General features: G+C 39.9%; 9 protein-coding genes across 13 annotated transcripts in view; 4 read left to right on the top strand and 5 right to left on the bottom strand.

The window, feature by feature from the left end:
• Positions 1 to 6,256: 6,256 nt before the first annotated feature.
• On the bottom strand, positions 6,257 to 26,002 carry LOC126570406 (S phase cyclin A-associated protein in the endoplasmic reticulum). 2 transcript variants are annotated; one of them, XM_050228144.1, is made up of 13 exons: positions 25,815 to 26,002; positions 25,544 to 25,722; positions 25,263 to 25,464; positions 23,197 to 25,203; positions 21,671 to 23,129; positions 21,449 to 21,572; positions 20,814 to 20,959; positions 11,096 to 11,241; positions 10,907 to 10,996; positions 10,304 to 10,395; positions 9,351 to 9,515; positions 7,382 to 7,534; positions 6,257 to 7,076 (listed from the first exon to the last, which is right to left on the bottom strand). In XM_050228144.1, exons 1-13 carry the CDS (start codon positions 25,909 to 25,911, stop codon positions 7,011 to 7,013), a joined length of 4,926 nt encoding a protein of 1,641 aa, XP_050084101.1. In that variant the 5' UTR covers positions 25,912 to 26,002; the 3' UTR covers positions 6,257 to 7,010. The 2 variants fall into 2 exon arrangements, with proteins under 2 accessions (XP_050084101.1, XP_050084102.1); XM_050228145.1 differs by lacking the exons at positions 6,257 to 7,076; positions 7,382 to 7,534; positions 9,351 to 9,515; ... (1 more) ...; positions 10,907 to 10,996; positions 11,096 to 11,241 and adding an exon at positions 13,425 to 13,503.
• Positions 26,003 to 26,687: 685 nt separating this feature from the next.
• LOC126570704 (protein bicaudal D) lies at positions 26,688 to 33,252 on the top strand. Of its 4 annotated transcripts, none has more exons than XM_050228665.1 (10): positions 26,688 to 27,328; positions 28,311 to 28,676; positions 28,739 to 28,876; positions 28,955 to 29,112; positions 29,181 to 29,491; positions 29,589 to 29,779; positions 29,849 to 30,060; positions 30,127 to 30,608; positions 30,686 to 30,860; positions 30,945 to 33,252. In XM_050228665.1, exons 1-10 carry the CDS (start codon positions 27,122 to 27,124, stop codon positions 31,099 to 31,101), a joined length of 2,397 nt encoding a protein of 798 aa, XP_050084622.1. In that variant the 5' UTR covers positions 26,688 to 27,121; the 3' UTR covers positions 31,102 to 33,252. The 4 variants fall into 4 exon arrangements, with proteins under 4 accessions (XP_050084622.1, XP_050084621.1, XP_050084620.1 ...); XM_050228664.1 differs by having other exon boundaries at positions 29,586 to 29,779; XM_050228663.1 differs by having other exon boundaries at positions 29,849 to 30,608.
• A 149-nt stretch (positions 33,253 to 33,401) lies between these two features.
• Positions 33,402 to 36,443, bottom strand: LOC126570711 (proton-gated ion channel subunit pbo-6-like). Its single transcript, XM_050228672.1, has 6 exons — positions 36,101 to 36,443; positions 35,853 to 36,025; positions 35,741 to 35,788; positions 35,557 to 35,669; positions 35,128 to 35,495; positions 33,402 to 35,028 (listed from the first exon to the last, which is right to left on the bottom strand). Exons 1-6 carry the CDS (start codon positions 36,156 to 36,158, stop codon positions 34,454 to 34,456), a joined length of 1,335 nt encoding a protein of 444 aa, XP_050084629.1. The 5' UTR covers positions 36,159 to 36,443; the 3' UTR covers positions 33,402 to 34,453.
• A 144-nt stretch (positions 36,444 to 36,587) lies between these two features.
• On the bottom strand, positions 36,588 to 39,569 carry LOC126570707 (transmembrane protein 62-like). The gene is made up of 4 exons (XM_050228669.1): positions 39,151 to 39,569; positions 37,871 to 39,095; positions 37,503 to 37,806; positions 36,588 to 37,436 (listed from the first exon to the last, which is right to left on the bottom strand). Exons 1-4 carry the CDS (start codon positions 39,349 to 39,351, stop codon positions 37,157 to 37,159), a joined length of 2,010 nt encoding a protein of 669 aa, XP_050084626.1. The 5' UTR covers positions 39,352 to 39,569; the 3' UTR covers positions 36,588 to 37,156.
• Positions 39,570 to 42,739: 3,170 nt separating this feature from the next.
• Positions 42,740 to 47,777, top strand: LOC126570705 (uncharacterized). The gene is made up of 2 exons (XM_050228666.1): positions 42,740 to 43,147; positions 44,191 to 47,777. The coding sequence occupies exons 1-2, from the start codon at positions 42,834 to 42,836 to the stop codon at positions 46,187 to 46,189; spliced, it is 2,313 nt and encodes a 770-aa protein (XP_050084623.1). The 5' UTR covers positions 42,740 to 42,833; the 3' UTR covers positions 46,190 to 47,777.
• Positions 47,778 to 50,068: 2,291 nt separating this feature from the next.
• On the bottom strand, positions 50,069 to 53,295 carry LOC126570703 (ribonucleoside-diphosphate reductase large subunit). Its single transcript, XM_050228660.1, has 4 exons — positions 53,147 to 53,295; positions 52,990 to 53,078; positions 52,746 to 52,923; positions 50,069 to 52,460 (listed from the first exon to the last, which is right to left on the bottom strand). Exons 1-4 carry the CDS (start codon positions 53,184 to 53,186, stop codon positions 50,200 to 50,202), a joined length of 2,568 nt encoding a protein of 855 aa, XP_050084617.1. The 5' UTR covers positions 53,187 to 53,295; the 3' UTR covers positions 50,069 to 50,199.
• A 486-nt stretch (positions 53,296 to 53,781) lies between these two features.
• LOC126570725 (probable RNA-binding protein EIF1AD) lies at positions 53,782 to 54,651 on the top strand. Its single transcript, XM_050228701.1, has one exon. The coding sequence runs from the start codon at positions 54,107 to 54,109 to the stop codon at positions 54,584 to 54,586; it is 480 nt and encodes a 159-aa protein (XP_050084658.1). The 5' UTR covers positions 53,782 to 54,106; the 3' UTR covers positions 54,587 to 54,651.
• A 949-nt stretch (positions 54,652 to 55,600) lies between these two features.
• On the bottom strand, positions 55,601 to 58,860 carry LOC126570702 (uncharacterized). Its single transcript, XM_050228659.1, has 7 exons — positions 58,760 to 58,860; positions 58,509 to 58,666; positions 58,186 to 58,446; positions 57,915 to 58,111; positions 57,132 to 57,832; positions 56,854 to 57,066; positions 55,601 to 56,761 (listed from the first exon to the last, which is right to left on the bottom strand). The coding sequence occupies exons 1-7, from the start codon at positions 58,764 to 58,766 to the stop codon at positions 55,602 to 55,604; spliced, it is 2,697 nt and encodes an 898-aa protein (XP_050084616.1). The 5' UTR covers positions 58,767 to 58,860; the 3' UTR covers position 55,601.
• An 899-nt stretch (positions 58,861 to 59,759) lies between these two features.
• Positions 59,760 to 64,830, top strand: part of LOC126570716 (protein gustavus) — a 46,769-nt gene continuing 41,698 nt past the window's right edge. Inside the window, exon 1 of the mRNA XM_050228690.1 lies at positions 59,760 to 60,223. The gene's annotated coding sequence lies outside the window, so the exon portion shown is untranslated. The remainder of the gene's footprint in view (positions 60,224 to 64,830) is intronic.

Here is a 64,830-nt window from a genome sequence, read left to right as displayed (position 1 = left end):
TTTACAGAAGCTACAGAGCACCTTCCATTGAGTCTGGTATGCCTGTTATTTTGTCCTAGCACCCAATGTTGGGGTTTTCGCTCTTTTGCATTCTCAAAACATGCCGGCTTCATCATCAGCAGGGTAGAGGGAGAAAAAAAATCCTTCTTAATTCACTTTTCGGTAGTTAAACATTCAGCGGCCAATCAGTTCTCCTCGATTCCCTGCTCGCTTTACCACATTGTTCCACGTGGTCTCGTAGCGTAAGTGGCTCGCACTGCCCGCATAGTGTCAGGGAGAAAAGGAAGAGAATGTCAGAAAATAAACACATCGCAAGACGGGTTTTTTCTGCGTTGCTTTGGGTTGATTTGTTCGCTTCTCTTACGCCTAGTATCCATTTAACAGCGTATTGATTTATGCAGTAAGTTAAAATATATTGCGGTTTGCATAGGTACACATTTTTTTGGTGGCGGCATCTTTCAACACGCGACAAAGGTCGAAAGGTTTAAATAACAATGTGGCACGGTGGCGCTAATGCATATTTTTCTTATGTGTGAGACATTTATCTTATTATATATTGTGAGACATTCCTCGTACATTCTATTACAAGAGAATAAATAGCAGTTCCGAGACATTGGGACTGATACAGTATCTGTTGAATCGTGGGACGGCTTACTTGAATAACTCCAATATTTTTCTAAAACATGTCAGCAATAAAACGTTTTACAAAAAATGAAATTACTAATGTTGCTTAGGCTATTTGTTTTTCTTTTTGCCGTACATAACAGGGTAAACATACTTTTATTGTACACTACTATATAATCCGATTATTTTTATGCAGATTTCTCTAGATGGCGTGATAACATGAAAAATATGTTAATTGTATAACTCTTCTAGACGACCATGCATCGTTGAGCAATTTAAACACGCCACAAATTGCAATTGCAAAACCCAAGTATCTGCCATATTCATTTACATTGGAAGAGCAACAATGTTTTTCGTACGTAAAAGTGTTAATTAACATGACTTATGACGAACTGTTGTCTGCTGCCACAGGCAAGCTAAGGCTACGATAAAATCCAAAAATGGGGTTACCACATATACCAGATGTATGAAATCAATCCGAAATGGGCTTGTTTTGCGGGTCATGTTTCCGTTTACTTTTCGAACAGTCTTTTGACCACCACCGAAGGAAAAATCGTTTCTGGCGCAGATATGCGCATCGTTGTCAATCCGGGTGGCATCCACGTGGAAAATGTCAAGCGCACAATGCTTCATGTCAATAAGGTGGTCTAGAATGAAAAAATAACACTTCAAACCACTATTGTTTGGTGAGGAGAAAGTATGCAATACAGTCTGGTTGGGAACGTTCTTGTTCTTGCCGCAAATCGACCTGTCTCGTCTTCGAAACCGATACTTATCGACACAGTTTGTTCAACACAACTGTTATTGAATCTTATATAATAGAACTGTAGAATATCTCTTTATATAGAGAACATTTTCCCGATTTATACGAACTTAGATAGTATAGTAGCATCGAACACTTTGAAACGTTTGAAATAACAATTTGACACGCAACTCCAAGGATCTGTATCCACGGATAACCACATTCGCCCGGATGTTCGCCCGGAAATAAGAAAATATGATATTTTTAGCAAATATCAAAACAAACATAAACTTCCGTCACCATTGTGTCCCGGACCCTTTCGCGGTTTCAGCAACAGCCACCATAAAAGGGACTGATATATGATATTTTTGTCTGATATTTGTACTGTAGATCTCGGGGCTCGACCCATTTCAAACCAAACGTCAATATGCAGCATATTCGGGAAGCAACCATGGCAATGGAACCACAAACGTCGGTAAGGATAAGTTTGGTGGAACACGAGTCCATTGGAGACTACTCGGAACTATCCATTTCTTGTTATGTCTAGTCCAGCCCATTGCCAATGTTTGCGTCTCATATTATGCTTCCTAGATAGATGTAGCTACCACAGTTACAAACATTGGTCGACACCCTTCCAGCTTCTCTAAATTCTGGTGATCACCGGTTGTTGCTATTGCTATCATCAGAGCTAATTAAACACTATATACTCCATAGAGTAAAACATGATGATGTTTGAAAACATGTTTAATTTAATCAAAACTGTTTACATAGTATACGATAGTTTATACCAACATAGCCTAGTGTTCATGTAAAATTTTAAAATATGAAACGGTGCATTACTAGTTTTTCAATGAACCATCAATATGTAAAACATTGATTCGGAAACGATGTCGATGAAAATATCTATTGCAACTTTATAAAAATGCAATTGAAAAAGGGTTTTCTATTCAATTTCAATGGCATGAGATGCCATGATTATATACTGACGAATCGAACCGAAGAAGAAACCCAACCATAAATAATCCAAAATTGGTATTATTTTTTTTTAAATGGACCTTAAAAGCATTTGCAGTCGAAATCCATGTTTCTTCTTTGCCCTCGTGGAGTCCAATACTAGAAAATGCACGGTTCTTTGTGGTCTATACAAGACACCATGACGATGGAATTTCCTGTCTCTAGAGAATCGATGATTTCCTTAGAGAAGCAGAACGCCTACTTACTTACCAAACATCAAAGCTATCATTTTCTTTTCAAAGTCTCTATATTTATTCTGCTTTAGGGGTCGAATTCCGAGATACATGAATGGGCGGTATTCATCCTCAGATCGGACATTAGCAAAAAAACACTCGCACGCAATGACATGAAAAGTATTGCACACCTTCATTTCCTACTGTTGGGCCAACCTCACAACGGAAAACAAAAACAAAAGTTCACTTAAGCCGACATACCCAACATCTAAATTGCGGTAATTATCGATCGGCATGTTTGATTGTTCTCGTAGACAGCAAAACGCAAAAGGTGAAAGGATACTTTATAATAACGAACTGAAAATACATTAGATACCGACATCAGCTTCTGCTTTCAGGCGGACGAACGGCTTCGCTCTTCTGGTTATCTACTATCAAATTAATTTTTTCTAAGAGGATCCCTTCACTCCAGCCACATTTAACCATCGAACTACAAATGCAATAGAGCTAATGAAATTATATTGATACCGATCAGATGATGCTGTGGTTCTTCTATGCTATACTACACTTCATCGGCATGCATCTTCTGGTTGAACCATTAGAAATGGCGTTATTAGAAATGTTACAACCAACGAACCACAAACCGCTGAAAGCACAAGGAATGAACAAGAAAACAAAAGGTTTCAGAAACAAGCAGAATGTTATATGGATGGCAGCAATATAGATCATGCCGATTATTACCGATCATCAAAGCTCTTTTATTCCTGAAAAAGAGTTGATTCAACTATAACCTAATGCGCGAGTAAAGCTGAATTACTCGAAGATCTGTCAAACTCTTGCGTATCATCAGATTTAAAACGTTGAATTTTAGCCATTACAAAAGAGGTACCCGCGTCAAAGGCAATTAATCGACAGATGTCGGACTACATCCTAATTCAATCAACTAGTCAAGGAAACGATGTCAGCCTTTTTCCACACTCTTTTCATGACGGCGCGTGCACAGTGCTGTCTGTGATATGTATGAGGTTTAACTTTTTTAATGATTGATTTACTTTTTAACCATTTGTTACTGTTATAAGTATTTAAGTGTCTAGGATTTTTTTTTTGTTCATATAGACAGATCAGAATAACATGCGATAGATTGTGCGAAATGTTTCCTAATTCATTATCTGGTTGGACCTTTGTAAAACATAAGAAAAAGGAATGGTGTTAAGGAGTGCGTTTAAGGGGGGACTTCGGTATTTTCGGGCCAAAAAAAGGCCCTTTTTTGACGATTTTTTGTGATGTAACCATTCAACTTTATGTATGCAAATAAATGACATATTAATCTACAACTTTTGAAGAATATTTGATATAGTTTTGAGCAACATTCATGTACAAACTATTCCATGGCATCAAATTTTGGTAGGCGTGTCGACGAAAAGTTACTTTTTACGGTGTCCATCGTAGCGACATGACGGATCATCTGAAACATACAAATCGATATTCGTTAGAAAGGTTATAAGTTTATCTAGGTAGCCCGGAGAGGTTTTGTTGATATTCCAATTTTTCGATTTTTGCCAGATTTTTGAAGTTGAAAAAGTGATGCTTTTTGCGATTCTGCCAAAAAAAAACGAGCTTTACAGAATTGTTTTAAAAAAAGTATAAACAATTTTAATGATCTCTCGACGGAGTTACCTGGCAAAAAGTGTGCAGATTATGTGTTAAAAATTTCAAATCGATCGGCCCAGTAGTTTATATGGTACGATGGACACCGACTTTGAAAACGTTGGTTTTTGAGGAACGCTGTTCAAAGTAGCGGGCTGCATGGAGCAGCCCAATATCACAATAATTATCATTTAAAGTCACTAAGGAGAAATCAGAATTTTATATGTTTAAACATGATATAGAATTAAGGAGCGGAAACTATAATGTCAAAGCAATCATTGTATCGCTTGGGATAGGAGCATGAGTTCGGAACAATTTAAGCCAAATGTGTCTAATGGTAATGTGTAAACGTATATTTCAACCTCCTGTCGTCTCTGATGATAGTAATGGAAACAAATGTTTATTTTGATTCAATTAATGTCCTTCATTCATATCATTGTTCAATCTTTCGCTCGTGGATAAAATGTACATTAGAGCACGCTACGCTTCACGCCTATTAATCCATTTTCAAACTGCCCAAAACCATTTAGCCAAGAACAGTTGAGTCTCTTGTGTCTTTTTGCTTTGTGTTGTTATACTTTCTTGTGTTCTTCGGCCATCGACGTTTTTGACGTATCATTTCAACTGATTCCAGAAAACACCCTGCTGCTTAAACATCATTTTTCTATCGGTCATCAGTGAGGTCCACATACTACATTTCATGCTAAACCCTCGTCTCCTACAGCGAACAAAGAGGATTATAATCTAATCACTCTCATTATCGAATTAGATGTACAACTGCGAAAAGTGCAACGTTGAATTTGCCATCCAGGGGGAAAATGCACCCTCTTGTTTGCCACTATGTAAAATCTGGTACGAGTATTGCTGCGAAAGAACAGTCATACATCCAAACACATACTTAGATAAAAGAACCTCTCCAGTTTCACCCTACAGCCGCGAAAGAAAAGCAAAGAAGATTAGTGGAATTTCATCATCGAGATTTGCAAGTAGCCCCGTCGACACTCCTCAGAAAATTCCCTTTCAGTGCTGATCTTCTAAACGAAGTCCCTGGCAGGTTTATCATTACGCTGGACAACAATTGCTAGACAAGAGGGGGAAAACTTAACTTGGCAACTGCAAGAAATAGTAAATAGACAAGGAAATAGACCCAAGTGAGGAAACCAATGCTTTTCCTTTCTTTTCATAGCAAAACTGCCGCCATTTCCTTAATCAATTTTTCTTCTGCATCTTTCATTCTTCACTAACCTACAAAGAGGAAAAGTGTCCCGCTATTTTTTTTATTCGTAAAACAGCCCCTGCCTCAGATGCTATGAGCATGGTTCACTGATCTACGCTAGGGGAGCGTAACAATGAGTTTGAGGACTTCAGATAAAAAATATGGCAACAATAACAATAATAGTCACAAACGGCTGCACACCATTCGGAAACAATTAACCAAATTATCACACCCATTCGTCAGTGACACGTGTCGGTCTGCCAGTGCCACGCTTAGAAACTGTTGCAGACGCGACGGAACGAAAGATGACGATTATTGTTACGGTATTGGTCAACTTCGACTGACCGGTGGAGATTAGGTGTAACCCTTGCAATTGTTGCAATATGTTTAAATATTTGAACCGTGGGACCATTAAGCTCCGTGCATCAACATCAAAGTAGAGAAAATAAGTTGGACGAGATTTGACTCGCTTACGGCGGCACATCCTCAATATAGTGCTAATCTATCGTTGTGACAATGACACGATAAAACTAACTTAAGTGATGAATGAGTACAAAGCACGTGTTTCTTTAATTCAACAATCAAGTAAAGCATGCCAGTTTATTCAATCAATTCCACTGTCATCTCTCACTCCTTCTGAAACGGAATTGAATAAACCATTCAGTGCATTTTCAACCTAGAACTGCCACCAAAAATGTAAAGCGTCCGTTTGGATTTTTTTTCAATGTTCTCCAACTCTATGGGAGTCAGTTGCTGTTTTACGTACCTGACATTGGATGGATTTTAAAAACTTCTTTGTAAAATATTTCTCTGGGTGATTTTGTATAGACACGATTCCACTATCGGTAAAAAGGCGTTTTATTTATTTGGTGTTCATTTTCACTTCACAAAATTATAGTACCAATATTGAATTTGCAGTAGAACATGAGATATTAAGTAAAACAGCATTTACGAGTAATACGAAAGAAATAATTATATAAAAAACACAAAACTAACTGATTGAAATCTATCACCACAAACCCGATTCTGAAATTTGTAGAATGTCGTCCATTTTCGTTCAGTTGATATTAGCACTATACACTGTAATATCCTAGTTTCGATAAACAACTAGTTACTAAGAATGAATCACAGCAAAGCGCAACGACAAAATAATAATTAACGGATGAAGTCTATTTTTTGTATGGTATATTTGCAATATGTTAACAATAATTTGGAAGCGTGTCAGTTTCGTGTTGTTTGAATTTCCGATTAGTAAAGCTTATCCATGTATTTAGTCGAAAAACTTTTAAAATCATTTTTAAAGAATAATTCAATTCGCTCGCTCATCTGAACGGGACCTCCGTAGCCAGCCTAACTTGTTTTAATTGAATGTGCAAAAACTAAACATGCAAACAAAGAGATTTTTAATATTGAGCTCGTAAGAAATCTGCGAAACCATTTTTTGAGTTAAGATTGGATTGTGATTCGATGATATCATAACTTTTCAAACAAATGCCCTTTTCTCAGCATCTCATAAAGAACCTTAACGTGACTGCATATTTACTTGCGTCGTTACTCGCTAATAAAAACCAGCATTGTCTTATCGTCTGCTAGTCTACAAAATAAGACACAAGATTCGGTTCTTCTTAGCCATATCCGAGGATTTATACTCTTCCAGCAGCTGTGATGCACGACGTAGCGTCAAAAACCGCAAAATGCGCCATTGTAGTAATGATATAAAATCGGTGTACATGAAAAAAGACGTAAACAGAGCGAGACATAAGTAAAATGGTATTTGTATAAAGAACTAATCGGTTCTAATCTATCTTGATTCCTTATTTGTCATTGAAGAAGGAAACACTTTTTACGTTCACAAAATGAGGGATCAGATAAACTAAAAGCTCTTAAATACTCGCTACCTACCCAAATGATCATAATTGTGATTCACACTACACATGACATGTTTGTCATTCTTTAGAAACTCACCTGAACGTTAAAGTCTCGGCTAACTACAGTTCGGGCGTTCGGGTTCTCGTGTATCATCGCCACCAGAGTTGGGTAAGTTATCACATCGAACTGTCTTGGAAGTTTGGCTAAGCTTTTAATCACGTGCGAATACTGGTCCGAAGTTAATAAATCCTGCAAAAGTATAAATAATTGCGGAGAACGGACTAAACGCACTTTTCATGTAAATCTTGTTAGTTGTAAGCGTGGGTAATTTTCGATAGTATATGTTGCATGTGAATAAGTAAAACGAGTTTCAATTCACTAAGCCCCAATTATAAAAATAAAGAACGCGACACAACTCCACCAAAAAGAAATCGAAATATTTTTATTTCGAGACCACTCAATTTCCTACAGATTTATCAGCCAGATGGAATCAGATGAATGACGAAGCGCGTCACATCTGACATGGCGTATGTATAAACTACAGCTTAGCACAGACGGTTATACTGCCGCAAAATATCTAGAAACCCGGACCGCAACATCCAACAACAAATCTTATGCTTCATCATCCCCATAACTTTAGTTATAAATATTTCTAAAAATTTCACTCTAGAACGATTAGTTTATTACCAACAAAAACAACAACAAAAACTAGGCAACACTTGATGTTAATCATCGAGCCAAAGCAATAACTACCTGAATTCCAATATGGAGCGGTTTTTTAGTAGTATACTGTTCTGTGCCTAATGCAGTTGAGCACTTTATCCATTTACCGATACTTTATGACTACATAAAAAAGTTTTGTTTGGAGAAGAACTATTTAAGGTTCTCAATATTATATCCAACATTTTAATACCCAAAAATCGTTTTTAATGTATATCAGAACAGCAGAGAAAAATATTTAACTAATAAACTATGGTATTGTGAAAAAAAACTAGCGAAAGCTACTACTATATAACGCGCATTGATAAACTCATTTGCCATAGCGATGACCACTATTGCGATGCAGACACAGTAAAAGGAGATCCAGCAAAAGAAGAAACGTACCGCATCAGCCAACCCATTGGCGGCATTCGCTAGGAAACATTTGGTAAAACGAACGACAGATAATAATACGTTTTGTTATGGCGATATGCGCAGCTTGCCGTCTGGTTCCATGGACTGGAAATTTTGACGGAGATCGGAATATAAAGATATGCCTCGCAGAGAAGGTATCCGAAGACAATGGCAGTCTTCGCCCTGACGCCTTCGGTTGAAAGATGTAACACAGAATAGAGCGCGTTAACAGAGCGGGCATAACAAGAACACCCGATCGAAGCGTTAGCTTGGGGATCCGTTTACCAGAGTTGGACGGCCTCTGGTCAGGAACTAAGGAAACCAAACTTAAAGTTAACTGAAAAAAATGGCTGCTCAATGCCAAAAAGAAGAATCACTCTTTGCGTGATCACGATAATCATAGAGCGAAGGAAAATGAATAAAAGAAGTGAGTAAGCTTGAAAGCAAAACATCATGCATGGCGCATAACAAAAAAGATGCACGATATGTTAAAGTTAGGTTAAGCAATAGTGAGTGTAGCTCGGAGGAACAGAACCCACGAGTCATAAAACTAATTTAGATCAAGAAAATTATTGCGGCACCTAAAAGACTAATGGAAACCAATGGCAGAAGATAAAACGTGATAGGTTGTAGAATAACCTTAGTCCCGCGAGTTTGTCCATTAGACATTTTTGGCCCTTTGGTTTGGGCTGTCAACAAATGATTTTCTCGTAGCTTTTTGTCTTGTGAAGAAACTTTGGAAGTGATTTGGGTGATTAACAAAATGAACATCAATACATAAATAACTGCAACTTGCATATCATAGCCCCAAAACCCCCGCAACCTCTCTGGCCAAACATTGGCGTTTCAAAATGATCACAGTTGCTACCTTTCACAGTGGAATACAGGCTATTTGGAATTCTATGTGCAAAAGCAGCTGAATATGAATCGTGTACAATGGCAGTTACCTTACCTGGTTCATTTTACTATTGGCACAGAAAAAACCTAAAGCTGCTGTTAAGTCGATTATCACAGTCTGTGTTTCACTTTTGATGTCCGCCTTTGGGGCACAGTATTTCAACAGTATACTGATGACATCAAGGAACTTGAGAGTCACGGTTTGATCCATTAATACTGCCTGTAATGAAAAGCCATATTTGGACACACAGAACAGAAAATGAGAATACAGTAATTCGAAAAAAATCGCTACACTTATTCCTATTCTTAAAGCGATATAAATAATGTATAAACGATATATCGTTGTACTTTTATTACACTTACAATCGGATCTAATTAATTACTATTTTATTCGGCGTCGGCGTACGGTTCTAGCAAGGAATAAAATATATTTATACTCCATGAAATCACGAACTCAGAAGCATCTATCGAGTGTTGTAGTGAATGCTACTGAATAAGCAGGTCAAATCAATCAAACGATACCCTGATATAAACCGCAAATATTTTCATTCCGGAAATACGGAGCTAATGAAAAGAGTCACTCGAAGCAAATGAATTGAAGTGTTATCAAACGACACACTTGAAATCATCGATTTTCCATGTAGATTTAAGCCCTTGAGCCGATAGCAGCATAACTTTGGTATTTGAATTTTAAGTCATTATTGTTCCTTCAACTCAATAGTCCTAACGTTGTGTTATCATGATCATGGTAAAAATAGGAATATGATAGGATGCACGTGCCAATTTATCAGATTCGCACTATTTTTTGGAGGGAATAGATAATTCATTAAGTCATTCGGCAAAAGGAAAATAAGGGTTTTTATTGCCTTTTCGTGACTGATGGCAAGGTGCATCACACAAAACAGTTAAAATAAACGGAAACAATAAAATCACGCCATGAAATGAACGTGCACAGTAATGAAACCAGACAGATTTGGTTGGCCACGTCTTCAAATTCCTACTACTTACCTGGAACGCTTTTATGTCCAGGTTGGCAAAGTTCACCAGAAGATTAAACGCAGCCGCTGCTAGAGATGTGGTTCTTGGAGGAATGCTTTCACCTGCGAAAAGAGAAGAAGAGAGGCACGAGTTAGTGAATTTGAGGAGTACTCCGAACCACAAAATGTAACGGTTCCTCTCATCTACGTAGATATAGTATGGACAACGCGAAGTGAAAAAAGCGTTTCATGGTTAACCACATTTCGAGGCATTTCTTTCCGGAAAGCAAAGGAAGCCAAACGCGTATGGATGCTACCAACGATCACAACGTGGCGCAACTCTTTGGTTCGTGATGTTAGGTATTATCTATTAATTAAATGAAGCCATTTCCGGTCCTGCAGCGGCGAACTAACAAATACATGTGAGCGTAAATGGTTAGCAGTTTAATGATATATGGTTAACAACGGTTGAACATGATTATCTTGCGTATACGTAAAACCCAAAATATGAAATCTGATGTGTGGTTACCGGCAGTAAAAATAAGACGTTGGCAGTAGATTGATAAATTAGGGACAATAAGGGATTCTCACGTATTTGGCTTCTGGTGAAAATTGTTTCTGATAGAAAACTTACCGATAGGCACGATTGCCGAGTACAATAAAGACACTGTACCGAACAGTTCCGTGCACTGAGCTGTATGTAACAATTTAGTAGTGTCGGGCCCTGTGAACGAGAATTATAAACATATAAGCAACATTTAAGAACGATACACTCCGTACACTATCACAGAATGCAGTGCTTTCAAACATAACTTAGTCATACCTTGAGGACAGATTTCAATCAGCTTTGTCAAAAGACCTAACGACGCAAGTAACGTAAGAACAAGACTTGTCTGATTCTCGATCGATTCCTGTACGTTACTAATAGGCTTCACTAACGTTTCTACTAGTCCCGTCGCAACAATGTAGCTATACAGAGATATAACAAACAGAATAAGTCTAATTAATTATATTCCATTTATAGAACTAATACAAGTATAACAACACGATTCCAAACGGTAGTAACATGGGCAACAGGATTCATTTCCAGACTGATCGTTTTTTTTTCAATATATTCACATTCAAATGACCAAATGATAAAACCCATGTGCAATTATACTACCACGATGATTTGTATGAAGAATGGTGCGAATAATTGGTTCTCTTTTGCCATTTACAGACAATCTGACGGTGACAATCTTATCTTAGTCGAGCTTTTCAGTATGTAGCGAAGAAAAAAATGTCACGAAAATAATTCAACAGGGGTGATGCTAGTTGAACTTTAGAGTTTCAAACGATGACACAAAATCACTTCCAACGAGATGTTAATAGGGGAACATGTTTATGCTTTCCGCTGTATAGTACGAGGGTAAAGTGCGTAAATCGTAAGGGTTAGACGGGCGCATAGCCACAGAAATGACGGTTGACACTTGACAGTGCCCAGCTAATACGCAGAACTGTGCAAACATAGATTCTGGGGAAAACAGCAAACCATGTGCCCCTGTCTCAAACTGAGCAAGATATCCCAGGCGAGTTATATAGAGCTACCGTAAAGTAAAGTACGCGTGGGTAGCTGTCAGCTGCAATCAAGTGTAACAAGAGGATTGCAAACAGCATAATCAGTTGTGAAGAATTAACATATGACATAGGTAAACAAAAACAGCTTTATTTGCGCACTGCCCTTTGAGACGCGGTCGGGTATGCTGACACATCGGGTGAAGAACTATAGAAAAATATACTATAATTTCATCCAACTTAACTAAAGACCGTGTCATATGTTCTTGTAAATGTAGAAGTACAAGGTTCATAAAATTCTACTTTAATGGCTAATAGAACCTTGCGTTCTACTATTCCCGTATCCTTGTAAATTTTCGCTCTTAGAATTCATTACAGTTATGGATTCCACGATAGAATAAGGAGATAATATTAACAACGACTAACATTGACATTCTCTTCTTTCGTGCACAGACTCATTTTGATCTCTCGCATAATATAGAGGATGCTTGAGATATTTGAATAAAAAGGGTACTCCGCTTTCTAATACATCCTTCAGTATCACATCTCACGACGAACTGTTTTGTTTTAAATAAAAAGGTGCTTGCACGAATTGCTTCCGACATTGTATCTTTTTATGAAGGAGAAACACTCAACCCCTTCGCAATGACCAAATGTAAACATAAGATACCCAAACTGAGGAAGGACCGGGCCCAGTCCAACATCGTTGTTTGTTTTGGTAAAGGTTTAAAGCAAACCCATAATTTGTATGCAAAAATGTATCCGCAAGATTATCGTTTACTGCCATGTTAAAAACAAGTCTTTAATTTGATATTTGTCTTTGTATAAAGCGGTTTTGTTTCTATTTATAGGGGCTTTATTTGCAATGTTCGGGTAACACATACAAAAAGTAAGCGAAGAAAATTTCATTGTAATTTAGAATAGAAATCCAAATATCGATAAAATCGTTTCAATTTCAATAAATAAAGTGTGTACATCTGAAGAACACTGTAAAATATAGAAACCATTAAATATGATAGCGGTAGCTCACAGGTAACAGCAGTTAAATGTTGATATTTATACACTACACGATCAGCCAAGTTGCATTTCCATTTTAATGTTTTTTGTATATATCAAGACGGACGATCCTTATATTTCATTTTTTTTCTTTATTACTATTTATAGCTAATCAAGGGCGCGATATTATATCATTGGAAAGTTCTAAAGCAAGTAAACCAATTATTGGTTCGTGATTGCTGGAATAACATAGGCCAAATAAAATTCTGTTCGCGGGATGAAAATTGTGAAATTTCAATTAGTGGTCCCAGATAAAGGCAAATATTTGAACTGATGTTCAGTTTTTCGCTCCGGTAAACCTCAAGGCTCTATCACCAACCTGAACCAACCGTAAGCGAGCCAAACGATTTTCCATCAGGATTCCATAGGGCCATTTTCCTCAGGGGATACTCTACACAGGGGGGAAGAGCTTCCAATGTCGCAAACGATGCGTTGTCGAGAAGGATTCTAGTGTAAACACGGTTGTAGACGTAAGAAATCATCGCATATCGCGTAAATCTCGATCTTGCTGCTGAACTCCACCACTAGGCGAGCTGATAACACTTGCCGTTGAGTACGTTTTATGGTTGCCATGCTAGAATGCTAATGATGTTCACGTGCTCTAGCAAAACGTGTATATCGCTGAAATGATATCGAATGAATCATTTTCCCTAACGCGTGAGATTCTTTAACTAAATGCAAACATAGTCACACTTCTCCATTTGTTTCGATCACCATACCATTTGTTATTCTAGTTAAACTTAGATACATAGGCTCATAGATAATAATACTGTAGCATTCAAGACTATTTTATAATTTTAGGATTTCGCACTAAACAAAAGGCACATTTTGGGTGATTACAACTAACTTTTTAAGAATATTTGATTGTATTTGATTTGTGGCAGAGTTTTTAGAAACTACGTCCAGAAAAATGCTTTTTTTTAAATCGTTATTATACGACGGATGATATGATACGACGATGATACGACAGATAGCGACATTCGAAACGTAGATTTTGGAAAAAGTTAGTCAGTGATTGGTTCGTCAGTCAGTGGTTCAGCACAGCTCAAGAATCAATGGCGTCAGAATCGTCTATCGTTTGTTACATTAATCGGGCCTAAATGCACAGCATGCAATCACACACCATCCGGAGGTGTCGAATTTCAATAAAGCCATCAACATGATCATCAGCTACATCTCTTTCATTCGCGTGGACCTCCGCCCGTCTGTCGAAAAATTTGATTATATCGTTAAAACAGATGAGACACTATCTGACCCAAAATATGAAAAAAGAAAAGTTAGACGGAACAGCACGACGAGGCCACTGGGGAGCGGACAAGGTGATTATCGTCTCCTAATGTGAAAATAAAAGATTGCCCAGCCCACCAGGGGGTAGGTTATACATCCTAGTCGCATTGTTCATTGTCACCATAGGGTAACTCCGATATTGATAGCAGCAAGATCAGGCCCATGTTCAGAGGCATTAAGCATGACTAATTCCACTGAAGGACTCCATAAGCGCAACCAAAGCACAGCATGTTTCAATAACAGCAGCGACGGGAAGCGAGTAATATCACGCGGAGATCTTGCCAACCACAAACCCAGCGGGTGACTCTTCTTACGATTGACCGCATTCTGGCGTCCGGAAATATGTGGATTATGAGATTGAAAGAATAGAGTTCCACTTACTGCTCATAATAATAAAAACAGGAATATTGAAAAAATACAGTGTTGTGCACTTTATGAACCATAAGTTGATTCGGTTATGATTGGCTCAGCGTGAAGACATAATCTTGTAAATGGACTAACCGCGCAACACACGCGAGACCCGTTTCAGGAAAACAAACAAGGACCCATCCGATTTTGGTTTGGCTAGTTTTAATTCTAGGAGCCTCCCATTTTGCAAAAACTGCAAACAAAAATAGTGAAGCCGCAGGGAAGTTCACTGGAATTTCGTTTTTATGTAGATGACGATAAACCTGAAACTTTTTTATTCTGTTTTATGTGTTATGACGAATGGAGAGAATTAAACATATAAGATTTTATAGAAACAAACCTTTACATCGTTTAGCAACTTTTGCCAAAGAAGCACGCAAAGCAGTGCCGGGACAGATTAATTTCATGGAATGTGCATTACGAGATAGAAAAAGGACTTTTAGTTGGAAAATCTGGACGGAGGTTTTAGTCCTGTTAAATAAGAGAGCCGCTTTTAATAATTAATAAATTGCTGAGTGGAAGAGGTTACCATTCATTACATCACAATAATTGATAGCTAAATAAGCCTTTATTCTGATTGCAGACAGTTCATACTTGGAACAGCTACTCGGAATGTTGATGTTATAATCAACCAACTACTTGGAACTAACTGCGCTATTGCAGTTGGTATCAGTAGCCTTCTAAAAGCATCAAATTGCAAACGAGTACCAAACCTTCACCAAACACCAACAGAGTGCAACATATGCAAAACCTAAACCCTAGCGACATATGCAAACAAAAGATAGGGAAGAGTAACACATCAAACGGCTTCAGCGCGGTATGAGAAGGGTGGTTTTTAAAGGAGGAAACTCACTCTACGCAATCCCCACTATCTGAATGCGCGTACGTGAGCAATTCGACCCTTTCTCTAATTCGAGATTTTCGTACTCCAGGCAACTACTTTTTGTGATGATGTAGTTTATGGAAGGGTTTCGCATAATATCATTCCAAAGAGAACCCAGGGTGCGCGATATTTTCGACTCCGTGACATCTCAAAGGGGTTTGAGTAAGTCAGTGCATGCTAATGCCTCTGAACCGGAGGCAAAAAAAGGGACGGCGGCCGCTAGTTGATCATTTTCAAAACGATAATTTAAGTATAATATAATTAACATCTTGCCGCTGAAAGTGACCTCAAAAAGGATGAATGAACATGAAATGGAGCAAAAGAACATGGTCACGAGACCCTTGATTTTTGTTAAATGAATAATCCCTCTGACAGCGAGTGAAACAATCGATCGATCACTTTGGCTGTGATAAAATATTTCAAGTTTAGGAATCATGAACCAACAAATAATTTTGGATAACTTTGAAAAAAGTTTTAAATGGAAATATAGACATTACTCCTTGGTGAGTTGGCCCCTTTGGCAAGGAAATAAGATTAAAAACGATCGAACAATACACAGGAAAAAAAGTCAAAAGGAATCATGCAAAATTTTGAGAAAATGATTTATGAAGGAACCCATTTTGGCGAAATGAAGCAATTCAAACTATCCAATGATAAACCGATTGTCGATTGTAATCAAATCTTTCCACGCCACAGCAAGCATAGGTTCAATTTTACAACATTCTTAATATGAAATTTAATAAATAATCTGAAAAGTTAATCTTACTTACACCGTGTCCTCATACACGTTTTTGTGACATATATTCTCATACACGTTATCACACACTCATACATATATTCTCATACACGTTTTTGTTGGACGATTTTGGTATGTTCACAGCACCTAGTTCAAATATCAACATTGTTTTCTCAAATTGTAGTGTTTACTAAACATTTTGGCTGTTGGATTGAATTACTGACTCTTTGAATTACAAAAAAAGATCGGGACGAAAGCGGTCGGCTAGTACTGAAAAAGTGATCAAGACCGTTCGGGAACGTATCCGACGTTGTCCTCAACGTTCGACACGAAAAAGGGCTACAGATTTGAAAGTTTTGATGTCAACTACGTATAACTTTTTTAAATAGGAGCTAGAATGTAATGTTTATGAAAAATTGAAAGTTCACGTACTTTCGGAAGCTATCCAACAAAAAATAAATGAAACAGCAACTCTTCTTGCAACGCGGCACGCTGGTCACTATTTGTGTTCTCTGATGAAAAGCTATTTGTTTTAGAGCAAAGTTGTGGTGTCCAAAACGATAGATTGTGGTCCAAAAACATTAAGGATGTAACAGATCACCAAAAAAACATCCCCAGGTTTTCAAAATGAGACTAGTGGGATCGTTTAGGGTGGTATTCGCCGGCACGGCAAATTACCTCTATTTTTTATCGAAAAAAGCGGATAAATTTACCCAACGTCTTATTAAAGATATCTTATGAAAAAAATAGTGAAATCTAGCGTGGAAAGATTATGCGGGAATGAAAATTATGTGTTCCGGCATGATGGAGCGCTCTTGCAGGAGCATTTTTTGTTTCAAAACTGGTGCAGGGACAATTTAACCAGATTTCTAGAGAAGAATAAATGGCCTGCCAGTTCACCAGATCTTAACCTACTGGACTTTATCGCATGTTTATATAATTATTGAACCTAGACGAACAAAAATTGTCCAATTTTATTCAGTTTGAAGCAACGATCCCAAAAACATGGCAAGAAATGTCTAGGAAAGTCGTCCGTGCCACGTGCGTTGGACTTTCGAAGCGATTGAAGCTCGTAAAAAAGGATGGGAGAGGGGTAATTACGAAAAATATTTTTTAATTGATCAGTATAAGTTTCTCATTAAAAAACCACTCTGATGATAGAAATTGGTCCACCCGTTACGAAATTAAAAATGATTGAATTTGTATGAGAATATATTGGACACGGTGTAAATCTCATACTAAATCGAAGGAAGCGGGAAAATTTTCCAGGATCCGTTTAAAATAATACGATAATAATCTAATGACGAGTTGACCGCCATCAACTATCAATAAAGAATAGATCTCTAGGAAATATGCTACCAGCTCTTGTTGAAGAGCTTTAAAAATGCCCTTTTAACCAGCCTGCCGATTAGAGTTCCATTAATATCTCCAATGCAAGAGCGAGACACTTGACGAGATATGGTCGCGGTTGGTGTGCATCAGTGGCAAAAGAGCGTATTTTATGAAATTTGGCGGAAAAAGGAAAAAACGACATTCATTTCGTCCATCCATTACCGAGGCGAAGAGTACCTGGTTTTCTGGGCTATGTGTGTATGCAAACAAATGTTTTCATCGCTCCATGGTTTAATGGTTATGTTACAACCTTCCCCCAGCCTTTTCGTATATCTCCTGCACTAGCCAAACATCAGGGGCATCATCATTATCGTCATCATTCTTCTCATTTCACAAGCAGCATAAATTGGACGTGATGAAAGGGCAGTTTCTTCATCCGCCTTTCTTCGCGAGTGTGCCATCCCGTAAAACTGTCAGCTGGTTCCGTAAAGTAACCGTATCTGATTGCTAAAATCGATTGGAAGTGCATCAGTGTATTGCACTCTTAGTATGCAGTTTATAAACATTTTCAATATTGCATTTTTTATTCATTTTAGGACATTTTGAAGGACAACGAGAGTTCAATTCACAAAACTATTTCTTAAAAATGTATTATAACATTCCAAAAAACTCGACGGGAGTATTGTAAAAGTGTTTAAAAAAAATTTGTTGAAATTTTAGGCTGAAAAATTTTAACATACTCGTTCGTCCTTATACATTTTCAAAATAGCTATTATGAAAAATTTAGAGATTTTTCAATAAAAGTAGTGTTTCTTTAATTCCTATGTAAGTCAGATACAGATCATGCTAATCAAAAGTTCAATTTGTCTTATCTTAAGAAAATATTAACCGAACCTTCAAAACTATTGATGATTATTGCTTCTTTCATATCTTATTATCAAAGCACTATTCATATCTACTAGAGAATGAGGGAAGTGCCATGTGCCCGGGGTTAAAAATGTACCTCTAGTCTGGCAACATGTGTGGTCTACTGGCTGAACGAGCTCAACGTCTGTCTGTCTGTCAATTTTCAACATCCCTAGCCCATTCCGATCATCTCATGGTAAGAGCTATCTGCAATCAACCGTTACCATTGCCACCCGTGAAAGTCTTGGCGCATACGTGTTTTTCTTTCAAAACGCATGCATCAATCAACAACTTGTTGGAAATGCATTCCATATGGTTCCATTTTTTCCTATATGGTTTAATGTACTATATTCACTCCAACCTAAGTACCAGAGCTCATTGTGATTTGGTGTTTAACGAAAATGTAAATTATCAACGTGATGTGTATAAAACTCCCAGGGGCTGAGGCTGAGAGCGATGGAAACGGGGCCGTGTTACTGAAAAACCAATTCCAGTGTGTAAAGTAGTTCTTGTTATCACAAAAAACGCATACAACATCAGCTCAAAAGGAATAAACGCTGTATGTCGCTTTCTTCGTATTTTGTTTATTTCTAGGAAGAAATTTGCTTACCGGAACTCACTTATATTATGCTTATTGGCATTATGTATGCAAATCACTCTTATCTTCTTCAGATTATCGGGAAATTTTCAAAAATTTGCTCAGAATATACAGCATATACAATGACAAGGGAAGACGGAGCAGGGTACGCATTCTGCAACTCCAGATAATCTCATAGTCTGACCGCTAGAACGCCACAGAATCTGCTGGTATGGCCGAAATTAAATAAATGTATTTGTATGTTACACAAAAACACACCCATAAAAATTAATTACTTGTATAAACGGTTCAATAATTATGAATAACATCTCAACTATTGACGAACAATGATAATTTTCAAAGCATTGTATGTATGCGAACAAAGATGTTTTTAATAAGTAACAACCGATCACCGTCTTTATTTCGATGCGGGGCGGGAATCCTTCATAGGCACCGTCAAGGGGGCGAGAGCTCCTAGCCGGTAGTGTGGAATTTCCGGTCTCTGGGGAGTTGTCCCCCCTTCGGATCACCTGTTCGGTTTTACCTTCCAATGAGAAGCTGGACCGATCACCGTCTCACACAACTCCATACTCAAATAAATAGTTTTGTACGAGAGGAAAATATGATCCAAAATGCTAGAATATACACCGTGTCCAATATATTCTCATACTCTTTTTTGCTGGACGATTTTGGTATGTCCACAGCACCTAGTTCAAGTATCGATATTGTTTTCTCAAATTTTAGTGTTTACTTAACGTTTTAACAGTTGGATTATTCTGTTTTATGTTGGGAGTCAGATTTTAGGTACGATGAAACCATACATCCATTGTGCCTTTTCTTTGCATTGTGCGAGACTTGTATTCTCAGATGAAGAGCAATTTTTCTACAGCAAAGTTGTAATGTCCAAAACGATGGATTGTGGCCAAGAATGTATGAGATAACCAATAAAACATCGTAGCGCAAGCGTATCAAGTTACCACTACTTTTGAATGAAAGATGCAAAAAAATAACTGAACGTATTATAAAACAGATAGTTCAGAGAAAGTGGTGAAACATAGCTTGGAAACATTATACGGGACGACAATGATGCGTTCCAATAAGATGGGGCGCCCTTATAGGAGCGATTTTGGTTCAAAACTGGTGCAGGGACAATTTAACCAGATTTCTAGAGAAGAATAAGTGGCCTGCCAGTTCACCAGATCTTAACCCACTGGACTTTATCGTATGTTTATACAATTATTGAACCTAAACGAAGAAAAATTGTCCAATTTTATTCAGTTTGAAGCAACGATCCCAAAAACATGGCAGGAAATGTCTAGGAAAGTCGTCCGTGCCATCTGCGTTGGACTTTCGAAGCGATTGAAGCTCGTAAAAAAGGATGGGAGGGGGGTAATTCCGAAACATATTTTGTAATTGATCATTATAAGTTTCTCATTAAAAAAACACTCTGATGATAGAAATTGGTCCACCCGTTACGAAAATAAAAATGATTGAATTTGTATGAGAATATATTGGACACGGTGTACTTTCCTATAATGAGCCACACATTCTAATCGATCAGCTAGACGACAGCGAGAATGTCTAGAAGAGAATTTGCAAACTTGTATACTCCATGCAATAAAACATAGCTAGGATATAAGCACAACTGGTTTGTGTCCTAGCCTTTTCTTTTTTGTATGTTTGTGTTTTTTTTGTTTGTACTTAACAAATTCGCAAACTCTCGTGTATTTGTATGTTCTGAGCACGCACAAATGCAACGTAAAATAATTAGCACAACAAATAAATTTCACATTCCCACTTACCTTAGAAGATCAGGAAGACGTTCGGCAACCTTTGGGTGTGTCGTCTGCTTCTGCGAAGAATTACACGGCACAAGAGCCACCGTACACGCTAGTATGAGCTCCGTTGATAATTCCACAGGAAACATGGGGATCTTCTCCTCGGGCAACTTCTCATTTCCATCCGATCATATTGTAGTTAAAAAAAGTAATCAACATATAACATTATACACATCGCCTCACCGGGATAAGCACCAAAAATGAAATGTCTAAGTCAAGGTCGCATTGTTATTTGGAAGCAACGTAGCAATGCTCGCAGTATTATAAAATTGTATTTAATGTTTAAGTAGATAAGCTAATATACATATAAAAAAGGGCATATTTAATGAAATATTGCGTGGTACTATTTAATGCAAAATAACATTGAATTATTATCGTATTTGGATAATTAAACAAACATTCGTGAACAATGTCTTAAATTGGATTGGAATGGTAACCCTCAACTAAATACAACTGCATCACTGCATAATGGCATCGAAAAGGTTTAATAATTATCATAATTTAATAAGCCAATAATTAGACATTATTGAGCAACTGGTGAAAAATAATTCATAGAAGTAAATTATACATTACAAGAAATATTGCATAAACAAAATTACCTTCATGGAACTTTGCAAAGCATCCAACAAAACCATGATAGAATTGCCCAGAATAGCGTGACGAGCAATTTGAGGGCATAAGGTACAGGCATTTCGAAATAATTGCACCGAAAGAACAACCGCTCTGAAAACGACCAAACAATAATTAATCTTCGCGTGTAATACTCATGTTTATACATCGTATCAGTAGATATTTTGTAGTATCTTATATGGATTACTTACTTTCGAGAAACGTCTGTACCCGGACATAAACCATTTTCAATTACATTGGCAATTGTGCCCAAACCATCTAGAAGCCACAAAGACTGAAAATCTGCCACTTCTGCTTTTGCAATTAATCGCAACAACTGGCCAATTGGTCTCTCTACTCCTAATGTTCCCGATCCACCTTTGGCGACAATCCCAAGCAAACGCTGCACTTGACTTTGCCTTCGAATTGATGGTGTCAAAGGGTTTAGTTCGGTCAGATACTCCTCGGCAGCGCTGGTCAGCTTTTGTCGCAGCCTTTTCACCCTTTTTCGATTAATTTTTCTCTTTCCTTCTGAACTACACATCACGCCGGTAAACGAACCTTCTCGCTCGCTGACACTGGATGTATTTTCATCATGATCGTCATTGCGCAACTCATCGATACTCCGGCTCGGTATCGTTGCAAGTTCCACGGCACGCTGACGAATTTGCTCTATATTTTCCTCGTGTCGTCGAGCAGATTCTTGTTGTTTTTGAATAATTTTTCGATGAAGCTCTTCTGTAGTAGCTAGTTTCAGTGCTTGAAGAGCCTGCAATCGCTCCTCTCGATCACGAGCCTTTTCACGCGCCAATGCCTGCCGTTGGCGTTCTTTTTGTTCCTGCATTTTACCAACGCGTTTTTCACGCTCACGCCGATTTTCGCTCATTTGCTGCAACTTCTTAAGTCGTTCTTGCTCGATTTCCAGCCGACGACGCTCAACAGCCGCTTCTTTTGCTGCTTTCTCTTCCGCCCTTTTCTGACGCTCTGTCTCAAGATCTTGCAACCGTCCTTCTTGTTCCTTCCACGATTCCATGAAATCCAACCGCTTGTTTTGCGCCTCCAAATTTTTAATAAACGCGATCTCCTTGAGCTTCTCTTCTTCATCGTGAGCTTTTTTTATTTTATCCTTTAAATACTGCGAACGATTTTCGGCTGCTCGTTGAAGTCTTTCTTCCATCCGTAGCCGCTTTGTTTCGATTAGGCACTGTTTAGCCGCTTTCACATCTTCGACACGTGCTAAAAGCTGTTGAATTTTTACTGCTTTCTCTTTTTGTAACGCTTGTCGCTTCTCCAAAGCACGTGTCTGCTTCGCTTGATACTTTTTCAATGTTTCGTGCAACGATCTACGCCGAGAAGGACTAGATAGTTTGGCGTGCAACTGCTGGGCGCGACCAGGGTGTCTGGCGACAATGGCCTTGAGAGTATCTAGAGTACGTGCTCTTTCTACCCAACTCATCTCGGCCAAGACAGCTTCGTAGCGCATTTCCAGGGTAATATCTTCATCGTTCTCTGCATTGTTAGGGTTAGCACTGTCACCTCCGGCCCCGTTTCCATGCGGCACATTACAACCATTCGATCGTTCAGTTCCACTTTCGGCTGTACCATCGGTATCCTCGAAATCGATTATCGCTTCACAGTCCGTTTCGTCGGTTTCAGTGTCGAAATCTATCTCTGCACGAAAATAAATACATTATTAAACAACAAAACCGATGGTTAGTTACATCCATTTTCAACTTACCAGTATTCTCCAGCTCACGAATCTGTGCCTCTAGGCTTTCTTGCTCCTCCAGCAGCTTTCGCTGATCTTCGTCGCTCTCCATATCGTATCGTTCCTGTTCTTCCTGCTCGTCACTTGTACTCTGACCCATGAGCTTTCTAAATTCCATCACCATTTGATTACTACCTTGTACATCCGATGTTTCTTGTAAACACGACGCATATAAACTCTCGATGGTTCTCGTTACCAAATTAGTTTGTATATTCATGTCCACCTTATTTAGTTGTTGTAAATGATGATCGTATTCCAAACAAGGCTCACCATCTCTTTGCACAAAGTTCTCTGTTTCCAACGAGTCATTCTTCTGTTGCTGTAGGACCTGCCTTTGCTTTTCGTTGCCTTTTGATTTTAATTTCTGATTGCGCAGAAATTCCTTGTGCAGGGTTTTAAGTTTTAGGCCCGTTAAATCTGACTTTTGGCGAGACACTGGTCCTTTATGAGGGGTACCCGACAGGTGCTGTCCAGTTTTAAGACTTGAATTACTTAATTGCGGCGTGAGCGATGATGGTTTATTCAGTTTTGATCCACCTGAAGCAATCGCCGAAAGCGGTTTATTGTTAATCTTCATCTGTGTCTTTGTCGAATTTTTTTGCTTTAAATTTGCGCCTGATGTAGTTTGCTCAACGGCACTTTCACTTGTGGTTGACGGATCATTCGATTGTTTCTCGGCCGTTTTCACCCCATCATCAATCGATCCATTAGTATTATGTTCGTTGAGCAGTGCGAGCGTAGGTAAGCTTGCGTAACCCGACGGTTGGTTAAAACGCGTCGTCCACAATAAACTAGATCGTCGTTTCGTTTTTACCGTGTACCACCCATCATTACTGCCCGTTTTTTCTGAATAGGGCCCTGTCCTGTTTAACAAAACTGGAATTGGAGGAGGTTTTCGTTCTGTTCCAGCAGTGTTAGTATTGAAAGTTCTTGAGCCCAAACATTCACTTGACCCAGCTTTCAATGTCGAGCTTGAGCTGTATACATCATCCTTTGAGCGATTATTCGACTGTGATAACTGCATCATTGATTTCCGCCTTGGATCAACGGCACTAAATGTCGATTGTTTCGATCGACCGACTGCTGAAACCTCAATCATCGTTTTCGAACGCATTCCCATCCGCGAATGGCTCGTTGTAATACTCTTCGAACCACCGAATGTGCAGGCCTTAGAATTGTCCTGTTGCTTAATGCCATTACGATTTCTAATTGAAGGTGGTATAAGAGATGGGAATGTTGCACCCTTTAATGGAGGATTCGTGGAACATTTGAAGGTACTGTGAACTAAAACTGAAGATGCGCCAGATTTTCTCACTATTGCTCCAGTTGTACTAGGACCCACCTGTACGGGTCGCGTTCTTGAATTTTGTACAGCGGATACCTTGCCTAGTGGTGGGCCCAAGGGCTTCGTTGCTGGTGGTGTCAATCGAACTGTTGCTGGTAATTTGGTCGTACCGCTTGACGAAAGTTTTGCTTGGGTTTGGCAAACCTTACGCGTCGTCGATTGAAGTACCTTGTGTTGTTGGTCTTGTGTAATCTTTTTTTCGTCGCTCTTTGGCGAAACTCCTGGTATGTTCTCCTCCAATGATATATCTTCGATTTTTAAATCATCACACAGCACAGCCGCGGTACTGCTGATGTGTTGCTGCCTAGAATACTTCTCTAAATACTCGACCAAAGTGAGATTCTCGTCTTCCAGATTCGTTTGCGTGTACTGATCGAGCTTAAGTATATAGGATTCAAATAAAGCGCCATTGCATTCAGTTGCTATATCGGATGGCTGGCCAAGACAATCCTTCGTATCACTTCGATTGTTCATTTTAACCGTTTGAGGAGCCTTTCGGTTCAAACTTTCCGTCGAAGAGTGGGCTTTCCGAGACCCGTGTTCTTCCATCATCAAACAAGGGCTATTTTTCCCAGAGAAGCTCGGGCTTGATTTTCCGGATACTCCTGGACTAGACATCTGCTTTCGAAATCCTGTAAAGATGGATTCAATGTCAATTCTGCGGCCATAAAAGGCTTATCGGAATACGCACGTGGAACTGGATTACTCTTGCGCACTTCCCATGCCAGTGAGAGTGGTCTCTGTGGCGACGGTGTTGCCTCATAATCCCAGGATACTTTAAACCACTCGGCTAGCGCTTTGAAGTCACGAATATAATTCTCAAGCACCAGTATTGCTTCCTTGCATGACGATAAATTCTCGTAACATTCCACAGTTTGATAAATTTCATTTACCTAGAAACATCGACGAAAATACGATCAGGCAATTAGCAAAAATGGAACGTTTCTAAGCGACAAAGCCATGTGGGCATACCGATCGCTGCAGGTTCCCGAACAGAAAAGCCCAATAACGAGCCTGCAGTTCTGACTTTTTATCTCGTCCTGTCGAAGCACTTCGCACTCTTGGTCCGGATTTACCAGGTGGTTTCTGGCGTTCGGATACATGGGGCGGTCTTTGTCGAATACCTATCGGTGGCCTTTTTGGAGGACTTCCTATTTTTACAAACAAAAATGTTAATCATGTCTAAAGTATTTTACAAACCAGCAATAGATAGCACTAAATAAAACCAGCTTTGGGCACTTACGGTGCGAATCGCCACCGACGTCCGACAGGTGGTAAAAGTTTTTCGCCTCTTTCCCCTCTTGATTGAAGAATTTTCGGTTTTCCATCGGTATCGTCATCCGATGAACTAGAAAATTAATTGCCCAACAATAAAAACTAGTTGTGTGTGGCGGAAGCGTCTTTGTTGAAAAAGCAAACTTTAATACGAGATTTGGTCCGTGCTACATTGGATTTGTTTACTAGATGAAAAGAACTCATGAAAAATCCTCTTAACCACTATTCGGTTCGTTTAACATGTAGATAACTTGGATTACACTTTGGACAGAAAATATAAATCAACGAGGTTAGTTAACTACAAAACAGATCAAACGGCCGTGCGAATATTGCCTCTTTTTATCAACTCGCCCACAATCGGTAATGGACTATTTTATTATGAGGATGAACATTTAGTTTAACGATTAGCCGTAAACCGTGATGGGCCCTGATACAATTTTTTGAAATACTCGTGCTAGGACCAAGCGGAAATCTGAATGGGCATAAGCAGAGAAAATAGATAAAGATCGCACTAAGCCAAGGCAAGTGAGTACACCGCATCAAGTCACACTATGTTCGCTACAGTGATGAAGAAAGCTAGCAGCTTCCACCAACTGTTCCACGCTGCAGGCACCCGAGTCTTCTTTCTTCTGTTTGACGAAGTTCGGCATTGAAGCAGCAATCATTTTGAACCTCAGTCGTATCAAGCTGTGTAACTAAAACACCCAACGAGGACTGAGTTTCGTGTGCACGGTCTGTTCGGTGTGTTCGGTCTGGTACGGTTTGGTTCGTTTTGGGAACTTCGGAAGGCTATCTGGGATGTGTGATTGTCGATTTTTTCTTTTACCTTTTCCGCTAATGATGTCACGAGCAGAGAAAACTTTGTGGAGCTGTGTGGCAGGAAAAGCCTTTTTTTGAAATTCGGCCACGCAGTGTGTGGTAAAAAGGTGTCCAGGGCAGGTGGCCAGTGAAAAGTAGTCTAATCCTCGCTTTTTAGGACGATTTACAAAATATGAGTGCGTTGTTGTGCTTGCGCCTTTTATTTCATAGTATTTCGGTGTGCCTTCTTGATTTCAATGACGGGAACGAAAAACAATAAGTTTCACTTCCAGGCTCACACATTTCGGTGCAGATAGAGGGAAAGCGCACCTGCATCCGAACGAACGAAGATCCTTTGCGTAACTCGGCGCACCCATCATTCGCGATTCAGGCGAGATTTTTGTGAACCGTCCGAAACGCACGCAAAATAAACAAGCCTACACAGTACAGTACAACGCAGCAAGAGAAACCGTAAAAATGGCTGCACCGAGCATAGAGCTGGAAAACTTGCGGGCCGAAATCGAGCGTTTAACGCGAGAACTCGATCAGGTCAGCAGTGAAAATGTCCAATCGGCTAAGTACGGCCTCGTATTGTTAGAGGAAAAACAGAATCTGCAGGCCAAATGCGACGAGCTAGAATCGTTGTACGATCACACCAAGCATGAGCTAGATATAACACAAGAGGTAAGTAGCAATTCCGCTAAGGTGGCGGATACGGTGATTCTATAATTTATTTTAAAAAATCGTGGCATACCGTTTTCCACTTCGGATGGATGTGCCACGCAATCGCTGCGAGCACAATTATAACAAACTACTGATTCACTGCACACTTTGCTCTCGTTTCGTTACGTTTCATTTCACACCACAACCCTTAGGCCGGTTGTTGGTCGATAGAGAGTAGGAGAAAGACGAAACGGCAACGATGAAGGCAACAGGCGTGATTTGGTGAAACTTTTGATGGGCTTACTATCTGTTCGTCCAGCGAAACCGATTCAATATTCTCGACATTTCACTGTTGCCGGCTATCGTGGTTTGTTTACTCAACTCGCATGCTCCCCTTATTTATATATATAGATGGCGAAAATTGTACTGGAATTCGTGCGATTTTCGTATTTATCCGATGACTGCACCGTCAAGTAGTGACCATTTTTAGAATGATTTACAATTAAAATATGAACTGATATCGACCTATCCTTAACATCAGAATTGGGCAATTATATTCAGAGAACGAATAATTGTTTCGCTGATAACTCTTCTACTCCCTAAACTTGATGTCCGCGACAAGGCCCAAGGACAATCCACTTGAAGACGGCTTCCGTAGTCTGCTTAAACTATATTCGCTAGTTCGAATAAGAAAGTGCAGCGAAATGGGAAACGACACGAAGTGGTCAATTGCTTTTTTCGCTTTTCCTTTGCGCTACGTTTAGTTCCTATCCTTCCACGATCTCTCCTTACATGTGCTACGAAGAGTGTACAAAGTGCTAATGGGCTGAAAAGAGTTTACTATCAATGGTGCCACCAAGCGATATATAACCGATTATGGTTGAATACTCCTGTACTTAATCTTAACCAATAGAAATAAATTGTCCAAACATTTGCTTGATGCGAACACATTCAATTTTACTATAATTTGATAATCTTAACGTTATGTTACTCATTCATGTAGGCATTACAAAAGTTTCAAAAAACCCAACAAGTCACCACAAAGTCAGGCATCGAACAGGAGGATGCGCTTCTCAACGAGTCAGCGGCAATGGAAATTTCCCTCAACCAGCATATCCTCGAGCTCGAAAGTGAAACTAAGCAATTGCGCCACGAGCTAGATAGAGTGACCAACGAGCGAGACCGTATGTTACAGGAAAATGCTGAAATTGGTCGCGACAAGTCTGGAACCGAGGCTGAACGGGCTCGACTGAAGGCAGAACTGAAAGACATGAAGTACCGTGAGGCGCGCATGTTGGCTGATTACTCAGAGCTAGAGGAAGAAAATATTTCCCTCCAAAAACAAGTCTCTAGCTTGCGAAGCTCACAAGTAAGTTCAACGACGGGTCCACTTCCGAATCTGCATTCTCTCATCTTTACTTTTTTGTTAAGGTGGAATTCGAAGGCGCCAAACATGAAATACGAAGACTTTCGGAAGAAATCGAACTACTAAATTCACAGGTAGAAGAGCTTGCCAGTCTTAAGAAAATAGCCGAAAAACAAATGGAGGATGCTTTGACAGCACTGCAGGTGAGTAATCATATCTTTTGCGTTTTTTTTAAACGATTAATATCATCTTCCGCTGTCCTTATCTTATGCTGTTTTCAGGTTGAGCGCGAGAATAAATATGCATTGAAGAAGGAACTCGATACACATATCAACCGTGAATCAATGTACAATATTAGCAATCTGGCATATAGTATACGTGGAATGGAAGAAAGTGCACTGAACAGCAGCGATTGTGAGGAAGAAATACCAGCGCTAAGGTATCATTTTTTCTTGATTCCTTCTTGTTTGGAAATAAATGATTAATCACGTGTGTAACGATCAACAGGGATTCCACCTTGAAACGATTAGAAGCATCTTTGGAGGCTGAAAGTGCAGAACTTAAATCACCGGATGGAACCAAAGTTGATCTCTTCTCAGAAATTCATCTTAATGAGCTAAAGAAATTAGAAAAGCAACTGGAAACAATGGAAAATGAAAAGCTGTGCTTGACTGCTAACCTGCGCGATGCACAGCAAAATCTGGATAGAAGTCAGAACGATGTTCAGAACTTTATGTCCAAACTATTGGTGATGGCGGCACATGTCGACGCTCTTCACAATCTCAAGAAGCAAATTCAAATCGAAGAAAACATTACAGGTGAGATGTTGCTAATAGCAAAAGATAAACTTAACATTGACTAGTGCGTCCAATGTTTAATCATCATTTTTGTCTCGTAACCTCCTTCGACTAGCAGTTGTTGACAACAAAGACAAGAAAGCAACGGAAAAGCTGAATGAAGCAATCTTGCAGTATTCCAACTGGTTTACTCTAAGCTCTAAAGAAATTGACACGCTTAGAGCTGACTTGGTAGAACTGCAAAAGGGATTAAATTGTTCCGATGCGATGACCGTATTACGCAATGAAATTACGAATCTAAAGAACAAGGTAAAATAGACCGTAATCAATGCAGATAAATAGAAGTCCAATGTTTTGGTTAATTGTGACTTTTTACAGCTTTTATCAGTGGAACAGAAATCCCTTGATCTACACAGTGATATTCAGGTACTAACGTCTCTTTCTCAAACTGCTGGTCAAAGTTTGAATACAACTCGAAGCAATCTGATTGCTTTGAGCGATGATTTGGCACAACTGTACCATTTAGTGTGCACGGTCAACGGCGAAACTCCAAATAGAGTGTTACTTGACCATAAGAATGATGATTTAAGGTTCGTTAAGTTAAAAGATGACGAGAGACTTTTATCTTATTTAAAATATATGTTTTACAAATTTAGCTTCGAAAACGATTCTCTTACCGCGATACAATCACAACTTAAATCGGACATTCTCATCTCTAAACCACACGTATTTGAGGATCTACAAGCGCTAAGTGATGCAGTGGAAGTCCGAAAATACGTGGATACGGTGAGTGACCAGATTCGTTACCTTAAGACTGCCGTCGAGCACACGATTGAGCTGAACAAGGACAAGGTGGTAACGGAAACATCTGGGGTATCATCCGGAGACGCAAAGGATGCCAAGGAAGAAATTGCCGATCTGCATGAGCAGATCATCAAGCTACGAAGCTTACTATCGACGAAACGCGAACAGATTGCCACTCTGCGTACGGTGCTGAAATCGAATAAGAACACGGCGGAGGTAGCTTTGACCAACCTGAAGTCTAAATACGAAAACGAGAAACTTGTTGTGAGCGATACGATGTCAAAGTTGCGGAACGAACTGCGCATACTGAAGGAAGATGCAGCCACATTCTCCAGTAAGTAACAACAGAAAACAAAGACAACGCAACATATCATAACTGTAACTCATTTTTTTACAAACTTTTTTTACAAGGTCTTCGTGCAATGTTTGCTGCCCGCTGCGAAGAATATGTAACGCAAGTAGATGAACTAACTCATCAGTTATCGGCCGCCGAAGAGGAAAAGAAAACCTTGAACCAATTGCTGCGATTGGCAGTACAGCAGAAACTGGGTTTAACCCAGAAGCTCGAGGAACTTGAGATGGACCGGTAAATTATCTACAACCACGCTACGAGGAGTACGCAGCAATTGTGAGTAATGAGTATTTTTTTATTTTTTATTTTTTTTTGCAGGGAGATGCGCCATGTAAGAAGACCAGCTGTTTCGCAGCGTGGAGGAGGAGGTGGCGGTGGTGGCGGAAAATCCGCATTTTCTCGTGGACAGCCTGCAAGAAATAGTTTGCAGAATCCGAATAGCAACAGTAACAATTCAAACCAAGCTTTCTTCTAACATAAGGTGAGCGTGCAGCGCAAAATTTTGGCCTTCCTTTACACGCTTCTAAAACTCTAGATGCGTATGAGTTTTAAATGTACTGATAATAGGTTACTGAGATACATCGTCATGTATTTTGGTCAATAGATATGCATTATTAGCTCTTGTCAAGCAACAATCGTTCGAGCCTTGCATCTGTTAATTGGTATCCGGGTTTGTTATCGATCTTATTTCTTTCGCGCAAAACTGTACTGTAAGTATAGTGCTACAGACGACCAGGAAATCTGCGATTAAATATTCATATCGCATAAATCACAAGACAAACGCATGAATTCGTGGAATATCTGGTAAATCATTCTACCAATTATGATTCGGGACAAACGCAATCCCAAGCAACTCGATTTAAAATGGAGTGTTTTTTTTAAAATAAATGCATTAAATGTATATCCATCCACGAGTGAACGAGGTAGGTTAGATTGCGATATACTACTCGTAGATAAGAAAACGTACTGAGAAGCATAAATGGCGTCCGATAAAACACATATTTACGTGTTTTAAATGTCTATATTTATTTAAATCAATTGACTCTAATGGCAGCATATGTTTTCCTAAACTTGTTTTCCTAAAAAAAAAAGAGCATGCAAAGGGAACGGAGAAACATGTAAACGCCAAAAACCAGTTTTCTGAAAAACTGGGACTCATTACAGAGCTAATCAAATCCCAACTGTTAGATGAATAAAAGCTAATATAACTGGATAGCGTATATACGCAAGTAAAATGTATAATAAAGATAGTTTTTCGCATAACAAGCAAGTCCTTATACAGGAGAACAACATAATGTTTGCAATGGACAGGATTCAGGCAAATGCAATTGTGTAGTAAGTGAGCGAATCTTGGTCGAAGAAGATATGAAATATTTGGACCAATCTAATTCACAACACAGTCACATCTAATTCACATCCTGACTTATTATCTTTCGCTAACTCGTAGTGCTAAAATAGATCCAATATTAGATGTCACAGATTTTTTTTTTCAATAGAACCTTATTAGTCGTTTGCGGATCGGGTACTCCTTCATCTGTTGCTGTTGAACTCCATTTCAGTACCATTTTGGTCTTCCTTTAGTTATTAGGAAGGTATTACTATGGTAACGAAATCGATAGCAATTTCATTACAGCATACGACCTGTCCTAGGTAACTCAAATGACACACAAGTAATACTTATCTGTCCAAACGTAGTCTAATAAGGATGAATGTAAGTTGTGATGTTATTTCGGTTATCACTACATAATTCCCAAAACATTTAACGTAAATCAGAGCAAATAAAGGAATAACATTATTTCAGAAAGGGATAAGTGAAGAATTTTATGTCCTGTGAGTTGAGTAGATTCGAAAAATGAGGACGATTGCAAAATTTATTATTTCCATGATACCATTGTGTACTTGAGCCTAATAATGTCTTCTTAAATTGCAAAAATATCTATTCGTCCAAAAATTTTAAGACAACACTTTTATAGACACGAATTCGTTTGTCATTTGTTAAAAAATGAAAATAAATTAAATTACACAAGTTACAAAAGCAAATCTACAAGCTACAAGCTACAGAGTTACGAAAGTTTGTAGAACGAAGTAGCAATACCGATTGTGGAACGTAGACACGTCTTATAGAACTCTAGTGCATTGCAAGGTAGAGCACCCAAAAAATGATGAATTATAAAAAAGACTACCGAGCCATATATTTATTATAATAAATGGGCCGAAACTTAAGCAACATGTAAAACAGGAACACAGGAGAATGTTATTATATTAAAAATAATAGAAATGCAAATTTAGAAAAACCACCAGTCCATGCAGGAAACGAACAGTTCAAGAATCATTGAAAAGAAATTTGAACAAGAAGGGTCTTGTAAAGCAGTACATACTTATTGGGTATTAGCTGCATTGTTATGGAAGACAAAATATGTAATAACAATGAACAAATATGAATCCATTATCACCGTCCCTTTTTGGAAACAATGAGATTTATGCGATCGATATTATAATATACGAAACAGAATAATGATCGTAAAATTGGTTTAGTATGAAAAAAATAAAATTGAAGAGAAAAATCTAGGTTGGTCCATCTTAACTGCTTCTAAATTGAAACAAATGAAAAGTAGATATAATATAATTTATAGTATACCTTCCTTCCGCTTACATATTGTTTACACACAAGGTTGTGTTATAATCAATATTGTCTCTATACGAACGACTTGCTCAATTGTGCGGAGGAATGCTCAAGTTGTTCATTCATTGTGCATAAGAAATGGTTTTTGATATGGCGGTAACCTTTTTTTTTGTAACATAATCAGAACGGATTGGCTGTATGTTTTGAACTAACCATTAATACATTAATTTATTGATAACATACATTAGTTGATACCATTGATTGTGTAATTTGTTTCTTTTTATTTAAAAAAAATGTTATAGAAAGCAGCTAAATTTTACTGTTACAAATAATAAAGTTAGCCTGGAAATTTTTGACGATTGACGATTTTTTTTTATTTCTCCAAAAGATACTCATCAAAATCGGAGCTTAAAATCAACAGTTTACCTTTAAATCGTTCCATTGAAAGAATTTAGTCTTCGTTTCGATCGGGACATTAACTGAAGTTTTAATGGTTTATGTCTTATACATACACTATTTGTAGAGTAACAGGCACGAATTAAAGAAAGTGTTCATCGATAAGCGTAGAAAAAGTCCAGAAATATGGAGATACATAAATTATCACGCAGCAAATCTTATTCCCTCCTAGCGTAGCGTAGTTCATACAAATTAAGCGTTCGTTATCCATCCAGAGATTCCAGGGATCGGAAGCAATCAGCATTCAATTAAGAGTAATGTTTGCTAAACGATAAAATTAGTGTGAAAAAAGATAATACATTTTTGTTCTTCCATTAAGTCTGTGCAATTTGAAGATTAAATTGTTTTTTTTTTAAATAGAAATCATTAAAACTGGACAAATTGGTAAAAATAGAATGTATACATGTACATTCATGTCTGATTTTTTCCTTCATCCGAAATAAAATTAAACGAGTTAAATCGTGGACTATGCATCATATAAAACATAAGTATGAAACAAAGATTGAATAGTTTTTATTGTATTGTGTAATTCTGCGACGTCTAAACTGATATTAATTTCGGACGGGAATGTACTAGCAAATTACTAACATTATTGTTAGGTTGTGGAATTTATTCATTCTAAACACACAACAACGGTCTTATATGTTCGAGGAAACTCTTTAATGTTATTGATTAATTGATTAAATAGTGTTGCGCTCTTGCTACCATACGCTACGTATACGTTGAACACGATGGGTTCTAATTGAAATTAGATAGCATAAACGAAAAGTAATAATGTATAGGCAGTTAACATGATACAAAACAGTATACGATCGAACGCTTGCATTAGTAAATTCAACTCCATGCGCCGCTGATTCCCATCCGTGTTCGCTGGTGGAGTATCAGTATCGGTCATTTGGGTGACACTCGACGAATATCTTCCAGTGTTGTAGGCGCGTCGCGTGTCGCCCCATTCACATGAGAGCTCCTCGATCTGTTTGTTGCTGTGATCGAAGTATCCAATAGATAGAAACATACTAAACAGGCGGTTTTTTCTTAACACGCACATAAAATGAATTAGTCCACGTCGCTGCAAAATGTTTGGCTCGGGCCGATTAGTTTGGAACCTGGCATAGTATGTCCAGGCTGTAAAAAAAACTGCCAGAAGGAATGAACAAAGTAGCAGGTGTGCAAGGGTAAGGACCGGCTTCATTTTGATTGAGCCGTACCAGTAGAGGAGAATCATGTAAAGAGTGTGCAAGACAACGGTTACTGTGCATGTTATCGCCCGGGCACTCGACGTAATCCATATCCAAGGAGTAAGAAGATTGATCAAAACAAGTACTAAATAAAAAGAAAAAAAGTAAATGTTAATTGCCAAACAATTTATCAATCTCACGATATTAAAAAACCATGAATCAAGTTGGGTTTGAAAATACTTACGCACAATAAACACTATAAATACTACCAGATGTGATCCAACCATCCGTTCGATGGCTATGTCCATGCGAAACTCAGGGCTCATTGTGCTATTTACTGTGGCCATTTGGAACGAAGTAATTTTGTATGGTAGTAGGGGGTAGCTAGGATAGGATAGACGGCGTTGAAAGTGAAACAGCGACAGCTGATTGGTGTCGTACTCAGACGAATAGATTCGAAGCGTGCATATCTTCGTATCAAAGGCCCAGTATCGTGCTTCAGAATAACAATCGACTAGAAATGTGCACAGAACAGTATAGATCACTTCTCCATCATAGCTGAGATGGCATTTAACGTTAGTACACTGTTTTGTACTCTGATCGCGTGTTGATCTGAAATGGAAACAAAATACTATTCGAATCGATATTGTTAACTGCTGTAGAATAAGAATACTTTTGAAAAGATTTCACCGCAAACGTTGGAGTCCACAGGTTGTGTTCTGACACGTTAATGGTTTCGATATTGTGGCTGGACCGTTTCCAGTTTAAAAAATCATCATACCATTGCTGCAAAATATGCAGGATGTAGAAAGGATGCTGAAACTAGTGATGATTTCTCTATTAATGATATTACATACCATCAACAGTTCTAATGTTACTTCCAGCCTTGCTTCTTCGTGACGCGTCTGCGAAAAGAATGTCCAATTTGTGAATTTTTTGTTCAGAAAACTAAGAACTGCTTTGACTCACTCGCTCTACGTTGATCACTTCAGCACCAATGTACATTGCTAGGCGGTCCTGTTGATACTTGACTGGTCGGTACCGAGGATTATAGTTTGTATTACAAAATAATGAACTTTTCAAAGCAGCCTCCGTGCTGTTGATATCCCCCTTTCCCACGCATTCAAAAGGCTTCATGGGTTCTAAATCGAAATAATGTTCGAACCATTCATCGATTTCTTCTTAGAAACACCTCACCCGGCTTCATGAAATCTTACCAGCCGATACACTAGCCCTCATTACTAGCATAATTAAGCCTCCCCACGTGAAGAACATTATTACACTTCCTATCAATATGACCTTTGATCGTTCCCCGTGCGCCCTCAGTGCAACAATACTACTGCCTGTATCTACCAACAGCTCTAGTGCAACTAAACCGACTAGAAGTATTGCAATGCCATCTTCTATGCTACCAGCTAGCTAGTTTAACTGCATCATCAATCAGTAGATTATCAGAATGAGTCCGTAGGCTGGATGATATTACGCTATTAAAGACAGGAGAGCGCCAAGTAGCTAATAGATGCACTTGAAACACGTGAAGGTTTGTCTAGTGCATGCAATCATCATAAATTGGAGCGGAGACAGATGCTTAGTGAGACCGTTTATTTGTGTGAGTATTAAGTGGCCGGAACATATTCTCGCCACCAGCCTTTTTCTCCAGTAGATTAAGTACAATAAAATCACCCATAAAAGGCACGGTTCATGCTCATTATGCTCATCATTCTAAAACAGGCAAATTAATTTTTTTTTTAATTTCTATTTCGTTCGTTACTTCCACCGTTTTGTTGGTGCGTAAAAAAATGCGTAATGTATTAAAATAAAATCAATTCACAAAATTAGTAGCTCTTACTAAATTCTATTCCTTAAAACCAAGGAATTGCAGCAGCACGTATCGAACATAACTAACTAGTTTGTTGCTATTAGTTTTACTGTTTGAACTATTTTTCGGTATTTGGTTTTTCTTTGATTTCGGTATTTTGTTTGGTCAGTTTACACTTCATTTCATTGTAGCGTTTAGCTTACCTTAATACATTTATGGGTATTTACGCCGTAACAACAGTCCACATGTTCACAAGAAATAAGGATAGATACATTATGAAATCGATCCTGTATAATATAATATGATTAGCACCTGATCCTCAATGATCTAGAGACATGAAAATGCTGCTGCTATGCTGACGCTTGTCGAACACATGAAAGCGACCATCTTTCAGGCAAAATGTTGCATTTCATTCAAAAGGAAAGGCATCAACTACGGCTGAATATCATCAATTTTACTGGGAAAGTGTGGAAATTTTTGGTTCCGATAAAGACCACACGGTTGCAGCTGATCGTAGACATTTCTCGGGAATGTAGCGCGACTGATGCCATAGGATTATGTTCATTACAATCGACCAAACCCGCAAAGGAGCGATGATGAAGGCCAGCAGGCCGTAAGAATGCCAAAAGATTGCAGCTAATATTACCTCCACCGTCATTATAAGAATGAATGTCGCGTTCTTCCACAGCGTCACTATCCATCCATGATTCTTTTCCATGTCCCGGCGATAGAAGCTAAAAGAAAAAAACGGGAGAAGTTGCATCTGTTTTTTTTTTAAACACGACCTTCCATCAAATTACCGTCGTGAGGCATTGTTGGCAAAAATAATGGTCAACGGGAGCTGACACAGCATGAGTTGGAAAAAGCCGTACAAATAGGTGAGAGTACCAGGTAGAAAGGCGTTGTTAACGAAAATTCCCCACACAAAAACTACACCCATGTACCCATCGATGATCTCCCCGAATGACCAGGGGCCACATGCCAGATACAGACAGTAGCCCACGAGGGGAAACATTAGCCGATCAACGGTAGAAAGGATCCAGATTTTGCGTATCCAGGTATTGAAACCAAAAGTGCGAGGTCGAGGTCGAGGCAGTGTGCCTTCTGCAAAAAGAGCAAATAATCATTAATATAAAACAGTATATTTTATTACCTGAGAATTACTTACTTCGAACAAGACTATGCCATATTCGAAACACACATAATGGCACTAGATATATGATGAGAGCAACACTAAAGAATGCCTGGAACAATTTGTTTGTATCGTACATTAGCACGAGTTTTGCTAGAAAATCGAAACTCAGCCGGGATCCATCTAGTGTAAATTTTTGCTCCACAACGCGGCTCCGACCATCTTCGTCCAGAACATACACCAATAGCCTATGGAGGCCTCGTTTGTAAAGCGATGGTTCCCATCGCACTACATACAACTCCCGATTAATACGTATGCATTCCTCCCAGCTGCCGGCGTCGAGCTTTACCTGACACTCTGTGATTTTGGCCGGAGAAAATATTAATATTCGAATGTGGGTAGATTCAAGAACTGGACCCGGCGATTCCTTTTCAGGGATATTAAAAAGCGCCTCTTTTGGATTAGTCACCAAAACAACTGGCCATTGATTGTGCTGCACATCAACAAACGAAAAGTATCCATGATCAAACGCAGCCAATCGGTATCGTCTATTACGCATCCAGTCGCCTAGCTCCAGCTCTAAAAATCCTTCATCCTGCAATGTGTACATATGTGGTACGGCCCCCCCAAGCGTATGGAAGTGACCTGAAAGGTACGCGTATGCCTCCCGATAGCGTCCGATCAGGTTGCGAATGCCCCCAGAACCCAAGCCTGGCGTTAAAATGCATGACGTAGGATAGTGTCCAAACCAGATTGTGTAGTTGCTACCCGTGGCCCGAGATTGCTCGGACAGATTAAGCAGATGGCGCGTTTCGTTGATCGACAGCATACCCACGAAGTTGAATGGTCTTTTCGGACCCGGATCGAGGCAAGCGTCCACAGCGATGAACGCATACCGTTCTCCTCCCCGCTCGATCTGCCGCATGTACGAGCGGGTGTGATATTTGCCTTGGGCTGAATAATTGGTGAATAGGTCCTGTCGTGCCTGCAAGGCGGGCACGTTGAAGTTATCGTGATTGCCACGTATGTCCAACCATATAGTTCGATTTAGCACGTTTGTGTCATGTAGCAGCTCATTGTACCAACGCCACTCTTGTTCGTGCTGCTGAGATCCGAGATAATTCGACGTTTTGGCGTCTGTTAGATCGCCGGAAGCAAGAACGACACTAGGGCGGATAATATCCACTGTCCGATTGCAAAATTCCACCAAGTGTGCCACGCGAGATGGATCCAGATACTTGCTGATGTGAATGTCCGAGATCTACAGAGAGTGAACAGTGATATGAAACGAACTTAAAGTGCAAAGTAAGGCATACCTGCAAAAACCACATCAGATGGCTCGGGCTGTCGTCTAGTCTAAGTTGCCGGTGCGCCTGATTGTGGCCATCATCCAAAGCCGCATCTAAACGGCTGCTAAGTTGCTTGTCGAACCCGATAAGGCTAGCTAAATTGGCTACAAATATAGAGGAACCAACGATACACACGATCATAGTCAAAGCTGCTGTTGTGAATCGCATCCTAGATCCGCCAATTTCCTCTTTAGAGCAAAGTGTCTATAGCAAACAGGTGAAGTCATCCGCAGCAAAATCGCCCGCGACGCTTAGAAATAGAATGAAAGAAACTGACAGCTACTGAAGGCTTTTGTTTGCAATCGGAGATGCTGTTTTCGCTTTGAGCAGTAAGAAATCCGTAAAGAAAGTTAATGTTTTTCAAGTTTTAGGTGCTTATTCTGTAACTTTCGATTACGATGGCCTCAGGCGTTCGATTCATTTGGTTCATTTTGTGTTCATTTGGTGTTCACGATCGCCTGCATGTCGAGTGCATTTTTGTGGTCGACAGCTGGCGTTCTGTTTACATCGAGCATCGAGCATCTGAAAAACAGTTAAGCCGGCGATACATGAAGCGTAAACTCTCGTATAAACTCAGAATGTAATGCCAAAAAGTTTACATTTGCCGTTTACACGGTGTAAATAGATTATAGGTCCACGGAGCATAAATCCTAGCGTAAACGCTGTTTGCAAGCGATTTGCCCCACTACATTTCCTGTTTGTGGTTTGCATTAATAGTGGGTGATCATTACTAGCGCTTATAATCTTTTTCTTCGGAAAAAAGATCCTATTTTACTCACAAAAGTCGATTAAAGGTCAGTGTAATTCGGATTACGCATCTCAACCCGGTTATGTAAACATGTTCAAGTGTAAATTAATTTTATATTTACGCTTGAGTTTACGCTTCATGTATCGCCGGCTTTATAGCGTCCTGATTGTGCATCAATAATTTCTTTCTGCTAATCGTATACTATTATTACAAAGGTTAAGTCGTTTTTATACCGAAAAAAACAAGTTAATTAACAGTTTTTTTACTTCAAACTGTCATTTTGAATTGTTTATTGTTTTCGAAACGTTTCGAAATTCGCATGAATCATCGAACGCCTGAGGCCATCGTAATCGAAAGTTACAGAATAAGCACCTGATTGTTAAATTGCATCAGGTGAGGTTTTCAATCCCTTCCCAGAACAACAATGATGGTTTGGGCGCTACCGGTGAATGATGCTCGGTGGATACGATGTCTTCTTCTTCTTCAATGAGGATTTACTCCAGTACGACTATTGAATCCAGCTTCCTGGGCCTTCACTAGCTACTCTGGAGATATAGGTGCTTAGACAGTTTCTACACACAGCCAAAATTTGGCGGCTAAAGTCAAAATTGTCGGCAAAAGTCAAAAGCTCCATATAAAAAAAATAATGGTGTGTGTAGGGACGCTTGAAAAGAAGAACTTCAGAAAAACTACAGAATCATCGCGAAATAACTTTAACACACCTGCAAACAGCTTTTTTAAAAATATAATATGCTTTAAGCTGATCGGCAGACACATAATGCTGCACTCCAGTGTAGGCCGTACCGTAGATGTAAATTTGTCTCCATCTGCCATTATTTTTTCCAAAATGTTGGAAAAATGAAGTTCTCTTTTTTTGACTTTAGCCGCCAAATTTTGGCTGTGTGTAGAAACTGTCTTATTCTGTAACTTTCGATTACGATGGCCTCAGGCGTTCGATGATTCATGCGAATTTCGAAACGTTTCGAAAACAATAAACAATTCAAAATGACAGTTTGAAGTAAAAAAACTGTTAATTAACTTGTTTTTTTCGGTATAAAAACGACTTAACCTTTGTAATAATAGTATACGATTAGCAGAAAGAAATTATTGATGCACAATCAGGACGCTATAACTGTTTTTCAGATGCTCGATGCTCGATGTAGGTGCTTATTCTGTAACTTTCGATTACGATGGCCTCAGGCGTTCAATGATTCATGCGAATTTCGAAACGTTTCGAAAACAATAAACAATTCAAAATGACAGTTTGAAGTAAAAAAACTGTTAATTAACTTGTTTTTTTCGGTATTAAAACGACTTAACCTTTGTAATAATAGTATACGATTAGCAGAAAGAAATTATTGATGCACAATCAGGACGCTATAACTGTTTTTCAGATGCTCGATGCTCGATGTAAACGGAACGCCAGCTGTCGACCACAAAAATGCACTCGACATGCAGGCGATCGTGAACACCAAATGAACACAAAATGAACCAAATGAATCGAACGCCTGAGGCCATCGTAATCGAAAGTTACAGAATAAGCACCGTAAACAGAACGCCAGCTGTCGACCTCAAAAATGCACTCGACATGCAGGCGATCGTGAACACCAAATGAACACAAAATGAACCAAATGAATCGAACGCCTGAGGCCATCGTAATCGAAAGTTAGACCGTTTCTACACACAGCCAAAATTTGGCGGCTAAAGTCAAAAAAAGAGAACTTCATTTTTCCAACATTTTGGAAAAAATAATGGCAGATGGAGACAAATTTACATCTACGGTACGGCCTACACTGGAGCGCAGCATTATGTGTCTGCCGATCAGCTTAAAGCATATTACATTTTTAAAAAAGCTGTTTGCAGATGTGTTAAAGTTATTTCGCGATGATTCTGTAGTTTTTCTGAAGTTCTTCTTTTCAAGCGTCCCTACACACACCATTATTTTTTTTATATGGAGCTTTTGACTTTTGCCGACAATTTTGACTTTAGCCGCCAAATTTTGGCTGTGTGTAGAAACTGTCTTACAGAATAAGCACCATAAGCCGGCGATACATGAAGCGTAAACTCTCGTATAAACTCAGAGTGTAATGCCAAAAAGATTATACTTATGTCAAAAAGATTATAGGCCCGCGGAGCGTAAATCCGAGCGTAAAAGCAAGCGTAAACACAGCACCAACATGAAGCGTAGCGTTATAAAGAATTGAAGGTTCTACAATCGCTAATATACAGTAAAAACATCTTAAAATATATAAAAAGATGTTCAGAAATCAACTTATCTCGTCGATTTATGTTTTTTTGTGGCCAGAAACACATGTAATTGATGTAATAGCATAGTGTAATTGCAGGTGCACGAATGTAATTGCAGTTGACGTTTCGGTATAAACTTTTATGCGATTATGCCTGCCACACGAAGCGTAAACTTTTTGGCATTACATTCTGAGTTTATACGAGAGTTTACGCTTCGTGTATTCCTGCCTATAGACCTCTGCTTAAATAGAGACCGGCTACTCTGGCCATATGTCCCAATTTTCTGTAGGATACGATGTCGAAGGCAGCCCCACGGATACCCGTAAGTGACCGATCAATCGCTCGATTGTTGAAAAGAAAGAGTATGCCTCATTTAAACGAGCAAAAGCGATACTATACCTGATGAAACCATTGAAAATTTCCGAATTTCCTTCGTATCACCAAAGGCTTTCGGTCGATTTGGTAAACATGTATTGACAGCCACTGAACCAAAGCCAAAATCCAATATGGCGGCGAGCGAAGTGCTATGACTTCACCTGTTTAGTTAATACACTTTGCAGTAAACAGATTTTTACAGAACAGACGAGGGAAGCTTATTGAGGGGTTTATTTTTCTCGATTTATTCGTTTGTTTGAAGCTCGCGTGCGGGCACAAAATGAGCAGTGATAAGGAATTCGGTGAATTCGGTGAATTACAAAATTTCATAGCGCAGGCCAAATTCAAGAAGGCGTTCGTTTGTGCTGCGAATGTTCTAGACCAGCGGTCGAGCGGACCAGCACCGACGGTGGCCACGGAATCCGCTTCGGAAGATCCGCTTCGTGAGCTGTTCCTGTTTACCATCAACAAGTACGCGGACCAACTCGAGACGGAAGGCAAGATTGAACGCGTATTCGAAATCATTGAGCAAGGCTTGGAATACTTTCCTGGGCATCCGGAGCTTCTGAACGAGACAGGTGTTCGTCTGCAAAGGTACGCTCGTGCTGCATTCAGTAAATTAACATTTTTTCGTTCAGGTTAGCAATTTTCTATTTTTTTCGCCGTAGTTTCTTCGCGACACCGCTTAACTGTCCTTCATTAGTTGATCTCACTATTTTCCTCCGTTTCATCTTCTCATCATGGACCTTCCTATTTATCATCATATGTTGGGGTGGTTAGGAGCGAAGGGCACCAAACCTAGGAGCAAGCTGAGAGAGATAGCTCGACAACTGTATGCGATCAACAACGGAATGAAATTAGGTTTCCTTTGGGATGTAGGATGTCTGTCTGAAGCACAAGCAAGCCTGCTGCTAGATTCCCTGAAACAGGCCAACCTGGTAGCGGACAGTCTGGTTGTGCTAGAAATTGGTGGTGATCTCAATTGCGATTTTGGTATTTGCGACAGCTTACGTTTTGGTAGCATGCAAAGCGATCGCATCGTGTTCATCGATGTGTCTGCTAGTTTAGCAAAGCCTCGCTTAGTCCAGCCAAAGATTGCGGAGCATTTACAGGCGACAATCGCTTCTTTACAGACAAAGTTGTTAGCACTGGAAGGGAACGACGGCACCACTCGCACAATTAAATGGCTAACAAATACCGCGATTTGTCCTACAACTCTATATGGGGTTTTCATAGGCTATCCAGTGGTTTACTGGTACGACATAACCGTTTCTCAAGAAAACTGTTTATCGCAAGTTCCCCTTGTAGTGTTCCACGTTGGACTAAAGCCGCAACGAACGAATGCTTCTAATCCTTTGATCTCGTTCAGTGTGCCCGCACATATTCTAGACGAACAGCCTAATGTGTCCGACGCAATTAGCTCTTGGAAACACGCAACAGTTTATAGATACGATTTACAACTTTTGCAATTGACTAAAACTTTCAATAATGTAATTATGTAATAAATGCAATTTGTTCTCTCAAATTGTTTCAACCTTATTTCGATTATAAACTAATTTGAACAGCCACCTACTCAATATATTTTGATTGTTCATCTCTAATTTGTTATTTGAACAAAAATCTGTTTTATCTTGCAGATACGGTCGATCTTTAGAAGCTTCAATTTGCTTTGAGCGCGTGCTACTGCAGGATCCACGTTGTCTCAAAGCGTATCAAAATCTACAAAACACAAAATGTGAACTTGTGGAAAGGTGGCATTTTCGGATGTTGAATGATGTGGTGCGTAATGCCGCCTTTCGAGCCGCAATTGAAAACCACATCGCAGCGGGATATGACGAGGTGCTGGACATCGGCACAGGAACTGGACTACTCTCAATATACGCACTGCACTGCGCAGGAATTCGGAAGGCGGCCGCATGCGATGGATCTGAAATAATGGTGCAAATCGCGAGAGACGTGTTTGGTGCGAACGGGCTGAGCGATCGTGTTTGTTTGTTCCAGAGCTTCTCACAAGATTTAAAAATCGACGACCGGTTTTCTCTCATCGTTACTGAGACCCTCGATTCTGGTGCATTCGGGGAGGGCATCCTTGAGACGTTAATACACGCCAAAAAGCATCTTCTTTTGCCCAGAGGAAAAATTATCCCAGCAAAGGTAGCATTGCATATTTCAGGATATCAATCGCGAGCATTAACCACAAGCAATATTTTAATCAACGAAGCATTTAGCGAAGAATTTTCTTTGCCTAGTAATTGCCTTTTGTCCAAAGAAGGCAACAAGGGCTACGATGCGGAGGACATTAGTCGTATACAGGCGAATGATGACTTTGAATTCGTGTCCGACACGAAGCCAGCACTGGTTGTAGACTTTAACGATCTCGACTGTCTAATTCGTCATAACGACGGATCGGAAGTAGGCGAAGTGATTCTAACGTGCCGCGATAATGGATTGCTTCTTGACGGGCTCGTTGTGTGGTTTGATCTGCAATTAGACGATCAGAATGCCATCAGTACCGATCCCACTACAAATACGTGCTGGAATCAAGCCATATTTCGCTTGAACCAACGGCTTCCGGTGGTAAAGGACCAACAGCTGAAGGTAGCGATATCCTGTAAGGATGGGACGCTTGCCGTAGCCCACAATCTCAACTCTGTCGATAATCAGATAAGTGTTGATGAGCATGTAATTGAGTTTCTCAACGACAATGAATATTATTCTAATCTGAATGAGTCCGTTGATGCTCTATCGGACATGGAGAAGATTCTTGATTTGTCACTCTTTCCTTACGCAGGTTTGAAGCTGCTCAAGGAAGGAAAAGCCCGAATGCTGTTCTGCCTGGATCAGGCTGAAGATTTGGTAGAATTTATCGCCAACCAAAACGACATTCCTATGGGTAGCATAATGCTAATTAACTCTATACAGGAGATATTAGTTTTGAACGACTACACTCTCGATCTCATTATACTGCAACCGATAGACGTGTTCGGTCAGATCAGTAGCGAACTTTTCTGCCTCTATCAATCACTCTTACCCAAACTCAAACCAACCGGCACTATCATCCCCTCAATTCTGGAGCTCCATGGAAGCCTTATTGAGTCCGATTGGATCATTAAATGCAGCCGAGTGGACAACAAAGAACTCGAGGAATTCCAGATCAGTAAATATTTGGCGTCACTAGAAACGGAAAACCATCTCGATCTTGGGTCGTTTACTTTCCACCAACTATCTGAGTCTATCAAGCTGGCTGATGTGCAGTTCGACGGTACGCTGCACGAACATGATGTGGAATTAAGACTCTATGAACCCACTGACGCAACTCGAGTACACGCCATATTGTATTACTATCATCTTGGGTTCACACCAGACCTACCAAAGTTAAGCACCAACCGTTCACATTCTTTTGCTAAGCGCTCGGCTTTCATCATTCCGAAATGTACATTCCAAGCAACCAGTGGAGCAGCCACCAACATTGGTGATCAATCTGAAGTGGCTAAAGTCCCAAGCCATTTTGAACCACTAAGCCAGTTGCGCTTGACAGTGCTCCAAAATCATGGAGTTTTAAAATGTGCTGTTGCAACCGCTGACGTCAGGGAAAGTTTAAAATATCCTCTAGTCGCATCTAATGTGCAATATTAGCGATAGCCGATCTGTTTCAACACATCATTCCACTATTCAACAATAACGAATCTCCCATCTGCCTAATATGCCATCTGCCTAATATGCCATCTGCCATATATGTATGGCAGTGTATTTCCTTGTGGTGGGTGAAAGCAAACTATGAAAATTAACTAAATGTGCTTCAACAACATGCTAATATTGACTGGGATATATGACTCGGGTATATGCATATGCGGTAAACATAAATTCTCCCATTTTGCGTGTACCTTTTGGTGAAATTTCAATGAATTAAAGAGAATTAAAAGTAAGATGGCATGATAATAGAAGCGGTTGAAACACGCAAAACTGAAAGCGCTGCAATCTGCGCGTAAAACGAAGCATTCCTTTTTATTATTTATTTGTATTAATTTATTTATTAGAATTGAAAACTCATCAAGATGGCAAGGATCACATATCACTGGATGGATGATCGATGAGTATTTTTAGTTTCATTTATTGTGAGGCATTACGTACAAGTAGCATTATATTCCAGTTATATGGTGCAACTCTTTAAAACGTTGTTTCTTGTACTGTGCTGTAACATAACAAAAAATAGCAATTTCGACGGGCTAATAAAAAAGGTGTGTACACACGAAAACATTATTACAAGTATTGTTCGAAATTGTTCTCAATCCGAACTTGTGAGAAATCCCAACTGTTTTTCCATAATCATGAAATTACTCATGAAATAAATGAAATTGGCCCTTGGCCCCAGCAGCTTATAAAAAAGCTATAACAGCCGAAATCCTATACATCCTATCGATGCTATATAGTGTTGGGAGTTCCCGGATGCACCTACACGGAGCGATCCGCTCCGACAAAAAATAGGGTGCACCCGCTCCGAGCAAAAGATCGCTCCAGGTTCTTTGGAATCAAAACCGTGTGGTTGACCAAGTCGTAGTCGGCACATGTTTTTTCCCGCTCTTTTTAATGAAAATCATTGAACTAGTGCAATCCGTGAACCGCACTCTTGCTCAGTAGCAGGTAGGTTCAGTTCCGAACCTACTCTTTGTCTCAGTCTTGTAGGCATAGCGAAGCATTCGCTTCGTCTCATTTCACGGTGCCATCGGAACTGCTATCCGAACCGGCTATAGTGAAATAGGTCTGTTCTGGACCGTTTTTTTCGATAGGTTCTTTGAACACCCAGTTCCGCGGATCCGTTCCGAAAGCTAAAGAACCCGGTTCCGATCCGCTCCGATTTAAAAAAAAAACCCATCAATAGGCTCAATAGCTTGTCGGGCCGCTGATGGTGCCACCATGAACTTGGTCTAGGCCTCGTTGACCTGCAATCCGAGGTCTTTTGCCGCTTGCTCTATCCGTATGTAGGCTTGCGCTACATCGGACAGTCTTAGACCAATTATATCTATACCATCAGCGTATGCCAGGATCTGGGTTGACTTGAAGAAAATAGTCCCGGAACTCTACACTTCAGAGTCGCGAATGGCCCTCTCTAGCGTCAAGTTGAAGAGCAGGCAAGCCACCACATCCCCCTGACGCAGTCCCTTGGTGGAAACAAAGGGGCTTGAGAGTTCACCTTTACTTGGCATGTAACGTTGGTCATAGTCATTCTTACTAACCTGATCAGTTTCGACGGTATCTCAAAGGTTCTCATGGCATCACTTGATGAATCTCCTATTCTAGGGCACACTGCTATCGCTTGGTAGAATTGTCTTGTGGGGCCGTAACGTACTCTGTTTTCCTCCAGCTCCCGAATCCGTTTTTCTTCCCACATTCGTTTCTTGCTCCGGTGGAGCTTCTTCTCTTCTTTTCTTAGCCGTCTGCAGTTCCCTATGCTTGCTCGCGTTCCATGGCGCTGTTGCGTTTGTTGGTACTCACAGTTCTTACGTTCCGTCACTAGTCTACATTCCTCGTCGAACCAGCCAGATCTGGTGTTGCCACGACGGCGTCCTAGAATGCTTCCGGCACATCTGTTTATGCATGTTTTTAGAGCCAGCGCCCTTGCTCATCATGCGCCGTTTCCCAGTTGTTAGTTAAGTTAAACGCAAATGGCTTTACTTATTTACAAGAAGCTTGTAAAAGACGTTTTAATGAATCTCATTGAATCCAACGAAGTGTAACACCTTATATTTCAGTAAGATAACAAATGAACTCAGTTTTGCCAACAATTGAAAGCATGGTTTAAGGACAAAAACGTCCCTATTTCCAAAAGTTTAGCATGGATTTTTTACTGCTACTAAAAAAAAATCCTTTTCTGTTTGTTATTTAGATTGGTTTTTGCAAAAGATCGGCTAACTCAAAATATTTCGAATTTATGTCAATGCATTGATAAACATTAGATACAACAAATTGATAGGAATCCGATTAAATCTTATCGGAATCCATGGCAAATTATAGTTTTGCATTTGTTAGAAATGCAGGCAGTAATAAAAAATACCAACTTGCACGCCAATACGAGTTCAGTAAGCTCGATTTTGATACGCGCTACACGGTTGGTGTTCGAATAGGGCACCGGCGGTTTCCAGATATTGTACGGTCGTTTGTTACACTCAAATGTGAGCATTTTCGGGCTCAGAATCAGACTCGTCCGCTAGTAATGGGATGCTACGATTTAGGTTAACCAGAAACCGCTTCAGAAACATAGCTCATTTGCCGTTCTACCTATGGGATTCCTAATGTTATGCAAAATGATTGTAGTACAATGCGTGATGTAGTTGGAAGATAATAAACTTAATTGCGTTTAGTTTTAACGTAGTCAACACCGTAGCAATGCCGATCGTGTCTGATTCCTTCGTTTGTACGGACCACAGGTGGCAAAGGAGGGATTCCGTGATCGGGAACGGTTATAACATACAGGTTTTAATGACCAATCATAAAACACTACACTACACATCCTGTTCTTCCATGCTTCACCTATTTTAGGTACCAATTCTAAACCTAAACCTATTCGCTTTGCTTTCAACTTTGCTATGTTCATATTTTCATTGCCATTGATTAATACGAGATTCGGTTCCAAGATTCGACCGGAAGCCCGATACTTATTTTAACCGGCGTACTGATCACACTTTTTGTCTGCCTGATCGATCCTCGGCTTGCTTTGAGGAGATTTAATATTCTAGGTTCGTTGCCATGGGGACATGGCACTGCGAAAATTCCGTCAAGTTTCCGTTAAATTAAATAAATTTCTATATCGACTGAACATCACATGCCGAGAGTGCCGCGTGCATTCCGACGAATCTCAATGCTTTGGCATAATTTACTTCGACGGAACACCCGAGCCGGAGGAGGTCACTTCAAACGAGCCAAAATTCCTGCCGTTAAAAGGACTGCGTCGCCACAGCCACCGAACTGCCGGATGCAGCATCCTCCTCAAATTGTCCTCCGTAGTAGTCGCCGTCGACTACAGTTAGATTTTTGAGTTGTAAGTGATGGAAAAAGAAATTATTTTAGGAGCTACGCTCCTCCGTTATTCTTCACAATCGCTTACAGTGTTCCGAAACGCTGCTCGTCAGCCGTAATCCAAGCGCTGCATTCGCGGGAACGCTGGTGTGAGAACGTCGCAACCGCCGCAGAATTGCTGATGCATCTCCGGTGGCTTCTCTGATGCCTCGCGCTAGTTCTAGGTGTGGCTAAGTGTGTTCATAACTCTGCATCGACTCCCTCCCCGAGCGTCATCAGCAACCCACTGCTGGACATATTCCTCCTCGTCAACACCTGATCCGCTTAATGTTTAATTAGTGGGACAACTTGTAATGATGATCATGCATGCTTTTTACTTACAACGCTGCGAACGCGGGCTCTCCTTCGAATTCCTCCTTACCTGAATTGCTACATGATATCCTTCAGCGGTTCACTTTGCAACTCTTTCGGATTACAACAAAAGCGTGATCACGCCTGGACTATTTGAAATGTAGGTTACTTATATTTATTCCAAATATTTCAAGCGAAACTGTGCCAAGTACTGTGAGATGAGCGTGAATTAAAGAAATATCAGACAATCAATAGCGCACATTTTGGGGAAGTCATTGGGCCTAGGATCCGCACATCATACACTCCTCCTTATTTTCTAGTGAGCAAACCATTTCAGCCATTCGTCTGTTACGTTCAGCGTAGGACCCATTCGCCTGTGACTCGTCTGTTGGTCCGTTGGTTTGATCGCCAAGCTCATTCACTTTTCTTGGGGTGCTGCTGCTGCTGCCATTCAATAGCGATCGTTGCCTTTGAGCAGCCGAGGTCTCGCCGGTACTTTCACCCGCACTACTGTCCATCGAGAAACGGCTCACGTTGGATTGATTGGCAGCATTCTGTAGCTTTGATTTGTCAACAGTGAACTGAATCGCGTTAACAGCCGGCTTGGTGCGTAAATAATACATCCCTGTTTTAAGGCCCATCTTCCAGCCGTAAAAATGAATTGATGTTAGTTTACCGTAGTTTGGCTCAGCTACGTGAATATTGAAAGACTGTGATTGATCAATGAATGCCCCTCGATCGGCCGCCATTTTGATGCAAGTTTTCACGGATATTTCCCAGACCGTTTTGTACAGGTCGCGTATGTGTTGCGGAATTTCCTCTATCTTTTGTATTGATCCATTTTGGGCCAAAATCTTGTTCTTCATTTCATCATCCCACAGTTCCAACTCAGTCAGATCTTTGAGCAAATGATGATTAACCACCTGAAACTCGCCCGAAAGCACCCTACGATTGTAAACGTTTGATGTATACGGTTCGAACGACTCGTTGTTTCCGAGAATTTGCGCAGTCGATGCGGTTGGCATAGGCGCTAGTAGCAGCGAATTACGCACGCCATACGTCGCAATTTTCTTTTTAAGTTCAGCCCAATCCCACAGTTCCGTGGGCTTCTTGTCCCACATGTCGTATTGAAGGATTCCTTTGCTTACTGGACTTCCATCATATGTTTCGTATGGACCATCACGCGCGGCTAACTCGCAGCTTGCTTCAAGAGCTCCGAAGTAAATGGTTTCAAACATTTGTTGGTTCAACAGCTGGGCTTCTTCACTTTCGTATGGATGGCGCATCAAGATGAAAGCATCTGCCATGCCTTGCACTCCGATACCTATCGGACGGTGGCGCATATTAGACCGCTTTGCTTCCGGAACGGGATAGTAATTGATATCGATAATTTTGTTCAGATTCCGAGTAACTGTTTTGGCTACTTCCTTAAGCTTCGCGAAATCGTATGTACGATCAGGTTTTACAAACATGTTTAGAGCAATCGAGGCCAGGTTACACACAGCAATTTCATCTTTTGAAGAGTATTCCACAATTTCGGTGCACAGGTTTGAGCATTTGATTGTTCCGACGTTTTGCTGGTTACTCTTGCGATTGCACGCATCTTTGTAAAGCATGTAAGGCACTCCGGTCTCAACCTGTGACTCTATGATGGCGAACCACAAATCTTGTGCCTTAACTTGACGCGTGAAACGACCCTCGCGCTCGTAGGCAGTGTAGAGTTTTTCGAAATCCTCGCCCCATGCCTCTGACAATCCAGGACAGTCGTGGGGGCACATTAGACTCCACATTTCGTTGGCTTCCACACGCTGCATGAACAAATCGGGAATCCATAGTGCGTAAAACATGTCCCTAGCGCGGACCTCTTCTTTGCCCGTGTTCTTTTTTAGATCCAAAAACTCAAATACATCCCCATGCCATGGCTCCAGATAAATAGCAAAGGCTCCAGGTCGCTTGTTACCACCCTGGTCCACGTAACGAGCGGTATTATTGTAGACACGCAACATCGGCACTAAACCGTTGGAAATGCCATTCGTTCCTGCAATATATGTCCCTTTGGCTCTAATGCAGTGTACATTAAGGCCTATGCCACCGGCCGATTTAGAGATCAAGGCACACTGTTTAAGAGTATCGTAAATTCCCTCGATGCTATCGTCCGACATCGTCAGTAGGAAGCAGGACGACAGTTGTGGCCGTTGAGTTGCTGCAGCAAACATGGTTGGCGAGGCATGCGTAAAGTATCGCTCCGACAGCAAGTTGTACGTCTCGATTGCAGCATCAATGTCTGCACCATGTATGCCGATAGCAACACGCATGAGCATGTGCTGCGGCCGCTCTACAATCTTCCCCTTGATTTTTAACAGGTATGATCTTTCCAGTGTTTTGAACCCGAAATAATTGTAGCCAAAGTCACGGTCGTAGATGATCGCGGAATTAAGTCGATCCGCATTTTCCATGATCAACTTATAGTGTTCATCCGAAATCATCGGAGATTTAGTTTTCAGAAACTCATTCTCCATCATGTATAAATCGTGCATAACCTCTGCGAAAGATGGACAAAGAGAATACAATATGCTTTAAAGTCTTACAGACTGCTCAAATGCTGAATAATAAACCTATAGTTGATGAGTGTTGGTTTTGGTGAATAATTAAATAAGCAATCAATCTATGTTTTGTTGCTAAAATTCCTACGACATCCACGAACCTGCTTCCAATTCCAAATTTTGTTACGGTATTTTGAGTTTCATTGAAAGTTTCTTAATTGAAAGCGGGGCGCGGAGAAATTCGTGGTTTTCTTAGTGCAAAACCATGCGGATCATATGCTTACCGGAAAACTGTTTCTTGGTTTCCTTGTGTAGATTGGACACTGCGAGACGAGCGGCAAGGATAGCGTAATCCGCATGATCCGTCGTCATCGTTGCAGCAGTTTCAGCGGCCAAGTTGTCCAGCTCTTGCGTGGTGACTCCTGAGTAAAGTCCATTGATCACCTTCAGGGTAATCGCAACCTATGAAAAGGAGAGAATTCTGGATGAAAAGTAAAGCGTGGGCAAATTAACCCTTTAAAACTTTACCGGGTCGACAAAGTCCATGTTCAATCCATAGCATAGTTTCTGAATCCTCGAGGTTATCTTGTCCAGATGTACTTCCTCCTTTCTTCCGTCTGCAGAGAAGCAGAGGGGCAAGATTTACAATTCCGCGTGCGTGGAGATTGATTAGTCTAGAACTTACCGCGCTTGTAGACGTACATTTTGTTCGACTTTAGAACCATGTTGGAAACGAGGCCACAATCTCACCTTTTTAACGGAACCACAGGCAAAACCTTTCACAAACAACAAAAACCAATTATCACAGCCGGAGGCGTCCGCCAAAAACGCGCGAAAAACTAGTGGTTTTTATCGTTTCTGTTTTTATCGTTTTTTTGGTATATACAATCAAGCGTGCTTCAAATGCAACGCGATTTCAACGTGACCTTCATAAACGTTTGTCTACAGTGATGATCGATGAAATATGAGCAGTATTCTTTGTTTTGTTCTTCTCGTTTTCTTCTTCTTTTTCTCAGCTCCCGCCGTGAAAAACGCGTAGAAAAAGTTGTTTTTGTTAGTTTTTAGCTCGGTTTAACGAGAATAAAGGTGATAAGGGAAAAACCACAGAACCACGGCACCCCGGATGGCCGGTAAAGGAATCTAAATCTGTTTGCAACGCCGTGAGGACCGACTCCTATCCAGAGCAAAGAACACACAAACCTCCGAGGCCGAGATCCGGACGCCGGTCCAAGGCTTGCAAGTAAACCGCACCGGCAAGTAGAAAGCTTCGTGCTACTGCAAAGATCTTTTATTAACGATCGGTTTCTCCTTGCAGGCGACTAAATGCACTGCAAATAAGACTTTTAGATTTAGAGAGAACCTCTTTAGCTACCTACGGGAACGAACGGAATCGGACCACCTCAAATCCGCATCTGGAACATCTGCGCCCGTGCAGTTAGTGCCTTCCTTACCACTTACACTTAACCGGACCAGCTAAAATTCGTTTGTTTGGGAATCGTTGGAAATGCTTAGTAATTAACCAACGGATATGTGAATCAACATTTTACAATTCATCTGGGCTTTGAACCTTAGATTCCAGCTGCTGATCGTACAGCACACAAAGCAGAATCTTATCTAACCGGGTCTTTGGATGTGCGGGTAAAGAATGTCTCGTGTGACCAAAATTAAACACGTATTGAAAGAACAGGCAACAAATGATTTCGATTTGCCCAAGGCAAACCAACAGATCGTAAAAATCGTTGCAAGTCGTGGCAATAACTTGCACGAAGTACTATCGGGCCAAGAAAGCAACGAGCAGTATCTTGTTTCGATGCCGATGAAGTTCCGGAAGAATGTTTGGGTCAAGCGTGGCGATTTCGTGCTAGTCGAAACTATCGAAGAAGGTAACAAGGTGAAAGGAGAAATTTGCCGCATACTGACACAGGAGCACATAAAGGCGTTCGAAAAAGAAGGAGTTTGGCCGGCGAAGTTTATAAAACAGCGCCAGCAAAATCACGAAGTGGACGAGCATGGACTGATACAAAACACGAATCGTAAATTCTTGGTCAATCATGAATCCGAAGACGACGACGATGAGGACGAACGCGTTGATAGTGTAAATATCTTCAGTTGCAACAACGCCTGAAATGAAACGGTTTACAAATATGATACTTTGTTTAAGAAAATGCAACTGACTATGGCAAAAAATTATATCTGAATATTATTCCCGATCAGAAAGAAACGATAACTGGAATACGTTCTGTTTTGTTTATTGGTTTTGGTATTTAATACCTTTAGAAACTCGGAACATGAAAGGAGCATAGCAGAGCACATGCAACTTTGATGTAGTACATCTTTCACTGAACTTACAAATCCAATTTTGCGCTATCTTGAAGCAATTTCACGGTAAGATGGAAATACAAGTAGAAGCATCATATTCGATATTGTATTCGGTTTGGGTTTTCACAATATTCGACATCTCTGTAAATCTCTTTCTAGGCATGAAATAATAATATATTATAAAATACTGTTTCGTTAAACTTGAAATGCCTGTTTAACGTATGCTGATTAAGATAAAATGTCTGTAGTAATTACATACTTTTTTCTACTTACAATAAGGATCATCAGAATTTATCAAATCCAAAAAACTCATAGTATAAGAGCAGATTTTTAAGATCTACTCATACAAAACAGTAGGAGATCATACTGAAGTGATGTTTCACTCTGAAGATTAATATTGCTTAGGACTAATTCTTCTATCTTCATACATCTTTCAATCGTAAGAAAGGAACTCAAAATTTTAGATAATCTTATTGAAAGAATAACCATGATAAACAATAACATGTTGCCTTCTGAATGAGTAACATTTAAAACGTGACGGTACTTTAAGTTAAAGAAAAAAAAATATATAGAATATAGAATAGAAAAAAGGCTTTTATAAAAAAAATGCTCATTGGAGAAAAAATACAAATGAAGAAAATACAGTATAATTACCTACAGAAGTAAGGTTTAATAAATAAACTACCACAAAAATAATCAAGAAATGGTTGCAAACATATCTATTATTGTGGGATTATGGAAAATCAATATATATATATATATATATATATATATATATATATATATATATATATATATATATATATCAATATCAATATGATTTACTCCTCGTCCTGGTTTGTGTCTGCTATTGTTGTTTCCTCTTTAGCTATTCTTTGCATAGATCCACATTCTTCATATTCACTTTTCGTTACATTTGCCTGAGGTTGGACAATCTCATATACAACAGAGATAGATTCTTCGTCATTTAATTTCTGACCCAGATCAGTTTTCGTTGAAGTTTCTGTTATCGGCAGGGTAGACGGTCTTGGCAACTTGCACATTAATACTGTACCTTGTTTGGAATAATTAAGATTCTTACTAGGTACATCCGATATTTGGAACGGGAAAGAAGTGTCCTCTTCCTGGGGAGAATGTACCGCAATGATATCCGTTTGAGTTTCAATATTGCACTGCGTTGACTGCTGTATCAAAAACTGCATGCATCTAACAATATCTTGCACGGCACTCTGGAGTAGCTGTACTTGATCCATTAGCATCGAACAAGATTTGGTAAGATCATTAAGAGAAGTTCCCCCATTCTCATGAGAATTGTCTACCGGTCGTACCGGCGTAAACTCTCTAGCTACATTTTCTTTTTCGGAAACTTGTCGTTGCCCACAAGAGTCAGCGAATTTTCCATTTTGATTAATCAATGAAACCTTTCGCCACAGCTGCCGCAAAGCTTGCATTTGCAGTTGCTGAATTTTGTGACCAGTCTCTAATTGATGCTTAGTTATTTGCATATCTTTTGTCAACTGCATAATATGGTCGTTAGTGCGCTTGTGATACAGTTTCTCTACCATACCGCAAATACGTTTTCGATCAATATAGCCGCGCCAAAACTTTTGAATGAAAATCGCTGAATTTTCGACTGTTTTCTTTTCTTCATCATCTATCGATTCTTTTGTAGACTGCGATAAGTTTCCGTTGGTTTTAACGCAACATTGCGGCGATAACTTTTGTTGAGCTATTTTATGACGAATATTTTGCAGCTTTTCAACATGGACTGTTTCGCTTTCATCATCAGAGCTGACAACATTGCTTGAATCACATTCCGAAGAAGTTGGGGGCTCAACGAAACACTTGGATTGGGACGAAACTGGTTGCGAATCAGGTATACATCCATTTCCTACCGCAGAAGAGGTAGACGTTTTGCGTGGACTCCCTCCCTTCATAACTGAAAAAGGACTACCAATTGGACCCGTCGATCGATTAATGTCTAAAAACGAAACAACACAGTAGTTACATGATAAAACAATAGAGAAGAATAGAATACCAGTTTACAATAGAGGTTTCCACCATTCACTTTACCTTTCATTTTGAGAGCCTTTGGTATTTGGGGAGTTTGTGGTTGAGTTTGCTGATTGCAGTTTTGCAAACTGCGTTGAACAATGCTGGCTGCACTTGCTGCACTGGGAGCGCAATCAGGACTCATCAGAGACTCCGGCACCGGTACCATCTTTGAAGCGGCAGTCAGCGGACCATCGCTCAACATTATTGGCAAGGATGACGACGGTGCATGATCTAGCAAGAACATGCAAACAGCTGTTATAAAAAAAACCAAGTTTAAACAAACACAATTTACGCACCAGTGTATAGTATTGAATCGTGATTTGAAGAAGTTTGTTGTTTGTTCGAAACAACTGTTTCGTTCATCGATCGGGATATAATAGAGCTGGTAGAAATTGCTACTCCTCCGTTGTTGGCAGCCAGCATATTCGGGTCCAAACTTTGTGACATAATGTTTTCATCCGAAGTGATATTGTCGATCAATGATCTAGTCAATTCAAACAATTGTGAACTTCCTCCTGAATTTTCGTTTTGACTACCAGAGGACAAGGAGTTATTTGACGAAAGGTTGCCATGGTAGCTATTAGACATCGCATCTGGGGAGTTTTGTCGTCCACTAAGTCTCATAACGCGAGGTGACTGAATGCGAGTGGTTTGTCCTTTCCGGCGTAGCGATGAAGGGGAATTGTTAACCGATTGGCTTGCCACATCGCTTCCTTGTGTAGTTTGCTCCTGCAACTGGCGTTGATGCTGTTGTGCTTTGCTGAGAATAAGCCTCAACTTTCTTTCATTCTGGTTTTCCAACGCTTCGCCAGAAAGGGGGCAAACGCTACTCAAATAACGTGATAAAGCGGTTTGTTCACCGACGCGAAATTGGCGACCTCGACCTTGGCTGTATAGCCACTCGGCTTTTAGACTTTCTATGGCAGTAACTATAAAACCATCTATATGCTTCAAGCTCATACACCAGTTGAGCACAAAGGGGCGATAATCGAATCCGCTGTAGAAGATTATTGTAAAATTGATGAAACCGGTGGTGTCATTTCATTGAACCCGTGACGTTATTCTTTTCGAATACTTACACCGCATTCCCAGCCATTTGAACGCATGGGTTGTCGGCTATCGTGATGCTGTTAAGATTATTAAGGTGGGCTAACGTGCATATCTCGTTGAGATCGCAAATGTTGTTCTTCGCTAGCGTTAGCGTTTCCAAAGATGTAGGTAAGTATTTATCGCATTGTCTTAAATGCGAAATCTTGTTTCCATTCAGAAAAAGATCCTGTAAACGATATTACCTCATTAAAAGTATCGTATGCCTACAAGAATCTGTTTATATTAATTATCAAAACAAACCTTCAGTTTTTTTAAAGAAGAAATATCAGAAACACTCGTAATGCTGTTCTCTGCCAAGTTCAACGTCTGTAGATTTACATTAGTGTTCAAATGCTCTATTGTCTTAATGTTGTTACACTCCAGGTTTAGGTAAGTTAAATGCACTAAATCTTTCAGTCCCTCAATGGTTAATATACCATTGAACGACAAATTCAGTTCTCGCAAGCAATGCAATCGACACACGCCGTACATTCGTAGAAGTTGATTTTTGCTAAGAGAGAGCTGGATTGTAACGATAGCTATTTTAAAACAGTGACTTTCAGCATGTCTACCATTGAACATACCTTTTCAATTTTCAGATAGCAGTCGATATTATCAAGCTTCTGAAGGTCATTCTCATCTAAATTGATGCTCTTGTATTGCGGGGCATCTTCCACCCGTGGAACCTTCTTTAACGATTTCTTCGCCAGAACCAAAGTCGGTGGCATGGTGCTGTCGGAATCTACAAACAGGATCAAAACATTTTGTTTTTTTTAGCAGGATAATAATAGGCACCTAGGACCTCAACGCAATCCTTAATTAAACGAAAAAGTACTTTTCATTCGTGCTCTAAGATGCCACTGTATACACTGCAAGCGTTTTGCTTTGATAGGTCCACCACTTTGTTACGAGTCCAGGACTTGCGTCCTTGTTACCCCGTGTACACACTGCACAGAATTTGGAGATAATTTTGTAGGCCAAGATGTGTCAATTAACCAGGTGAAGTCATCGCCGCCATATTGGACTTCAGCAGCTGTCAAAGTGGAGTGCTCGAAATAAGTTGGAAAAACAGCCGTTTCTGTTTAGCGGGCCGGGTTCGCTGCTTGAAATGAAGTCGAGCAGTTTTGTCGAGCAGACACTTTGGTTCGAGGCCCCTCAGAGTTTCGCGAAGCGGATTCCGGCTCTCCTATTTGCTAACAAACTCGAGTCGCGTTTCGTGAAATTGGTGATCCGTGATTTCTTTCGTTCCACTCTTGTCCTTTAAGTTAATTGAAAGCAATTTACGCATTATACAGGATTAGAAAAATGAGTCGCGATTTTGTTCGGGATGACTTCAACTGTTTCCTATCGACACTTTGCTTGGGAGTTTAAAAACGACAATTCCCGTTTACACAGTCAGGTTCCGTGATTGAGGACGAAGATTTTCCTGTGTTTTTCCGAAGTTTTCCCATGGTTTGGCTAGAAATGTTGTCCTTAACATTTAGGGATGAGATTGATGATGTCTGTGCTATTGATCGGACACAAATGCAGGATTTTGCGTACGAACAAAGTATGAACGAGCATGAGCGTGAAAAACAAGTGGAAAATCAAAATGAATTTTCTCATTTTTCCCGGAAAATGGGAAGTTTAATGAGTATTCTCTGCATTTTTTACATCAATCAAGACAGAAAAGACAATAATACAGATTCTAAAAAAAATCGCCATACTTTTACCGGCCCAATCCGGTTCCTGCTATAGGCCTCAGCCAGATACTAGTTCAGTTTTTAGTTTTTAGCTTCTTCGACGTTGTCGGTGCTGGACGTTTTTTTCCCGTGGCGGTGGTGTTCCCGCTAGCTGTTTCGTGCTTTTGTGCCTTTTGCCGAGCTCCAAAATTTAAAGTAAGAAGTGAAAGCTGCTGTGTGTGAATTTCCTGTGTTAAAGTGTGTCAGTGCCGGGCTCGCTACCGCGAAATCAGGCCACTTCCATCAGTTCTATCAGCTGTTCAGTGGGCGCTTCTTCGAACCGTGGTGTTGTGTTTAGTGGATTTGCAAATAGAACAGAACGTATAGGAAGTGGCAGTATTCACAAGGCAGTGTTATTTGAGCAGTGTTTGGCCGGCCATGGAGAGGCAAGGTTTTTTGCGACCTAATCAACCCTGTACACTTTACGCAATTTAAAAAAAGTTTGATTTACTCTACAAAAGACTCTTGTTCGTTAGTTGGCAAACAAATTTACAAAGAAAATTATTTGTGATCTAATGGAAGAGGTGAATCTACGCATGCTTCAACGAGTGACGAGTCCCCGTGCATCCGAGAAGAAGGTTTGGCCCACTTTCTCATTTCCCATCCTCTCGAAGTTTTTTGTTCAATTCCCTTGTTTCCCCTTCGAAAAGAGCGGGTACGGGATAATATTTACGCACCGGCACCCGCTGTATGAGCAAGCTATTCCAATTTCAAGCTGACTCTGCAACTGTAACGCACGTTTTGTATGGCCTTGCACCGAATCGAAGTGTCTGTGCATTCAATGAATTTCGAATGATATGTAAACTATGCTAATTTGTGCTGAACCGTCCTCAATGGTAAGCAATAATGATTTATTGCATTGAATCGATGTCAAGCGGACAAGTGCCGTCCGTCTCCGTCTCTAGGCTTGGAATTTGTTAAGCTGGTGGAGGGGAAACCGAGAAAATCATTTACGATACTATGAACATCCTATCCCAAGGGAGATTCAACATTAACAAGTATGTAAGATCGCCGGGCCAGTATTAGAGGCCAAACATTTTATACGTAAGCAAGCAAGCAGACACAAAGCGTCAGTTTTGCATATCACCTTCTGATATCTGCATCTCTATAACGTAAACCAACAATGTCACGCTTCTGGGTAAGCTATTGATAATACTGATAAATCGATGCAAGCACTGACATTCATGAACCGTTGGCGAAAAGGGCCGGTCGATTGATGTGCTTAAAGAGACTTACGTTTCATTGGAAGGAGTATAAAATACATTTTGGCTTTGTCAGAAAGATTTGTATACCATTGTATTGCTAACCATGTAGTTATGTTAAAAGCAACATCCGATGATCGATAGTTGATTTGCTTTCTTTCTTGGTTTTTTGTACTTTTTTACAAATTTTGGTCATAGTTTTGTACGGTGCAGTTTTGCGGCGAAGCCAATATACGCTTGCAGCCATTTTATTAATGCCCAATAGTAATTATTGGAAATAAAAATCAGAATTTCTTTAAGAAATGGAGAATAAATACAGGACCGGCGTGAAAGGTCGGAAAAGATATGCATTCAATTATCAAAAATTGAATTCTAAAATTGACTCAAACTTGAGTGTTAAAGTTTACTACCATTTGGATAGTCACTGTTTCACTGTTGAGTATACTGTGAATGGTATATAGTTTACACGCTTACCTTTTTCATTACATAGCTGTGTATACAAATAGAAACTAGGCCAGTGCGTAAGTCTACAAGAAGGCACATGGTAATCAGTTCGCTGGATGAGGTGAGGATCCTCACGATCACTCTAGTTTGGTAGCTTATGCCTTGTTCTTCCAGTTCATTAGTGATAACGCTCAAAACAAACAACTGACTTTTCTTTGATAAGTATACATTAAGAGTGCTAAAGAACGCGATAGCAAAATATTGAATAAGGGATAGTATACATTGTGCGAAGCTTAAACCAATGCCCTTAAAAAGTCAATTTAAAAATAAATGTCTATGCCATTTCCACGAAATATGGGCAGATCAATTCCTTTTTGTGGATATTACGAATAATGTAAAGTAGTAAAGAAAACAGAAGAAACTTTACTTGATACTTTAAACTCGATTTTTACTGATTGTAACTTTTTTACTAATTGTAACATTTGATTGTGGAGAGGGATGTCCTATGTCGCTGATGCATTAATTCATGTTACCGCACATATTAGAGTAGGTTTGCATATCAAGATGGAAGAAATCATGGATTTTTAGGTTACTCAATATCTCGCCGCTGTTTTTACATTTTTGATAAGAAATATATTTTTATATTTGTACCGCAACTTTATTTCAACCATTTGTTGATAGTTGTTAAATAAAAATGCTATCGCCGCTATGCTCCTTTAGCCTGCTTCTTGGCAATGGCCAAAAGGGATCGTAAGTAAGCGACCCAAATATAGTACCGTATATTTTAACTACTACTACGCTACTACATCATTCTCCCGCTTAATCTGTAGTGCCCTTCTCCTAAATGATTGTCGGAGGATGTATCTGAACAACCTTTCACTTTTTGGATCCTGTGCGTAGTAGTGCAATTGCGTTCAACTGCTATGTTACCTATCTGTTGAGCCAAAAGCTAGTTCCATCGTCATCTTACGGTATGATATTGATCGACCTAGTATGCCCTCGATTTCGTTTTCATTCGATGCTTGTGTATGACTGTACGTGCTCTCTGTACGCGTCGCCTTTTAACTGATAAAATAATACTTTTACACTCTTCCCCCTTCCCTAATACAGAGGCTGAAAATTTACGTTTCCGCAATCATTTACTAAACAAGTTCTTAGTTTCCAAAGATCGACTATATTGTTGGCTAAATGGCATCGCAACTCGTTTCCTTAGATCAGTAGAACATGAAACAGATACTTGGACGAATACTTGTTTTCCTTGCGCAAACGTGATGTGGTCGACCGACACTTCTGGTCTTGCACGAGGTCGATGCTGGAGATGGTGGTGATGAGATCAGAACTAGTTTTCGTAGTTCGTTTTCGATGTTTTGTGTCAACTTTGGTAAGCTATTCATGCTGTTGCTTAGGTGACTAGGTTGAGCGGGACTAGAACCTGGTGACTGTTTCTGAGTCAATTGATGTTGAGCCGTTAGTTAGGTTGGCAACCACTATTGGACTGTTTCATTAAAGCGTGCAACATTTACTAGCATAAAATCCTATAAAAGAATTGCATCATGTACGGCGTTGTGACCGACCCAGTTGCAGTGCAAGTATCGTATGTTGTCGATATTGCTAGTTGAGAAATGCGACCCGCAAAAGCGAATAGAGATAGTTCGTTTACTGACTCGTAGTGTCGTTGGAACGAAAAGTAGGTCATGGTGGCGATTGGTTAGATCGCGCCTCTTAAAGCATTACCGGTTAGAATACATGTGCGCCTGGGTGTCAGTGAAGGATGAGTATGCATGCAACGTCCACAGACTTGGCTAACGACTGTGTTACAAAGTTTTTTTTTAAACTATGATTTAAATAATTTGCTACTCATTTGGCGATGTTTATATCTGTTGAACAAGGAATCGTTGCTTTTTAAAGCCTTATGAGTTGCTGATTCCATTAGCGAGTTTCAGTACAACGGATTATTCACCTGCCGTTTCAGAGGAGTCTCTCAAGCCGAAAATGAATTAAAACGCTTAGCGCCTTTCGGCACATGGCAATTATAAAAAAACCGAGGCACACAGGATCCGAAATATTCCATACATTTTGAAAAACGTATGAAAACGCACTGAATAGATTTTTCCTTTGCCTTGATTATTCAGTTTAAGATGCAAAAAGTTCCGTTTATGTAGTTTTTGTTTATGACGGTTCTAGATACCACTGTCATCGGTCTCCAATGAAGACCGATGAAGAATGAAAGACGAATAAAATAAAAAAAATAAAATCACGGTAAAGAATAAAATCAAACCACACTATGAGAACATATGTTGCTTTCGCTTGTTGGCCATGACGAATCGTGTAGGCCAAGGATGGGTGCCAATAATTTGTTGTCGACCGCATAAAAAGGCAGCATTAGTTAGTATGTCTCGATGCCAATGTCAACACGCTCGCACGATCGCAAACATCAGTGGGAGCAGAAATAATATCATTGTCGCCGTTCAGCTTTTCGGAATTGATTTTCTTAAGAGCCTTAAAGCAAATCATACACATACTATGAAGATATTTGCACAATCGAAACTCAGCTAAAGCCCTGACAAAGGTTAAACAATCTTGGAGCATTTCCTTCGAACACTCCAGTGCTAACGGTGGAGTTATCCATTCAGGAGTCCGCACGCGCACTAACACTGACCTGGCCGGTACTACAACCTGTTAACGTCGATGGCCTTGCTGTTCTGCTAGCTCATCATTTTTGATGCCAAGTGTCACGTTTCTTGCCATACTTGCCTAGATTTCTCGTGGCTCGACCACCGTCTTTGCGGGTGTGTAAATTACCCTTCTGCTACTTCTCGGTAACGCTTATTCAAATAACAGTGATGCATGTTAGATAATTTCTATAGACTTTTGGAAACATTACAGGAAAAGTTTTATTAGTTTTCTAATAGCTTCCGTCACTGTAATTACCACAACTTTATTGATTCTACATTTCGCATGGTTTAATGTTGATTTTTTAATAAAATAATGTCGCACCAGTGGCTAGGTGCATATTACTTCGTTTGTGAGAGATTCACCACCAACAATGACCTGCTGCAGCGTTGCATTTCAGTTTGATGTTGTTCGTTGTTTGTTAGTATGTTACGTATTTCGTTGATAAGCAGGCAATTTTGTGTGCAGCAAAAAGAATTCACGTTCACGTTGTTTCCTAGACTTGACCTCACTTCACGGACATACTTGGTATTGGTGTAGTGTTTGCAGCCTCTTTTTTTAGGCTACGACTAGCAACGTGGTCAAACATAATCTCTCATCTTTACACACAAAACATAACGATCATTCTTCACAGGTCGACATACAGCTAATCTTACATCTGAATCCGCGTCTCAATCTAATCGCATTGTAATCCAGCAAAGCGTGGCTCATCCGAGCAAATGCATCAGCTCTAGTAATCGTTGTGTAACTTTTTGTAGGAGCAACGATGATAAGAAGTTGTTGTTGCTGTTGTTGCGATTGTAGTTGTGACATCCTATCTGAATGCTACCGAGAATCATGGAAAACGGGTCCCAAGATCGTTTGTG

This window comes from Anopheles aquasalis, chromosome 2, assembly GCF_943734665.1.
Source record: "Anopheles aquasalis chromosome 2, idAnoAquaMG_Q_19, whole genome shotgun sequence".
Lineage (NCBI taxonomy): Eukaryota > Metazoa > Arthropoda > Insecta > Diptera > Culicidae > Anopheles > Anopheles aquasalis.
Note: the sequence above shows the minus strand (reverse complement) of the source record. Positions and strands in the feature narration are given on the sequence as shown.

Coding starts and splice junctions, on each gene's coding strand:
- LOC126570703 (XM_050228660.1), bottom strand. CDS start 53,186: ATGGTTCTAAAGTCGAACAAAATGTACGTCTACAAGCGCG. Junction 53,079..53,146: donor AATGTACGTCTACAAGCGCG/GTAAGTTCTAGA, acceptor GCTTCTCTGCAG/ACGGAAGAAAGGAGGAAGTA. Junction 52,924..52,989: donor ACATGGACTTTGTCGACCCG/GTAAAGTTTTAA, acceptor TCCTTTTCATAG/GTTGCGATTACCCTGAAGGT.
- LOC126570406 (XM_050228144.1), bottom strand. CDS start 25,911: ATGACGATACCGATGGAAAACCGAAAATTCTTCAATCAAGAGGGGAAA. Junction 21,573..21,670: donor GGTACAGACGTTTCTCGAAA/GTAAGTAATCCA, acceptor GGTCGTTTTCAG/AGCGGTTGTTCTTTCGGTGC. Junction 10,997..11,095: donor GATTGAAATCTGTCCTCAAG/GTATGACTAAGT, acceptor TCTCGTTCACAG/GGCCCGACACTACTAAATTG.
- LOC126570704 (XM_050228661.1), top strand. CDS start 27,122: ATGGCTGCACCGAGCATAGAGCTGGAAAACTTGCGGGCCGAAATCGAG. Junction 30,609..30,685: donor AGATGCAGCCACATTCTCCA/GTAAGTAACAAC, acceptor TTTTTTTACAAG/GTCTTCGTGCAATGTTTGCT. Junction 30,861..30,944: donor GAGGAACTTGAGATGGACCG/GTAAATTATCTA, acceptor TTTTTTTTGCAG/GGAGATGCGCCATGTAAGAA.
- LOC126570705 (XM_050228666.1), top strand. CDS start 42,834: ATGAGCAGTGATAAGGAATTCGGTGAATTCGGTGAATTACAAAATTTC. Junction 43,148..44,190: donor ACAGGTGTTCGTCTGCAAAG/GTACGCTCGTGC, acceptor TTTATCTTGCAG/ATACGGTCGATCTTTAGAAG.
- LOC126570725 (XM_050228701.1), top strand. CDS start 54,107: ATGTCTCGTGTGACCAAAATTAAACACGTATTGAAAGAACAGGCAACA.
- LOC126570702 (XM_050228659.1), bottom strand. Junction 58,447..58,508: donor GCTATCTGAAAATTGAAAAG/GTATGTTCAATG, acceptor GTTACAATCCAG/CTCTCTCTTAGCAAAAATCA. Junction 56,762..56,853: donor AAAGGCTCTCAAAATGAAAG/GTAAAGTGAATG, acceptor TTTCGTTTTTAG/ACATTAATCGATCGACGGGT.
- LOC126570707 (XM_050228669.1), bottom strand. CDS start 39,351: ATGCGATTCACAACAGCAGCTTTGACTATGATCGTGTGTATCGTTGGT. Junction 39,096..39,150: donor ATCTGATGTGGTTTTTGCAG/GTATGCCTTACT, acceptor CACTCTCTGTAG/ATCTCGGACATTCACATCAG. Junction 37,807..37,870: donor ATGGCATAGTCTTGTTCGAA/GTAAGTAATTCT, acceptor CTCTTTTTGCAG/AAGGCACACTGCCTCGACCT.
- LOC126570711 (XM_050228672.1), bottom strand. CDS start 36,158: ATGTTCTTCACGTGGGGAGGCTTAATTATGCTAGTAATGAGGGCTAGT. Junction 35,789..35,852: donor AAGTGATCAACGTAGAGCGA/GTGAGTCAAAGC, acceptor TTCTTTTCGCAG/ACGCGTCACGAAGAAGCAAG. Junction 35,670..35,740: donor TAACATTAGAACTGTTGATG/GTATGTAATATC, acceptor CATATTTTGCAG/CAATGGTATGATGATTTTTT.